Source organism: Pseudorca crassidens, chromosome 1, assembly GCF_039906515.1.
Source record: "Pseudorca crassidens isolate mPseCra1 chromosome 1, mPseCra1.hap1, whole genome shotgun sequence".
Lineage (NCBI taxonomy): Eukaryota > Metazoa > Chordata > Mammalia > Artiodactyla > Delphinidae > Pseudorca > Pseudorca crassidens.
Genome location: NC_090296.1, coordinates 121556067 through 121626544, shown reverse-complemented (window position 1 = coordinate 121626544; position 70478 = coordinate 121556067). Strand labels below are relative to the sequence as shown.

General features: G+C 49.2%; 2 protein-coding genes across 2 annotated transcripts; one reads left to right on the top strand and one right to left on the bottom strand.

Moving 5' to 3' along the window:
- Positions 1 to 23208: 23208 nt before the first annotated feature.
- On the top strand, positions 23209 to 36284 carry CYP11A1 (cytochrome P450 family 11 subfamily A member 1). Its single transcript, XM_067754591.1, has 9 exons — positions 23209 to 23477; positions 26982 to 27137; positions 28817 to 29016; positions 30027 to 30230; positions 31147 to 31304; positions 34549 to 34715; positions 34993 to 35071; positions 35582 to 35779; positions 36153 to 36284. The coding sequence occupies exons 1-9, from the start codon at positions 23209 to 23211 to the stop codon at positions 36282 to 36284; spliced, it is 1563 nt and encodes a 520-aa protein (XP_067610692.1).
- A 2787-nt stretch (positions 36285 to 39071) lies between these two features.
- On the bottom strand, positions 39072 to 66050 carry CCDC33 (coiled-coil domain containing 33). The gene is made up of 8 exons (XM_067754448.1): positions 65935 to 66050; positions 43441 to 43606; positions 43137 to 43225; positions 42806 to 42937; positions 42620 to 42710; positions 41439 to 41605; positions 40295 to 40381; positions 39072 to 39317 (listed from the first exon to the last, which is right to left on the bottom strand). Exons 1-8 carry the CDS (start codon positions 65992 to 65994, stop codon positions 39126 to 39128), a joined length of 984 nt encoding a protein of 327 aa, XP_067610549.1. The 5' UTR covers positions 65995 to 66050; the 3' UTR covers positions 39072 to 39125.
- Between the last annotated feature and the right edge of the window lie 4428 nt (positions 66051 to 70478).

Here is a 70478-nt window from a genome sequence, read left to right as displayed (position 1 = left end):
GTGTAAAGGGGTGTATGTTTGGGGTGGAAGATAGGGAAGATGTATTGGCCCAGGTTACGTCTATGTTGCCCACAACAGGAGCCCATGGCCTGGGGCCTCTGCAGGGGCCCCGTTTGAGTATTTGACAGCTGGGAAAAAATTACCGGCTCTAAAATAAGAACACCACAAAATTGAAATCAATAAATTCTTAATCAAATGTCCTCCTGTAATGTTATATCAACCTCATTAATTGTTAAATTTAGTATTCATAAAAATTTCATTACCTTTGAAAGAATGTGTGGGTTAGGTTTCTCTCATTTTATAAGAATTCCCCAATTGTGATTTAAATCAGTTACTCCTAGCCAAATGGTTTCAAGAGCAAAATTATAAATATCCTTTCAAAAATTTTACAGAGGTTTAAAATATTTTACTATGTTTGCACGGATGTGGGGTACAGCTGTCAAAAATAAAATGCCTGGGCTTCTAGAGGTCCTAAAACTGTGCTTTGTCTCAGGATGAGGCAGGGGTCAGTGAGGCAGTGAGGCTGCTGGGGTGGGCATGGGACACAGGAAGGCCTGGGGACAGGGAGGGGACAGTGGTGGTGATGGGGAGAGAGAGGCGTAGTGTCTCCTCCCCGAAACCTGCCAGGGAATACTCTGGGCTACTTATTCACCTCTCAAGTTGGGGTACAGGGGCTCCTCTGGATTTACAGGGGTCTTATGGGTGCAGGGAGGGACCCACCAGGTAGATGAGGGAAGAATAGGGCTCGGGCTTGCGCTCACCCCATGGGAAGTCCATGTGGGTGCTCGGCCCTTGTAGAGTAAGTTCTCAAAGGAGGGCTGTGATGGGTGGCACCAGGGGGCAGCCCTCAGAGATGTCCTTTGCAGGGATCCCCAAACTGGGAACACTTCTCTGTTGAGGGCTATGGTCCCCTGGCTTCCAGGTCCTAACTTCTCCCCTCCTCCACCCTGTTTTACTCTCACCACAAAAGTTCTGTCAACTCTGTCCCATAGTTTCCTTCATTTCACTCTCTCTGGCCAGAAGGAATAGCCCAGGATCCACTAAAAGAAACAGTTCCCCAATGGGCTTCCCTGGTGGCGCAGTGGTTGAGAGTCTACCTGCCGATGCAGGGGACACGGGTTCGTGCCCCGGTCCGGGAGGATCCCACATGCCGCGGAGCGGCTGGGCCCGTGAGCCATGGCCACTGAGCCTGCGCATCCGGAGCCTGTGATCTGCAACGGGAGAGGCCACAACAGTGAGAGGCCCGCATACCACGAAAAAAAAAAAAAAAAAAGAGTTCCCCAAGTGGGGTCCCCTCTCCTCCGGGGCATGAGCACTCAGTCTTTATCAACCTTGGCTACGTAATCGCCAGCCTGGGTAGGGAGGACAGATGTCATTCCATCCTGGGAAGGTCTCCTGACCCTCAGAAGACCATATGACCCCTCCTAAGGTGAAAGAAAGAAGGGAAGGAAGGAAGGAAGAAAGGAAGGAAGGGGGAGGGAGAAAGAGCAAAAGGAATTTAGTGCTAATTTAATAATAATAAAAAAATGTCTGGGACTTCCCTGGTGGCATAGTGGTTAAGAATCGCCTGCCAACGCAGGAGACACGGGCTCGAGCCCTGGTCCGGGAAGATCCCATATGCCGCGGAGCAACTAAGCCCCTGTGCCATAACTACTGAGCCTGTGCTCTAGAGCCCGCGAGCCACAACTACTGAGCCCACGCTCCATAACTACTGAAGCTCACACCCCTGGAGCCAGTGCTCTGCAACAAGAGAAGCCACTGCAAGGAGAAGCCCGTGCACCGCGAGGAAGAGTAGCCCCCGCTCTCCACAACTAGAGAAAGCCCGCGTGCAGCAATGAAGACACAATGCAGCCAAAAATAAAATCAAAAAATAAAATAAAATAAAATTTAAAAATGGAATAAAAAAAAATCTCTAAAAAAAAAAATGTTCTAAGAGTCACCTTCTGCTCCTTAATATTAGAAAGGCCACAACCTTGAGACTTGTCTCCAGGGCCGATTTCTCTCCAAACATCTCTAGGTTCTTCCCACCTCCCACTCCAGACTATTTAGACTGTTTGTTAGAGTCAGGGTAGGGTTAGAACATAGAAGAAACTCACTCTGAGGAGGTAATAAGGTAGGGTGAGTGCAGTTTGACTTAGTGACAGTTTGACACAGCCTGGATCTGTGCACGAGAAAAGAAACACGTAATTTTCATGTATGGTATCCACACCCTAAGCTAAGTCACAGGGGGTAGAAGGGTGCTATCAAATGCAATGAAGTTAGGTGGGCTGCTTTGAGAACCCATGATTTTCTAAGTACTTTATTATCTTACTTAATCCTTACAACAACTCTGAAGAGCAGGAATGATTAGCCCCATTTTATAAAAATTTATTTATTTTTTGGCCACGTGGCGCAGCTTGTGGGATCTTAGTTCCCTGACCAGGGATTGAACCCAGGCCATGGCAGTGAAAGTGCAGAGTCCTAACCACTAGACCACCAGGGAACTCCTGATTAACCCCATTTTAAAGATGAAAAAATTAAGGCTGAAGTAGCTTGTCCAAGGCCACATGTTCATTCAGTGGTTGACCTAGGATTTAAACCCACGTCCCTCTGGCTCCAAAGCTTTTGCTTGTTTCACAGTGCAGAATAGTATTACTGTGTCTGTGGTCTGCCCAGTGCCTCCCTGAATTGGAGACTGCCTTTTTCCCATCCTGAGGCCCCATCAACCACAGAGGCTGCTGGTCCCTGGCTGCAGGGGTGGGCGGTGACACAATCCTGCCCATCAGGCCTAGTATAATGGCCCTGTTCACTATGATTGACTAAGAGGTCTGCATGTGTCCCCAGCTGGCCAATCAGACCTCCTCTGTAAGATCTGTGGTTGTTGGAGTAGGGGGGTCCCTCTACGTCTAGGAGGGTGAGCTCTGGGGATCAGGGAGTCTGCAGCTGCCTTGGCTGCTTCTTGCCATATGCAGGTGGCTGCAGGAGGGCACAGACAACATGGAAGAAAGGAGAATCAAGAGACAGGGAGAGGGCTTCCCTGGTGACACAGTGGTTAAGAATCGCCTGCCAATGCAGGGGACACTGGTTTGAGCCCTGATCCGGGAAGTTCCCACATGCCGTGGAGCAACTAAGCCCGTGTGCCACAACTACTGAGCCTACACTCTACAGCCCGCGAGCCACAACTACCGAAGCCCACATGCCTAGAACCCATGCTCCGCAAGAAGAGAAGCCACCGCAACGAGAAGCCTGCACACCTCAACGAAGAGTAGCTCGCCGCAACTAGAGAAAGGCCGCGCGCAGCAACGAAGACCCAAAAGAGACAAAAATAAATAAATAAAATAAATAAATTAAAAAAAAAAGAGAGAGACAGGGAGAGAGGGCATGTGAGCCCTGAAACACCACTGGCTCACCAGCTTCTATGCTGACTTTTCCAATTTATGTCAATAAATTTTTATTTATTTATGTATTTATTTTTGTTTAAGCCAGTTTGAGCTAGATTTCTGCCACTTGCTACTGAAAGAATTCTGACAAATATTACTCTATAATTAAAAGTGTTATAGACATGAAGTCTCTTCCCTATTGGAAGGGGAAAGGTAATTGCAGTAGTCAGAGTTGTTGATGGCAAGTGACAGAAACCCAGCTTGATTTGGGTGGTGCAGACTGGGGTTTACCAGAAGGAAAGAGGTGTAGCTGGGCCTCTGGGGCTCTGGGAGCAGAGACAAGGTCTTGGCCATGACCTGTGTGCTTAGAGCTCTTCTCTGAGTTTTTCTGGCTCTGGTTTCGTTCTCTTCATTCACTTCCTCCCTCCGGGTGGACAGAACGCGGCCTTACTCCTCACTGCTTGGCCGCCAGAGAAGGATTGTTGCTCTTTCCTCCCATAAACTTTGGAAGGTTCTGGAAGGGACCATGAATGGTCCAGTCTGGGTGAGTCGACACTCGAGTAGAATCGTCCTCTGTGGCCAGGACCCATCTCTGTGTTTTTGGGGTCTTTCCCAGAGAAGAGGCTGTCATCATGAGACATGGAATTACCCCACAGTGTCTACCACAGAAATGAAAAGACTGGTCATCTATTCTGTGCCAGGCACTGTGCTGCATGCTGGGGATTTCTGAGTTTCCAGGCACATTTCTGCCCCCCTGCACGTTCTGCAGTGATTAAGTAATAGACCCAGATGTCAGACAGGGTCAGAATGTCAGCTTTATTCTTGGATGGAAGAACCAGGCTTCCTTCACCTTCTTCCCTGACTTGGCCTAATTTACTGCAGTCAAGACTGCTATCTGGGTGTGTTGCCATCAAGATAAAAACTACATTTCAAGCTACATTCCTTGTAGCTAGGTGCAATCGTTCAGGTAAATTCTGGCCAATGGGATGTAACTGGACTTGTGTGGGACCTCGAGGAAGGCTGCTTACATGGAGCTGGCTCAACACGGAGGGCTCCTTTTGTCTTCTGTAGTTCTTCCTCCTTTTTCTGGCCAGAAGCATGGTTAGAGCTCTGACAGCATCTTGGACCATGACGTGGCCATGGGGCTGCAAAGCGGGTGCTGGCATGAATGGAGCAGAAAGATGGAGCCTGAGTCTTCCACAGGACTGACCAACTAGCCCCAGACTGACCTTTATGTGAGAAAAAACCCACTCCTATTTTGTGTAAGCCTGTGGTTTGGATTTTCTGTTTATCCATCCAAATCTGATCCCAGTCAATATAATCACCTTCTCGGTCATAGGCAGAATTTTAGATGGAGTTAAAAGTGTACTACCTCCACTCAGAACTACAGGGTAGTTCCAGAATGCAAGAGATGAGGGGACAGGAGAGAACAAGGGCTTTGTAAGCACTGGCTAGCCCTCCTGAGGGAGCCAAGAGGGGCCCGGGCATGCCTGCTCATGAATCCAACCGCACCCCTCAGAGAATTCACGTTCCCATTGTGAAGGCCTTGGTGAGGGTGGACGATAACTTCCCGTCACTTTTGAGAAGGTGAAAGTTTCAGTGTGGGCACTGGCAGGAACAGAAAGGGAGGAAAAAATAATATACATATGTAAATACATATATATATATCTCTATATATGATTTCATTACTTCCTACTATACTTGGTGGGCTGGGGCTAATTTTTCCATGAACAGATGAGGAAGCTGAGCATTTGCCCCGAGCCCCACAGCTGGTTGGGGTAGATATGAAACTCGACCACATATTTGTCAGATTCTTAAAATTGTTTACGATTTTTCCATGACATGCAGGTGTTGAACAGAGTTGGAAGTTGAAGGCATAGGGAGGGTGTAGGACCCATCAAAGTCTGAGTGCACGAACCTGGTCTCATTGCTGGGACTCAACTAAAAGGTCTCCCTGGGTTTGGTTTTGATCTTAAAAATCTAGTATTTGAACATTCTGTCTGGGAAACAAAACGAGAAAATGCCAGCTGTGTGACTGTCCTGGAGTTTATTCTTTTTTTAAAAAAATTACTTATTTATGTATTTATGGCTGCATTGGGTCTTTGTTGCCGCATGCGGGCTTTCTCTAGTTGCGGTGAGCGGGGGCTACTCTTCGTTGTGGTGCGCGGGCTTCTCATTGCGGGGGCTTCTCATTGCGGTGGCTTCTCTTGTTGCAGAGCTCCGGCTCTAGGCACACGGGCTTCAGTAGTTGTGGCTCACGGGCTCTAGTGCGCTGGCTCAGTAGTTGTGGCGCACAGGCTTAGTTGCTCTGTGGCATGTGGGATCTTCCTGGGCCAGGGCTCAAACCTGTGTCCTTTGCATTGGCAGGCAGATTCTTAACCACTGCACCACCAGGGAAGTCCCTGGAGTTTATTTTTGACCGAGTCTCCTCATCACATAGAGGGCGCTCCTAGGCTGATTGTTACTTAAGAAAGAGCTCACTGGCTCCTGTGCGCAGGGCAGCCCAGTGGGTGGGTGGGCAGTGTCCTGTATACTGTCCAGGCAGTGGGTAGGATTGTCCTTGAAATATACCATAGGTTGGGAATTCCCTGGTGGTCCAGTGGTTAGGGCTCAGTGCTTTCACTGCTGTGGCCCAGGTTCAATCCCTGGCTGGGGAACTTAGATCCCACAAGCCGTGTGGTACAACTGAAAAAAAAAAAAAAAAAAATATATATATATATATATATATATATATGCGCCACGGGTGATTGGACCATGTGACTCTGTGCTGTCTTTTTCATTCCTACCAGGGGATCAGAAGACATTTGATTCCAAGCAGTAGAAATCCCCACTCAAACTAGCTGAAACTATAAAGAGAATTCGTCGGCTCATGTAACTGGAAAGTCTCCAAGTAGGCTCGGTTTAGAGCTGGTTTAATCCAGCATTTCTACAGTGGCATCAAGGGCCTGATTTCTTTACGTCTTTCTAAAAACTGGCTCCCCTTTGTAATTGCAAAGATGGCTGCTCAGAATTTGGGGGGCTGTAGGCTTCCTCAGTGAGGATTAAAATATGTCCACAAATTCCTTGACATTTCCTTTAAAAGGTGGAAACCCAATTCCCTTCTCCTTGAGTGGGGCTTGACTTAGGGACTCGCTTCTAACGAATAGAAAAAAGCAGAAGTGACAGCGTGTAAATTCAGAGATTACGGCATAAAAGAGAATGCAGCTCTCAGCTTGCTGTCACTCAGATCACTTGCTCTGGGAAAAGCCAGCTGCCATGTTGTGAGGACACTCAAGTAACCCTGGAAGATGCCCCTGAGGTGAAAAACTGAGGCCTCTGACCAACATCCCGGGAGAACTGAGTCCCCCTGCCAGCAGCCACTGAAAGGTCTTGAGGTAGCGCCAGTTTAATCCAATGAGCTTGGAAGCTCATCCTTGGCCCTGGACAAACCTCAGGTGACAGCAGCTCTCATGAGAAACCCTAAGCTAGAGCCATCCAGCAGAGTTGCTCCTGGATTCCTGGCCCTCAGGAACTGTGAGGTAACAAACATTTGTTGTTTAAGCCACTAAGTTTTGGGGTAGTTTGTTAAGCAGGAATAGATAACTAACATAGTCATCCTTGTCCAAAGAGAAAGATATGCTTCTAGAAATTCTTTCAGAAAAGTGAAGAAGCCTTTCTCCCAGAAGCCGTCCTCATACCCTTCCTCACGTCTTATTGATCACAGGCTCAGACTGATCACAGGCCTGTTCTTCAACCAGTGACTGGCGAGGGGGTAGGATGAAGCTGATAGCCTCTGGCCTGGGCCAGTCCTGGGGGTCAGTGCCCCAGACACACGGGCTGAGGGGGAAGGATGGAGGCCTGACCAGAGTTGGGGTGCTATCAAGAAGAGGACCATAGTCTTTCACACCGTGCCAATTAGGGTTCCTTCCACGGAGGACTGTGGGACCCACTTAAAGAGATTGGCTTTAAGTCAGAAATATACAAATTTCACCTTGGTTCTAAGAGTCTATGAAGGAAAACAAGTTGACTGCTTTTCTTTGTGGAAGCTCATTGCCCCAGTGCTGCCTGTGAGACTTGGCCTTCCCGGGCTGATGTCATTCCAGGCTCAAGGTCATCAGTGAGGCAAAACAGGCTCCCGCCAGACTCTCTTTATCAGAAAGTCATGCCTGGCCCCTCCCCTATAGGAGAACAACGACCACTCTTGACAAGTGCAGATAGAAAATATATATAAATATAAGATAAACAAATATAATATATAAATATACAAATATAATATATAAAATACATATAAATTTTTAAAAATATTTTTTTTTCTAAAAAACTGCTGCTCCGAATTTGTTGGAAGTGATCCAACACTATTGGAATCCTGGGTCAAGTGGCTGTGTAGGGACAACTTTTACTGTTCCGGGTGATCTGCGGGCTGATAAACACAACAGAAGGGTTAGGAGGATGTCAGCTTGTGAGTGTGTGAGCCTGTGTGTGCATGTGTGTGTGTGTGTGTGTGTGTGTGTGTGGTAACAGCTTTGCTGAGATGCAGTTCACATACTACACAATTCACTCACTTAAAGTGTATAATTCAATGGTTCTTAGTATGTTCAGAGAGTTGTAGAGCCATTACATAAATCAATTTTAGAACATTCTCATGTTCATCCCCCCCAAAGAAACCCATTCCCTTTAGATATCATCCCCTTAGCTTGAAGCAACCACCACTCTTTCTGTCTCTTATATGTGTACTTTAAATACATCCTTTATTTGCCAGCAGGTAACATTTTGGGGGGGAAAAAAGAGAAATATCATATTGTCCAATGTAAAACATAAGGGAGAGTGTAGATTGTAGTCATGAAGTGCGCTACATGGCGTGTGTGCTTCCTGACAAGTACGCTTTCAAGTGGGCTGTAGTTTTGTTGAAATTCTATTATGATTGATCCTTGTCTGGGGAAGTGATGGGTGCAGGGAGAGGCCGTGTGTGGTGGCTGGGATGGGTCTGGGGGTGTGGTGTGGTGGGAAGGGGCTGAGGAGACAGATCAGAGAGGAAAGCAACAGAGCCAGTGTGTAGACTGGAATTGACATCCTGGGTTTGGTGCTGACCTGATTTGCCAAGATCTTGAAGTGAGTCCAGAGTGGCCTGACCGCAGACCTCAACTCAAGGGATCCGGGGCTCCTTCTGAGTCAGCCATGCTGAATTACAGCCCCAGATCAGGGCCAGCTGGGGAGGGATGACGGGGATTGGAGTTCAAGGTGAAATTGCTTTGTTTGTTCAAGTTCTTCCAAGGCCTGGGAAATAAAGGCCTTCTCATCACCTCCTCTTCTTGCTCTGGCCTTCCCCACTGTCATAGCCAGGCACCTACTCTGTGGAAGTCTGCAGTGATTGCCCAGCTGGCCTTACACAGGGCAGGCTGTGGGGAGGAGTCAGCCATGCCTCTCCAAATGGCCACTCCTTTTTTTTTTTGGTTTGTTTTAAATGATAAATCTTCTATGAGGCTGAGTTTATTATTATTATTATTATATTTAAAAAAAATTATTTATTTATTTGGCTGTGATGGGTCTTAGTTGTGGCACGCGGGATCTTTTGTTGTGGCGCGCGGGCTTCTCTCTAGTTGTGGTGCTGGCTCCAGAGCGCGCGGGCTCAGTAGTTATGGTGCGCGGGCTTATTTGCCCCGTGGCATGTGGGATCTTAGTTCCCTGACCAGGGATTGAACCTGCGACCCCTGCATTGGAAGGTGGATTCTAAACCACTAGACCACCAGGGAAGTCCCTCTAAGTGGCCACTCTTGACTTGGGCCCCTCTAGCTCTTTGGGGGCCTCGAGGCCTGGCTTCAGGCTTGCTTCTGCTCCTGCCTTGCTCTAGTGACCCAGGGTAGGCCTCCGCCCCTCTCTGGGGTCTTCCAATCTGTACCATGGGAAACCAAAGAAATGATCCTTAAGGGCCTTTCCAGGTCTCTCAGCCTAGCTCACTTTGGGTAATGAGGTCACTGCTCTACAGTTTGCAGGGTTTTGTCACATTGTTACTGCTCTCATTAGTGTCCTCAGGTCCACTTCTCAATGGCATGGTGATGGGGCTGAGAGCCCAGACCTGGGAGAGGGATAACCTGAGTTTGAATCCCAGCTCTGTCTCCAGTTAGTGCTGTATCTTTGGGCAAACACCCATTCTGTCTAGGCCTCAGTTTCCTCATCTGAAAACAGGGAAAGCATTGGAACCTACCTCATAAGGGAAGTGTGAAGATTATGTGGAATAATGCCTGGAACATGCCCTGCACATAGTAAACATTCACTATATTCTATCAATACAGACAGGGAAAGCTACGGGCTTTTCCGGGTGCAGAAATGAAAAACCAGGCTCTTTTTGATTTTTCTGAATCCAGATGCTTGGGAGGCAAGCAGGCTGGGAGCACACCTCTCTACTTCTGTTGAGGCTGTCTGGTTGGCCCCCATTGGCAGTGTGTTGAAGGGGGCTGAGGAGGATTCGGGAGCCATGGACCAGGAGGTCAGGATGAGACAGAGATGCGGGTGGCCTGCGGGGTGAGTGTCAGGAAGCTGAGCAAGGCTGTGTGCTGCTCAGTGGGGGCCGAGTTCTTCCCTCTTGTAGGGGTACAGGGCAGGGCCCCAGGCAGAGATACAGTGCCCAGGGAGTCATTTCCCATCTTGCAATTTGTTTTACTCCTCCCTCACCCCGAGGCCTTCTCATCATTGCCAGGCATGGTGTGACTCAGAAAGAGCTTTCTCTGAAGCCGATCTCCTTCCTGTTCTCACCGGCTTTGCCCCCACTCCCTCAATCCCCTGCACCTGGACTCCAGGCCCTGCTTCCCACCCTGGCCTCTCCTTTTCCCTCTGCTCCTCTATGCCTACATAGGTTTCCCTTACATTGCCCCAAAGAAGGAAAGCGAAAGGTGCCCTGATTGGACCTGTCTGCCCCATTTGGGCACTGTCCAGTTTCCTTCCACCCATCACCTCACTCCTCCACGGGAAGGTCCACACCCATGGTTCTGGAGTGCAAGGCTTCTGCAGAGGGTTCTGAGGACGGTATTCTCTGCCTTCTGATGACCCTGTCAGGTGACTCATACACCGAGGTGGACACTCTCAGTGAAGATTCATTAAGTTTCTTAGGTCATCAGCTGGTAAGAGGCAGAACCATAGCCAACCTGGTTGACTTGATTCCGAGCTGTGATCTAACTAACCCCTCCCTGTTTCATCCTCTCCCGTTCCGTTCTCATTTGCTCTCTGGAACTGATCCTTCAACTGTTGCCTTGGAGAGGAGGAAATTGGCATGAAACCAGCAAGCTTCTCCTTTCCTGGATTCTCATCTGAGAGCCCATGGAGGCCACTGAGACTTCCTGGAGAAAATCCCGCTTCACCCCTCTCTTTGGAGTCCAGAGTCCTTCTAGCCTTCCCTGCTTCATGGCTTTCTCACCGCCTCCCCTAACTGTGTTGTCCCTGAGGGCAGGGCCCGCATGGCCCTTGGACCCCTCCTCTAAGCCATCACTGTCATGGCCCAGTGTCTGGAATAGAGATGTCGAACGCTGCAGGTATGGGAATAAATAAAAGCACCAGTCCCCCCCACCCCTTGGTTGTGACCTGACATGATCTGTTCCTACCTTATCACCCAAGTTGAATTCTGAACCTCAGAGTTTTGAACTTAAAAGAATAAGGCACAGATAACCTCGTTCACAGAATGTGATGCAACTTTTCCAAGAGATAGCTCACTAGTATTTAATAATAAGTGAGAAATGCTTATGACAATTTTGGTAACGATGCGGCAGCACAGAAAGTTGTATGAATGTGATGATCGTAGCTGTGTGCACAGAACACTGGAGGGTTTCTGGGTCAAAGCGTGAGGTTTGCTCCTTGGATTCCTTGAACCAGGAAGGCTCTGGGCCTGGGGACACCAGCCACAGTGAGGTAAGTGAGAGGTCTCATACTGAAAATTACAAGATTCTTCCTTGGGGAAAATGATCAGCCTAAGTGAAAAGTCATACAGACGCTGACATTGGGGATCTGTCGGAGTCCTCTCTGATGATCTTGCCCCAAAGCCACAGCTGGGCAAGCCCTGCTCACCTGCTCCAAACTGGTCAGCCTTTTGGGTCCTGACTGTTAAATTTGGAGTCCACGCAGGACAACTAGGGATCTGCCAAAAATTAGTAGGCATTTGAGGAAACTTCTAACATGAAAGGTAGGGACCAAAACAAATAGAAAAAGGAACTCAGAGGAAACAGAGATGATACAGCGAACAAAAGAAAACTGAAAACAAAAAAGCTTAAAAAAAAACTCCTATGATTAATATCTTCAGAGGTTTGAGAAACTGTCATGTCCATATTGTGTCCAAATGCAGATACAGTAAACGGCCCTAGGAAACTAGACAATGGATAGTGGAAATAAAAATTGCAACAGAGGGGCTGGTAGCTGAAGTAGGGTGTCTCTCATTAGGTGGAATAAAGAGACCAAGAAATGAAGTACAGGAGAGAAAAGAAAATAAAAGATAAATCCAGGAGGTTCACATATAACTACTGGGAGTTCTAGAAATAGAGAAAAGAGAAAAAAAAAGGGAGAAATTATGAAATAAATTATACAAGAAAATGTCCAGGAATTTGATGATATGAGTTTCCAGATTAAAAGGGCTTACTGGGACTTCCCTGGTGGTCCAGTGGTTAAGAATCCACCTTCCAATGCAGGCGAAGCAGGTTTGATCCCTGGTCAGGGAACCAAGATCCCACATGCCACGGGGTAACTAAGCCTGTGTGCTGCAATTACTGAACCCGTGCGCCACAACTAGAGAGCCTGCCTGCCACAATGAAGAGCCTGTGTGCTGCAACTAAGACTTGATGCAGCCAAGTAAATAAATAAATAAAATAAAATAAAATAGGGCTTCCCTGGTGGCGCAGTGGTAGAGAGTCCGCCTGCCGGTGCAGGGGACACGGGCTCGTGGCCCGGTCTGGGAAGATCCCACATGCCGCGGAGCGGCTGGGCCTGTGAGCCATGGCCGCTGAGCCTGTGCGTCTGGAGCCTGTGCTCTGCAATGGGAGAGGCCACAGCAGTGAGAGGTCCACGTACAACAACAACAACAACAACAACAAATAATAATAATAATAATAAAATAAAATAAAATAATAAAATGGCTCACCCAGTAACCAGCCCAAGAACTAATGTGACAAGATGCATTGTGAAATTTGAAGCAGCCAAAATAAAGAGAAGGTCCTATGAGCGACTGGAGGGGGGGAAAAAGACAAATGTGAAAGCTCAGGAATCAGAATGGATTTGGATTTTTCAACAGCAATTCCAGAATTCTATATCCAGCTAAACTTTCAATCAGGGTGAGGGTAGAATAAAGACATTGTCAGATAAGCAGGATCTCAACATTTTACATTTCATGTACTCTTTCTAAGTAAGGTACCGAAAACAGGAGAGATACAGGATCCAGGAAACAAGGACTAAGGGAAATACATCAAAATGTATGCCCACCATCAAGTTCTACCTACAGTTTACCCTAAAAGGAATGCAGGAATGAAGGAATGAAGCACTCTGTGCTCTGGGAAAACAGGTAGAACAGGCCCTCAGAAGTTAGATATTTTCAGGAGAAAATTGTCTGAACCCAGATTCTTGCATCTTCTCATACTTAGAAAAGCATTAAAATAATTTACTGGGATATCGGTTCCTCATGACTAACAGTAACCTTCTACTGAGATGTGTGTTTGACTGCATGTACCCCTTCTCCAAAATCACGTATATACGGACCTCCCCTCTTACCTCTTTGGATCAGTTCCTCAGAGCTATCTGAGCGGCTGTCTCCTGGGCTATATTCCTCAGTAAGTCCCCCAATAAAACTGAAACTCACAGTTCCCACATTGTGCATTTTTTTTCAGTCCACATATGGTTTATGTTTATCTCAGGGTGATGGAATGACAGGTGTTACAGTGGCAGTCCCCATACCAAACCTATTTGTTTCCATCAAACACCACTTTGTTATGAGACTTCCTCTCTTTGGTTCCCAGAATGTCCCCATAATGAGTCTATAGGGCATAAATTAAAAGTAGGATGGTACATGATGGTCCATCTTAGCTGTATTAATTTAGTTGCAAACGATGTTTGTCATGTAGAAATGTGGTGGACTTTTAGCAATATAATAGTTGTTTACTATTGATTCATTGAGCATTCTTAGTTGTCAAGAACAGACTTCACTCTAGCTAATATTTCTCAGGGAAGGAATTTATCAAGGGATACTATATAGTTCACAAAATCTCCGGGAAGGAAGATAATCAGGCTTGGATGCCATGGTGTCAGGAACGTCAGTTGAATCACATCCAGGGATGACTTGGTGGCCACCCACTGACCCCACAGGGCTCACATGCTGCAGCTGGCCCAGGCTGGAGGTCTCTGCCACCATGGGTGCCAGATACCTTCCACATGGTGCTGCCTCTCCATGTCACTACCTTCTCAACTAAAATTTCACAAGGGAGCATTTGACTGGTGGAGCCCAAGTCATCGGCTTGCCTGTGTACCAGGTATAAGGGATGCTGGGAAAGTGAGCTTCTGGCTTCTGCCTCCAGCGGTGGTGTGGAGTTGTCAGATGGAGAATCTCCAGAAAGAGCAATGTATGGGCATTTGTCCCTGGGCAGCCCAGCACTGGATGTCCAGCAGTTTTTGATAAAAACCAGTTTTTTTTTTTTTTTGTGGTACGCGGGCCTCTCACTGTGGTGGCCTCTCCCGTTGTGGAGCACAGGCTCCGGACGCGCAGGTTCAGCGGCCATGGCTCACGGGCCCAGCCGCTCCGTGGCATGTGGGATCTTCCCAGACCGGGGCATGAACCCGTGTCCCCTGCATTGGCAGGCGGACTCTCAACCACTGCGCCACCAGGGAAGCCCTAAAAGCCAGTTTTTGTTTCATTGGCCCCATAAACAGTGAGTCTGATGTCTGCCTTCTGGGCCAGCAGGACAGAGGTTCAGATGTGGCAATGCTGTCATCCTTGCGGGAACCCACTGAGCGAATTGCTGCCCCCTCCCTGCCAGAGGGCAGTGCTGTGCAGAGCTTCTCAGGGCGGGGGCTTCCAGTACCCTCCCTGGTCCTCTGGGCTCTGCCCCCAGTGACTATTCGCTCACCCACAGCCAGGGACTTCCTTCCTTCCACTGTACCTAAGGATCGAAGATTTGCACTAAAGCTTGATTTGGGTTTAATTCCTAATTAGAGAAGCAGTGTCCTCTTTGTAAAGGCCCATCATGTTTTTTGTTTTGTTTTTCAATTTATCTATTTTATTTATTTATTTTTGGCTGTGTTGGGTCTTCACTGCTGCTGGCGGGCTTTCTCTAGTCGAGGCGAGCAGGGGCTACTCTTCGTTGCGGTGCACGGGCTTCTCATTGTGGTGGCTTCTCTTGCTGTGGAGCACAGGCTCCAGGCGCACGGGCTTCAGTAGTTGTGGTGCACAGGCTTGGTTTCTCCAGGGCATGTGGGATCTTCCCAGACCAGGGCTCGAACCTGTGTCCCATGCATTGGCAGGTGGATTCTTAACCACTGCACAACCAGGGAAGCCCTAGGCCCATTGTTTTTTTATAGGAAAAAGAATCTATTAGAAAAAGATGAATGTTTTTCTTTACATTTTAATTGTATATATTCCATAGGATGCAAATGTCACAAGTTTATGGCTCAGGTGAATTTTTACATATGTAAACACACAGATCAAGACAGAGAAATTTCCAGCAGCCCAGAAAGTTCTCCCATCCCCTCTCCTAGTTACTACCCCATGAGAGAACCACTTCTAACACCATAAATTCATTTTGCCAGTTCTTGAACTTTGTCAAAATGGAATCCAACAGTATGTACTCTTTTGTGTCAGGCTTCTTTCGCTCAACATGAAAGACTCAGGAGGTTTTAATTTTTCATGTTTGTCCTTTTCCTTAGTGTTCTACAGTGAGCAAATATGACTGTAATTCAGTTTTATTTTTAGATAGTAATATCTTTAAAAATAATAATAGCAATACCTGTTAATTACAACATTTTCAGAAAATATAGGGGTTTTTTTTAATGAGCAGAAACAGTAGAACTTTAAAAATCATGAAACTATACAAAAACAGTTTATAATCATATACCTATAAATAATGGAGCTGCAACTAAGATGTATGTTGCCCCAAAGCTGCAAGGTGGCTCCGGCCTCTTCTTGGACCCCTCATTATTATCTCTAACCCCAGGCTGTCTGCACATGCTCATGGATGTCTGCCAGCAGCTAGTGTTACCGAACCAGATTTGGGTCTGTTTGTCTGATGTGCAGCAAAGCCAATCTGCTGACACCAGGTTGTGGCGAAGGAGAGTACAGTGTTTATTGCAGGGCGCCAAGCAAGGGAGTAGGAGACAAGCCTCAGATCCACTCCCACTCGGTCTTTGAGTTAAAGGTTTTTTAAAGGGGAAGAACAAAGAAGTTGGGGTTAATTACGGTCTTGTGACATTTCTGTGACATTTCTTAATCATAGGAGTCAGGATGTCTCTGGTTTACAATCTCTGGCCAAGTGGTTCATGGCTTGAGGGTCTGTTAGCTCATCTTGTCCTGGAGAAACAACCTGAGTTTGTACATTGTTGATGATGGCTACAGCAGCAATTTTAGTACGTTAACGATGTTATTGACAACAACAATTTTAGTCATCTGACTCTGGTAGCACAGTTAGAACAGGATTGAAGTCAGAGGGGATGAGAAAGGGAATAAAGTTTTGGACAGAGAGATTAATCATAAACTCGGTAAGGGAACTCAGTTTTAGGGGGACTCAGTTTCAATGCGTCCCAGAGCAGGGGTTAGCAGGAGGCCCCAGCACAGGACTGGCACAAATCTATACCATTTCAAGGGCCCACTGGGGCTGGCACTGAGGACAGAGACAGAGGGGTCTCCTTGTGCTTTGGGGAGCCTCTCTGACTGCAGGAAATCCAGACCAAGCCTCGGTACTATCAACTGAAAAAATTGCACAACGTCAGAGCAGCGGGTTTCAGTTTTATTAGGGGACTTACTGAGGTCTGTCAGGAGGAAAACATTTTCCTCTACCTTTCTAGTTTCTTCTGGCTGGTCTAGGAATGAAATTGACACGAGACAGATTAACAGGAGAAAATAAAACAAAATTTAGTAACATGAACACAGGAGAAAGACTCAGAAGACCTGAGTAACTCGCCAAAAAGGCTGCAACCTTCACCATAAACACCATCTTCAGCTGGAGACAAAAGAGGACACTGGAGGTAAGGGTTTGGGACTTTGAAGGGACGTGGAGATGGGAAAGCAAATGTTTGGTAAATAAATGTTTGCTGGCCATGCAGAGACTATGGGATGCAGAGTGTTCTCTGGTCTCTAAGAATTTCCCTCACCACACTTAGCCCATATTCTTTGCCGATGTCTCTGGTGATTCCTGAAACAGGCCTTCTATCTAACTTCTTTAGGCAGTTGGGGAGAAGGTCAAAAGTTTCTTCCTGAGTCTTTTGATTGTTCTCATCTTGAAATAATCTGCATTCCAAAGAGACATTTTGGGTTGGCAAGTTTTGCTTCCCTACAGTCCTGCCTTTGAAACTTTTTAAGAATTTTCACCGTCCAGAAGCTGAGTTGGTCAATTGTTCCACTTCCTTAAACCACTCTCTTAGCCCTGACAGCAGGTCAGTAAAATTCATTTTAGGAAATGGTGATACAGGGGGATTCTCAAAGTTAGGCCTATGAGGTACAAGCAATCGGGTATTTAATAAGAGGCATTAAGGATTGGAGCAAATTACAAACCCAGTGTCTGAGTCCTGAGAGCTGTCAGTCAAGAAGACTTCCAGACGTCAGAGTCGAAGCACCTTTTGAAGTTTGAAATGTCTCTGATGATGTTGTCAGGTATTTAGGTAAGCTTCCTGAGTGGCCCAGACAACAGAAATTAAAATTGCCTAAACATGAGCTCTTGTGATTTCTCTGAAATTTCTATCAAGTCATCTAGATTTAGTTTGCAGGGCTTCAGAAAAGTGCAGTTTTAGTTCTCAATGATTCCAAGTCAAAGTAGGAGAAAAATTGGAAAAGTTTGGAGCTTTGTAGTCAAATCTTTGAGGAAACTATAAGAATTCAGGATACAGTCCATTTTATAGAAAAACAAAACCTCAAAGATGATACACAGAACTAGAATCTAATATCCACAACCGTTGTGTTACAGTTTCTGCTGAAACGCTCTTTTTTCCTCTCTTAAATCACCCATCATCCCAAGATATTTTTCTTGCTGACAAATTTTGTAACAGAGATAACATAAACTTATTTGACTTTTGGTAAACTTGGGTAGAATAAAAGTTTTGAGTTTTAAGTTTAATGCTGATAACATTAAGACATGCCTATTTAAATTAAACCAATAATTAAAAATTTGCTTTTATTTACTAAAGAGTAGTCCTACATCACATGAACTTGAAAAACATTTGGGTTCATTTCTATTACACTTTTGAAATTTAGAAATATTTCATTTATAAGTGCTTAATTTTAAGCCAATTAAATAAAGCTCTTTCACAAATTAATATTGGCAATACTATCAAGAGGTAGAAAAATACCACACCAATAATATACACATTGAGACCTATAGACAGACACAACCAGAGACCTCATAGCTTTCATTTAAAAATTTTAGCCATGAATCAGGCATGAACTAGAATCAGGCTGTGAACAAGATTTTGGGTAAGGGAAACTTTCCAGCAGTTTGTAGTTTTTAAAAGGTCACTTTTCCTCTTTTTTCCTTTGGTTTCAAGTTCTACCTGATCAAATTAACTAGGCTCAGTCTCAGGCTATTGCATGCTGTATTTATATTTCTGATTTTGTAAGTTTTGCAAGACAAAGTTGCTTTCAATTTCCTGAAGAACTGGGCTGCTGTCTAAATGATATCAAAAGATTGATTTGCCCAACTACATTTTCTTTAATTTGCTTCTTTGTATCAGAGAGATTTCCAACTAAACTAGAAATCAAAGGATTTTTATGTTCTACAACGTCAGGGTTCAGTGTATCATGCCTTCAAAGGTTTGCATGAGGCATTCAACAAAGACCCTGTTTCCAAGCGCACAAGTCAACCCCAGACCAGTTCACCCTAGAGGCAAAAATCTTTCACTATTGCTCATGTTAGCACCTGAATATTAGTCCCCAGGTTTTACCTCACACTGTGTGGGTTCAGGCAACTCTGCCGATTTCTATAGCATGTTCAGTTAACATTGCCTGAAGGTTGGATTTCTATGCCCTGTCTTAAAATACCAGGTGGGGGAAGCGTTCCCCAGTGAGACACAATGTCTATCCTCACAGTACCATCAGGCAAAAGAGATGCAACCATATTACAAAAAGCCCATGCAGATACACCAATTTCCTTATAAACTTTCATCCCGATTCTGTTAACTCTTATACCTTTAACCATAGCCTCCATTAGGACCCCATCAGCAAGTCTTTATCTTACCCCTGCTACCAAATCGAATTTGGGTCCACTTACCCGACTCCACGGCAAAGCCAATTTACTGACATTGGGTTGTGGTGAAAGAAAGTACAGCGTTTATTGCAGGACACTAAGCAATGAGAATGGACAGCTTATGCTCAAAACACCTGAACCCCCCTGTGGCTTTCAGGGAAGGGTATTTTTTTTTTTTTTTTTGGCTGCATCGGGTCTTAGTTGTGGCACATGGGATCTTCACTGCAGCGCACAGACTCTCTAATAGCGGCGCGTGAGCTCCAGAGCACGTGGGCTCTGTAGTTGTGGTGCAGGGGCTCCAGAGTGGAGGCTCTGTTCTGTAGTTTGCGGAGTGTGGGCTCAGTAGTTGTGGCACTCGGGCTTAGTTGCCCCGCGGTATGTGGGATCTTAGTTCCCCGACCAGGGGTCGCCACGTCCCCTGCATTGGAAGGCGGATTCTTAACCACCGGACCACCAGGGAAGGGTTTTTAAAGGCAACTTTAGGGGTGATGGTTGCAGCTTGTGGACTTTCTTCTGATTGGCTGGTGGTGAGGTAGCAGGGTGATATTTCAGGAATCTTTATCACCAATCTTCTGGTTCCAACCAGTCTGGGCTCCACCATCCTTTACCAGGTGTGGGGTGGTCTTAATTTCTGCAGAACAACTCTAAGATATGCACCAGATTGTTATCTATAGCCCTTGAGGAGGAACTGGGACTCTGTTTTATCACTGAACTGTTGTTTAAGCTACCGTTACTTTTCTTGATTGACGACTGCTTTTCCTTTGTTTCTGCATTCCCTCACTTCTCTTATTAACTTCTTCTGCCTGCTCTTGGAAACTTGGGGAAGGTCTAGGAGACTAAAGTTTTTTCTACAAAAAAGGAGTGGGGGACACAGTGGGGTCTTGTCATGGGGAAGGCCCTACAGGGTCCTGCTCAGTTTTAATCTCCCTTTTTCTTTGATACACCTCAATCCTAAGGGAAACAGGAATGGGACAAGAAAGGGAATAAAGTTTTGGATAGAGAGGTTAATCATAAACTTGGCAGGGGAACTCGGTTTTAGGGGGACTCGGTTTCACAAGGAGTCCCAGGAACTCTTTCCTTGTATCCCCTGGCTGTTTTATCCACTCCTGTTTAAAAGGTTTTGGGTCCCCACTGAGGTGGGGAGCAAAGGGTCCCAGGGCCTTCTGTGGCTCTTTAACTTGATTAATTGGTCTAACTGTTGCCCTAAGCGATTGCTGGTCAGGTTTTTCAGTGTATTTTTTTTTCTTCCAGCCTCTAAAATTTTTCTAAAGTAGGGGTAAATAGAGTAGACATGTTTGGGGCCCTTTAATGTTTGAGGGGATCAATGGGGGTCCCTTTGGCCCATCCAATGTTAGGTAAGGCTGTATGAAAATCTTTGTTTTAATCCCATCAATGTCTGTTTTATTTATCCCATTTCTTAATAACCATCTAAAGATTTCCATTCTGCTGGAAGAGTCCAGTGACTCTTCCCTTCCTGATTTCTCTTTATTCCACTACTTTCTTTTTTTAAAATAAATTTATTTATTTATTTGTTTTTATTTTTGGCTGTGTTCCGTCTTCGTTTCTGTGCGCGGGCTTTCTCTAGTTGCAGCGAGCAGGGGCTACTCTACGTTGCGGTGCACGGGCTTCTCATTGTTGTGGCTTCTCTTGTTGCAGAGCATGGGCTCTAGGCACACGGGCTTCAGTAGTTGTGGCACGTGGGCTCAGTAGTTGTGGCTCACGTGTTCTAGAGCGCAGGCTCAGTAGTTGTGGCCCATGGACTTAGTTGCTCCGCAGCATATATGTGGGATCTTCCCGGACCAGGGATCGAACCCGTGTCCCCTGCGTTGGCAGGTGGATTCTTAATCACTGTGCCACCAGGGAATCTCTCCACTATTTTCAATATTTGTTTTATTTACCTTATTTTTAAATAACCCTTTAAAAATTTCCACCTTGTTCCCTATGAGGGGAAGCTGGGATACCAAACTCTTTAAGGCTTCCCAAACTGTTTTGTTTTGTTTTTTTTTTCTCATTAGGGAGTTCTTAAAATTAGTTGTTATATTTCTTGTATCCACCCTTTAGTTTATTCTTTTCATAGGTACCAATAAAATAGCTATTTATGATGAGAGCTCTCTAAAATATTTTATCAATTTAGACGTTTTTCCAATTTAAAGGATCCATCGTCTGGCCGTTGCCAAGTAGGGTCCTAATAGTGACTCAAACCAATAAGGTGTAAGAGGCATCCCTACAAGATAGTGTAAAGGATGTAGCCCTCACAAGATCCAGAAAGTTTAGTCTCAAAAATAGTCTAAGAGGGCTTCCCTGGTGGTGCAGTGGTTGAGAGCCCGCCTGCCGATGCAGGGGACACGGGTTCGTGCCCCAGTCCCGGAAGATCCCACATGCCGCGGAGCGGCTGGGCCCGTGAGCCATGGCCGCTGAGCCTGCGCGTCCGGAGCCTGTGCTCCGCAACGGGAGAGGCCACAACAGTGAGGGACCCGCGTACCGCAAAAAAAAATAGTCTAAGAAATTAAAGACCTTTGTCACATCACTAATAAAGCAATGAGGGTTGAGATGACAAAGGCCCCCATATGGACTGGGACCCTATATGATAAACTCCCCTGAGAGCTGGCATGGCTGGACAAAGACTGCTAGGAATCCCAGTCTCTTCAACAGGCTGCCAAATGCACACTGGCGTGTGCACCTTCCAGGTGGCAGAGACCAGAGAGACTATTCTCACTGGTTTACAAGCCAAGCTCTCAAGACATAGAACAAGATGAAGGGAAAACCTAATCATTTGAATGGTTTTCCTCCTTATGAGAAAGGACATCAGAAACAGAGACAAAGGAAAACAGTGACCATTTCTGGGAGCAGAAGAATCAACAAAGCAAGGGTACCCTGCCAAATTTCAAACCAAGAGTTACCCAATCCAAGGAGCTGCCCACAGATACTTTCTCCAGCTAATCTATTTTAGAAAAGAGAAAAACTCACGAGTCTCATTTCCAACAGACCCTGAAGGCAGAGATCCGGGAGACTGACATAGTAAGAATTCTTACATTCTGGGGCCTTTTGTCAGTTATCCCAGGGTCTCTTAACTGTAGCAGCTTTGGAGTGAGTAGTGTCCAGCCAGTAAAGTTGCATCCCACCCTCATTGCCACCTGTTGGGGAGGAAGACGTTTTCCTCTACCCTTCTAGTTTCTTCTGGCTGGTCTAAGAATGAAATTGACATGAGACTGATGTCTCATCAGAAGAAAATAAAACAAAATTTAGTAACACATCTAGGGACTTCCCTGGTGGTTCAGTGGTTAGGACTTCGCCTTCCAGTGCAGGGGGTGCAGGTTCGATCCCTGGTTGGGGAGCTAAGATCCCACATGCCTTGTGGCCAAAAAAACCAAAACATAAAACGGAAGCAATATTGTAACAAATTCAATAAAGACTTTAAAATTGGTCCATATCCGAAATAAATAAATAAATCTTTAAAAAAAGAAAACACACATACATGGGAGAGACTCAGAAAAACTAACTCGCCAAAATAGCTGAAAATGTCACCTAAAGCACCGTCTTCAGCTGGAGACAAAAGAGGATGCCAGAGGTAGGGGTTTAGGACTTTGAAGGGACGTGGAGATGGGAAAGCAAATGTTTGGTAAATAAATGTTTGCTGGCCATGCAGAGATTATGGGATGCAGAGTGGTCTCTGGTCTCTAAGAATTTCCCTCACCACACTTAGTCCACATTCTTTGCCGATGTCTTTGGTGATTCCTGAAACAGGCCTTCTATCTAACTTCTTCTTCAGGCGGTTAAAGGGAAGGTCAGTCTCTTCCCAAGTCTTTTGGGCCTTGATTGTTCTCATCTTGAAATAATCTGCATCCCAAAGAGACATTTTGGGGTGGCAAGTGTTGCTACCCTACAGGACTATCGCCTAGGAGACAGCCTTTCAGATAGCTCTGAGGGTCTGCTCCAGAAAGGTAAGGGAGAAGCCACGATTTATATGAACTTTTTGCTGGAAAAAAACCATGTAGCCTAACATGAAAAGATTACTGCTAATCACAATCAACAGACATCTCAAGTTAATGCTTTTAGTGCTTTTCTAGGTAGGGGAAGGTGCAAGAGTCCAGGGGCATGGAAAGTTTTCCTTAGATATACATCTTAACGTCTCTAGGGGCCAGTATAATCCAAATGCTTCCTGTTTTTCTTCATCCTGAAGTCTCCCTCAGGGTGCACGGAGGGATTCCCCTCAGGTGGGTGACCGCAGTGGCTTATGGCTTGATCTTTGTAGAACTGGAATGGTGGACAACATTCTTTCTTTACAGTTCTCGAGTCTGGGAGGGGCTATGTGGGCTGGAGCCAGCGGGAGGAGGAGGGAGGCTGACCGCTTTGTCAGCTTCTCGCTTAACCTTGAGCTGGTGGTTATAAGCTGGGCCCCAGGGGCCCAGGGCCAGAGTCACCTCGTCAGGCCCTGCTGCAGTAGGAGCAGTTGTAGGGGCAGCATGCTGGCCAGGGGGCTTCCCCTCCACTCAGTCCTGGTCAGAGGCTGCCAGCCCCTCCTGAGCACCCCGCGGGAGGGCCTGGGGCATCCCAGGGTGGGCACTGGAGAGGGAGCCGGCATCTCCACTAAAACCCCTCGCCCCTTCAACGAGATCCCCACCCCTGGTGACAATGGCTGGCTTAACCTATACCGTTTCTGGAGGGAGAAGGGCTCACAGAAAATCCACTATCACCACGTCCAGAACTTCCAGAAGTATGGCCCCATTTACAGGTAAGCCTGGCAGAGGTTGGGGGCTGGTGGGATAGGGCAGCCCTGCTGGGCTCCCCTCTCCTCGCATGGTCTGCCCTCCCCTTCCAGGCTCTTGTTCACCTCTGGCTTTATTTCTTCCTGCCTGGGGGTGGCAGGAGAAGGGATAAGGCTTCCCAGACAGTGGGTTCACTTCCCAGCCCTGAGGCCTCAACAGTCCCCAGGTCCTATACCCTTTGAAACTTTAGGGAGGTGGGAATGCTAAGAGAACAAGCCCTGACAAATGCCTCCCTACATCCATTATCCGCAGCACACCTTGCAAGGTAAGTTTATCATCCCTATTATCAGAAGACAATGAAGTTCAGAGAGGTTAGGATTCTTGCCCTGGTCCCTCAGCTAGAACCCGGTCCTGCTGGGGCGCTGGCCTTGGCCCTTGGCCCTGTGCAGCTCTGGAGCAGCTGATTTTGTCCCTTCCACTAGGCCTGGCTGGAGCCCCTCTTCCCCAAGCATCTGCCTAGCTTCCTGCCAGGAGGAAGGGCCTTCGGTCTTTTGATCACTGTGTACCCCACCTTCTTGCCCTGGGATGGAGGTGGGGTCTGGGGGCTGCCCTTGGTGGGAGGCCTCACTTGTTCTGGTCTAGCAGTTTCTAAGGTGGGTGGGCTTCAAGACACACCTGAGTGCTTTTCTGAGAGCATAGGTGAGGGGGATGGGAGGGCAGGGAGGGGACACCAGGAGGGACAATACTTTACTTTTACTTTAAGTGAAAGGGTTGAGATGAGGGAAGGGCATGTAGGACATGTTAGCTGGTTGGATAGGTGGGCTGGGGGAGGAGGCTAGTTTGTGTAGGGGACCAGCTGCTCCCTAGTCAGGGTCACTTCCTCCCTCTCCCACAATGCCTTTTGAAGTCTTAAGTGACTTTTTTATAGCTGGCTGGAGGCAGGGCGCTGCCTGCCCCCCCACCCCGCCAGACTGAATGTCAGGCTTGGGAGAAGTCTGCTCCTGAGTCTCTCTTCCTTGTCTGTCTGTCTGTCTCTTTCTCTCTTCCAGGCCTCTATCCCCAACCTCACTTCATGGAGCTCTCTCGTTATCCCCTTCTTCCACCCCGCCTCATCCTTCCTGCCCCTAGTCCCCGTAGGAGCTCTTTATTTTATAAAACCCCTTTCTACTTTCTGAGTCACTTTCATCTGAGCCTTGGCACATGTCCTTAAAGTTGGTGCTATTATCCCCACTTTACAGATGGGGAAACTGAGGCCCAGAGAGGAGAAGGGTCTTACCAATGTCACACGGCTCATCAGGGCAAACCCAAGGCTGGAATCTTGATTGTCTAACTTACAGTTCAGTGTGTCACTATTCTAGCTATAGCCTTGAAATAACAAACTTCTAAATGAACGTGAGGAATTTAAAATACAAGTTTTGTGGATTTTTCCTTAATACAAGGCTGTCCCTGTTCTTTATCAAACAATTTAGAAAAATTGAAATCAGATACAATCTCAGTTTTGATAATATTTATATTCCATTCAGAATGTGAATATATTTATACGCTGTTTGGCGTTGTCCTATAGCAATGTATGGAGGACTTCTTTTCTCTTTTCTCTTTTCTCACTTTAAGATAATTTGAAAAGGCAGCATAGTAACCCATAGCATGGATAAGGTATATTTTTTTAGCCAGTTCTTTAAAGTGGACATTTAGTCCACTCTAGGTTTTTTTTTTTTTGCTATTACACATCCTTTTCCATTTTTTTGCTATGAACATTCTCATCCATCAGGCATCATTGTCTGATGTCAGATAGCTGCCTTGGGCTAGATTCCCAGAGGTGGAATTGATAATAACAATAGCAGTTCAAGGACTTTGCTTAGCTTTTTTTTTTTTAATGGGGTCAGTGGTTTGAGGCCGTGTGGCAGCTGGGAAAACACTGAGAGGATTTTCTAGGAGGCTGTGGATTGACATATGTACACTAATATGTATAAAATAGATAACTAATAAGAACCTGTTGTATAAAAAATAAAATTAAAATTCAAAAAAAAAAAAAAAAGGAGGCCATGGCTCGCCAAGGAGACTTGCGGAAGGTAGGCCCAGGCTCTATGGGTCACTGGTTAAAGCAGTGCTCTTTCCATCTCCCTATCCTTCCCTTCCCCCTTCCCCCTCCCTCTCCTTTCTCCAGGAAGAGGGAGGAAGAGAGGGGAGGGAGGGGGGAGAGAGAGAGAATGAGAATTTGGCTTATACCTGTATGTTCCATGATATTTTACCTTAAAGTGTGTCTTTTTTCTTTTTCTTTAGAAATAAGTATCTTTTATTTTGCTATTTTACTCTAAGAACATAATTTATAAATATATTTAATTCCTTTTTTTCTTAACATTTTTATTGGAGTATAATTGCTTTACAATGGTGTGTTAGTTTCTGCTTTATAACAAAGTGAATCAGTTATACATATACATATATTCCTATATCTCTTCCCTCTTGCGTCTCCCTCCCTCCCACCCTCCCTATCCCACCCCTCTAGGTGGTCACAAAGCACCGAGCTGATCTCCCTGTGCTATGCGGCTGCTTCCCACTAGCTATCTATTTTACGTTTGGTAGTGTATACATGTCCATATATATACTACCACTCTCTAACTTTGTCCCAGCTTACCCTTCCCCCTCCCCATGTCCTCAAGTGCGGTCTCTAGTAGGTCTGCGTCTTTATTCCCATCTTGCCCCTAGGTTCTTCATGACCTTTTTTTTTTTTTTTAAAGGGTATCTTGAATTAACTTTCTTATGCAAAAGGCAGATGCAAGTGAGAAGTAGAATTTTCTGTTGTTTCACAATAGCTGTGCTTTAATACTCTCTGCAAAGTGCTCTGAGGTATATTTATACACTGGGTCTGACGTTTTACTGTAGTTTTATTTTAATAGCGACAAGGTACTTTGTTGGACATCTGATTCCAGGGGGCAGGGCAGCCACTCCCAGAACTTCAATCCTAGAGCCTAGAAGGGGTTGCCTGGCCCGGTGCCTGGCTTGCCTGACAAGCTGAATGGAATCACTTCAGTACAGGGTCACCCCAAGCTGCCACGAAGGCGCCATGTTTCTGAGCTCTGCCTGGGTGAGAGGGTGGAGGGTGCTGAGAGTGTGGACACAAAGGAAGAATGAACATGGAGAACTTGATGGTCCATAGAAGGCCCTGGGTAAGTCTTGGGGATGTGCTGAGGTAGGCAGGAGCCACTGTGATGATAAGAGAAGCACAAAGCTGTCACTTATAGAATGTCTCACGGGAATCACAGCCCTAGACTTCATATCATCTTATCCTTCAGCAATCCTGTAAGACAGGTACTGCATTTACCTCCACTGAGGAAACTGAGGCTCAGAGAGGGTAAGGGACTTAGGTCACACAGCGAGGAGGCTTGGAACGGAATCCACTCCCAGGCCTGTCTGCTCTGCGCTGTCAGCCTCAAGGTGGTTACAGACGAGCCGAGAACTGTGTCCTGATTGCCCAGGGTGTGCGTGGTTCTCCTCAAACCTCACATCACAGCACCCCTTCTCTGCCCCTCCAGAGAGAAGCTCGGCAATTTGGAGTCAGTTTATATCATCGACCCTGAAGATGTGGCCCTTCTCTTTAAGTTCGAGGGACCCAACCCAGAACGATACAACATCCCACCCTGGGTTGCCTATCACCAGTATTACGAGAAACCCATCGGGGTCCTGTTGAAGTGAGTCTTGGGCCATCTCCCAGGGGCTGGAGGGAGATGATGGGCAGCTGTGGCGAGGGCAGAGGATGGGGGTGAGGGGCTGGGGCCATGCGTGCCCTGCCTTTTCTTTCTAGCTGGGGCCTCTAGACAAATCCCTGTCATCTTCCTGCCTCCATAAAACAGATGATGGGGATGGTGAACTGCCCTGCCAACCCTCCGCGACATGGTCAGGCAGAAGATCTTACTGAGTAATTAAAGACCTTGAAAAGTCCTCATTTACTGGTTCATTCATTAAGTCCCATTTTATTGAGTGTCTACTATGTACCAGTCCTTGTGCTGGGTTCTGAGTCACAAGTAGGGCAGGGCCCTGCCACCGTGAGTCCCTTATAGCCTAAAGGAACAGTGAGAAACATGAACAAATCAGTGTATTTAAATGTAATAGGTACCGTTTTCCGCCAAATTGCTCATCAAAAATTTAAAATGTGGCCATAGCAAGTGTTGGTGAGGATATAGAGCAACTAGAATGCTCATAGTTTGCTAGTGGGGCTGAAAACTGATGGCATCACTTTGGAAAATGGTTGGACATTACTTCCTGCTGTTGAATGTTCACATGCTTACAATGCAGCCGTTCTGCTCTCAAGCATATACTCCAAAGAATATCCTGCCCCCCCGAGGCGGACAGGTACTAGAATGTTTGCAACAGGGTTGTTCATAATAGTGAGAACCTGGAAACCACTTAAATGCCCAACAGGAGCATGAATGAATGACAGTGGCGTACCCCAGTCAAAAAGAACAGACTCAGTGACTCACCACAGTACAGATGATACCTAGAAATATGAAATTGAGGGAACAAAGCAAATCACGACAGCTTTTAGAAGAAGTTGAAAACAAGTATACATATTTAAAAAGTATGTTTGTTTTAGAAATACATGTCGGTCAGATAAAACTATATACAAAAGCAAACAAGGGATCCAGGTTGATGGTCCCCTTAGCCGGGGAGGCAGGATGTGGGAGGACCAGGTGGGCATCTGTAGGTTATTGTCAAGTTCCTAGTTTTTCTGCTGGGTGGTGAGTTCATAATAACATGCTTGTAAATAAACAAAGCCCCAAAATGACAAAGAGGGCTTTGCATGGATTTATTTTCAAGAATGGGCCATAAGCTGAGAATAAGAATGGGCATTAACCCTATTCTGGGCACCTGAGATTCCCCACCAATGTGATTAATGGGACGTGTTGGGGGTGCAGAGGTTGGTCAATTGTGTCTGTGCAGGGGTCAGAAAAGGTGATGTAGAGGGGCCCTTGAATGGTAGGAGGTGAGATTGGCCAGGAGCAAGGGGAAGTGGTGAGGAGGGCAGGCCTGTAGCAGAGGCAAAGACTAGAGGGTTGGAAAGTTGCTTAAAGGCTCTAAGAATATGATTTCTTTGGCTTGAAGCAGCAGCAGCAGAGAGAGTAGAGCAGGGTTGGGGTTTTGTTCTCCTTCAGCCTCTTTTTTTCTTGTCACACACCTCCCCACTTCTCTCCCCGCTGCCCCGCCCAGGCCAGGCAGAAGCTGGGAGGAGGTGAGGGCAGAGGAGGACGCGGATGGAGTGCTGGACTCTGAGCTGTGGCTCAGCCTCCTGGGAGAGCCAAGTCAGCCCCCTCTGTGTTTGCCAGGCCTGGGGTTTGTGACCGTGAGGGCCCGAGGGCCCATGTTTTCTCAGGAAGGCAGGAGCTTGGAAGAAAGACCGGTTGGTCCTGAACACGGAGGTGATGGCTCCAGAGGCCATAAAGAACTTCATTCCCTTGCTGAACCCAGTGTCTCAGGACTTCGTCGGCGTCCTGCACAGGCGCATCAAGCAGCAGGGCTCTGGAAAGTTCTCAGGGGACATCAGGGAAGACCTGTTTCGCTTCGCCTTTGAGTGTAAGGGGCTTGAACCTACCTGGCCACAGTCTTGGGGGTGGGAGAACCCAGCGTCCCACCTAGAGACCCAACACAGACCCTGAAGAAGTGTCGGGATTGGCTTGAGATGAGCCGCTGAACACATTCTCTGCCATGAGCCACCCAGGGGGAGCTGCACGCTCTCATCTGATTCAAGCTATGGGGGCAAGAGTCTCTAAAATGTAGGTCCCGATTGCCACTTTCCTCCAAAAGCCAGGCTTGGCTTGGTCCTTCATTCCGCAAATCTCCTGGGACAGAGACCTTCCCTTTAGGTCTGGGAGGGAAGGGGAGGGTTGGGTGGTTAATCCGAGCAGGGTATTGGAGGATGTGTAAGAATTATCCAGATGGAATAAGGAGGTTGGACAGCGTAGGCAGAGGAAACATGCACATGCAAAGGCCCTGTGGCTTGATGGGGGCTCATGGGGGCTCAAATCTCTTCAGGAGATTTGGAGTACCCAGAGTTTGGCATGAAATCAGCGTTCAGATTGCTGACCCAGGAGGTAGGAAAACCTTGGAGTTGTTGTGTCTTCTTATGTCCAGCCAGAGTGGGCCCTGGATGGCCAATTACCAGGGACTGATGTCCCCCAGGCACCCATCTGACATGTTTCAGGAAGTATTTAGCCACTTTGGTCAATTATAGACGAGAAACCTCTCTTTCCAGGAGGAAAGCCGAGAGGCTGCTGAGGGTGCTGGGGGAAGAGGGGCTGAGCAGTTTCATCCCAGCCTGGGCTGGAGGCTGTGCTTCCCCCTCAAGTGATCCCTTTTTAGGGTCTGCCACATGACCCTCTGAAGGACCTGACTGGCCGCCAGAAAGGCAGTTTTCCTTAGCCCTGCAATTTTAGCCCTTTGGGACTCGGGCCTCAGTTTCTTTACTGAAGGAAGCTGAGGTTGGGTGCAGGGGCTCTTATGTGTTGGGAGGGATGGTTGCCTGGGAGCAGAGGCTCTCAGATGGTCGGGTTGGAAGAGATTCCTCAACCTTGCTTCCCCTGCAGCCATCACCAATGTCATGTTTGGGGAGCGCCTGGGGATGCTGGACGAAGTAGTGGATCCCGAGGCCCAGAAGTTCATCGATGCTGTCTACCAGATGTTCCACACTAGTGTCCCCATGCTCAACCTCCCTCCAGACCTGTTCCGTCTGTTCAGGACCAAGACCTGGAGAGACCATGTAGCCGCATGGGACATAATTTTCAATAAAGGTGAGGGTTGTACCCTGAGCAGCCATATGTGGGGGCCAGGAGAGCCCTGTCTATCTCAGGAGATGGGAAATCCGGGCCTCGGTTGGCAGGGATGAGATTTGGGGGAGTGGGGAGAAAGAGACAGAGGGAGAGAGAAAGTCAGCTGGAAGCTCCAGACCTCAGCCTGCCTCTTTGTCCCAAGTTATGTCAATGAGCACTGGCTTGCCATGTAGAAAACCCACCCTCTGGTGGGCAGGGATGGGCATCAGGAAGGCCCAGGAACCCCTGAATATGGTGGGCTGATTAGATTTTTCTGGAGAAAGAGGATTTAAGAGGTCCATCATATTCTTCCAAGGAGCCCGTGATTCCCAACATGGGTTAAGCACCAGTATTTCAGACACAGCTGTGCTTGGTGACAGAGTAGGACTTTGGTGAGAGAGATTGGTAAAGGGTGGAGAAGGCTGATTGGGATGTGGTGAAGATGCCAGGCCTGGAGTCAAATCCTGCCCCTGCCCCTGACACCCTTGTGACCTTGGGCAAGTCATTATCTTAGATGGACCTCTGTTTCCTTATCTGTAAAATGGGGATGATAGCACTTACCCCAAAGAGCTATGGTCAATAAATCAAAAAAACATATGGAGGATTTAGCAGAGACTGCTGCTCAGAAAGACGGCAGCTTAGAAAGTGCAGGGCTCTAGAATCCCCAAGCCCCTGTACAACCTCCCACCAGAGATCGTGCTCCTTCCCTCCCCTCTTCAGAGAGCCTCACTCCATTTTTTTTTTTTTTTTTTTTGGCCGCATGGTATGGCATGCGGGATCTTAGTTCCCCAACCAGGGATCTAACCTGTGTCCCCTGCAGTGGAGGCACAGATTCTTAACCAATGGACCACCAGGGAAGTCCTGGCCTCACTCTATTTTCTTTCTTCCTGCCCCACAGCTGAAAAATACACCGAGAACTTCTACTGGGACCTGAGACGGAAAAGAGAGTTCACCAATTACCCAGGTATCCTCTACCGGCTCCTGGGAAATGACAAGCTGCTCTCTGAGGACGTCAAGGCCAACATTACAGAGATGCTTGCAGGGGGCGTGGACACGGTGAGGACACAGTGAGGTGGCTGTAGGGGCACATCCTGTCCCTTCCTGTGCCCCTATGCCCCCTCCCACTAGCCTGCCTCATTGTCTGAAACCCTGTCCATGTGGGGTCCATCTCCCTCTCCTGACTCTACTTCCTAGATGCTAATCTCCTAGGAGGGCGGGTCAAGCTGGTCATGCATGGAGCATGCCTTGAGGCTGATCCACCATTTTGTCTTTGCCTCTGAGGAGGGAGTGACTAGGCACAGGTGGGTGACACAGCTTACTCTGAGTCAGGAAGGAAGGCAGGACCTCAGAAAAGCTGTCCCGATGTCTGAAGGCATCATCTGTGGTGTCTCCCAGAGGCCGAACAATACCTCAGAAACTTCTGTTCTTTATTTTTTTTTAAAGGTCCTGGATGGCCAAGTCCTTTTTTAAAAATAAATAATTAATTAATTTGTTTATTTATTTTTGGCTGTGTCAGGTCTTCATTGCTGCGCACAGGCTCTCTCTAGTTGCGGCGAGCGGGGGCTACTCTTTGTTGCAGTGCGTAAGCCTCTCATTGTGGTGGCTTCTCTTGTTGTGGAGCACAGGCTCTGGCGAACACGGGCTCAGTAGTTGTGGCTCACAGGCTCTAGAGCGCCGGCTCAGTAGTTGTGGCTCGTAGGCTTAGTTGCTCCGCTGCATGTGGGATCTTCCCGGACCAGAGCTCGAACCCGTGTCCCCTGCATTGGTAGGCGGATTCTTAACCACTGTGCCACCAGGGAAGCCCCAGAAACTTCTGTTCTTGAAAGTCAAAACTTCTCTGTCTTATGTGCCATCCCTTTTTCCAATACCTTAAACTTTCTCAAGCTAATGTGATGGTGAGGGTTAATTCTTTAGTGTTTCGCGGTTATTAGTTATGATTTGGGCACTGAGACTATAAAGGTGACTATAGTAGACTTCAAATCTCCCAGATGGCTCAGAGAGGAAGAGTATATTAGCTTGCTAGGACTGCCATGACAAAGTACCACAGACTGGGTGGTTTAAACCACAGAAATATATTGTCTCGCAGTTCTGGATCAAGATGTCAGCAGGGTTGTTTTCCTCTGAGGCCCCTCTGCTTGGCTTATTGATGGCCGTCTTCTTCCTACATCTTCACATGGTCTTCCTTCTCTTCTTATACAGACACCAGTCCTATTCAGTTAGGGCCCACCCACATGACCTCATTTTACCTTAATTACCTTTTTTTTTTTTTTTTTAAAGGCCCTATCTCCAAATACAGTCACATTGTGAGGTGCTGGGGGTTAGGACTTCAACATATGAATTTGGGAGAGACACAATTCAGCCCATGACAAGGAGGTAACATGGACACAGATGACTACCTCACCGTATTATAGGGCTGGGTGATGAGGCACGTGCCAGGTACTGACAACGCTGAGAAGAAGGGAGAGACTAACATGGCCTTGTAGGACAGGGAGAGTGCTCCACAGAGTAAAATCAATTTGTCTTTCCTCTTATTGCAGGAGGACAGAGGAGGAATAGCATTTCAGGACTGGGGAGAAGCATGTGTCATGCTTAGGTGAATAACTTGATTTCCTACGTATCATATTTACATTGTACTCTAATGGAGGCCTTTCCGTCCCTCGGCTACAGATGGAGGCTTTGAGCATTTTTTTTTTTTTTGAGCATATTTTAAATATAGTTCATTGTCAGTCATGTAGAAGAGATCTCCGAAAAAAGCTCACCTGCACCAAAGCAGCTATTATTCTTACGTAACATTTATTAAGCGATTACTATGTGGCAGGCGGGGGTCCTAAGCTTTTCACATGTGTTAACTCATTTAGGATTCACCAACAACCCTTTTTCAGATAAGGAAACTGGGGCACAGAGAGGTTAAGGAACTTTGTCAAGGTCACACAGCTAGTAACTTAGTTGACTACCTTATTAAACAAGTATCTCCTGAGTACCCATTCTGTGTCAAGCCTTGGAAGTACCGAGACAAATACAAGCATTTGATCTGAGCCTTGAGGAAGGAGTACACACTTGCTTCCTAGGTTGAGGAAGGGAATTGTAGGAAAAGGGAGCAGCATGAGGAAGATTTCTGGGCTTCAGGAGCTGTGCGTAGCTCAGTGTGGCTAGAGCATGAGGAGCATGTTGGAGAGAGGTGGCGGTGGGCTGGGAGCAACAGGCAAGTGTTGGAGGGGGTCCATGGGTCCGGTCAGAGCCTCTGGACTTGATCTGGGGACTCCAGGGAGCCAGGCAAGGATTTCAAGCCAGGAAGTGACTGGATGACATTTTTTCACAATTGTTTCTGCTGGGAAGAAGAAGGAGCATGTCCAAACCTCTTGGACCAAAATATGGTCCTTGGTAAGATAATATGCCAACAGCTCGTATCCTAGCCCTAGGGCAGAGGGCTGTTCCAGCCCAGGGTCCCACCGCTGAGGAATCTGAACTGTGGGGCTTGACGAGGGTCACTCATACCTTCAGTGAAAGTTAACAGTCACGACCTTGGGCTAACACTGAGATTAATCTCAGTATATACCATGTGCTAATTGCAATACTGATAGAAAACAGGTCTGGTTGTTCTGGTTTCAGCTTTTTTTTTTTTTTTTTGCGGTAGGCGGACCCCTCACTGTTGTGGCCTCTCCCGTTGAGGAGCACAGGCTCCGGACGCGCAGGCTCAGCGGCCATGGCTCACGGGCCCAGCCGCTCCGCCGCATGTGGGATCTTCCCAGACCGGGGCACGAACCCGCGTCCCCTGCATCGGCAGGCGGACTCTCAGCCACTGGGCCACCAGGGAAGCCCTGGTTTCAGCATTTTTGAGCCTCACTATATGCTGTGCTGCTGTAGGCAGATGTTAAGTTTAGGGGGAAGTTCTACTGGGGAGAGGGCTGGTCATTTAACAGGCATCTCAAGATGAATGGCAATCATTCAGGAGTACAACCGTTACAGAAGTAGGATTTGGCCTCTTAGGGCCTCTGGAGTCCTTTGGAAGAAGGCATTAGCTATGTGGATGACCCTCTACTGGCTGGGGAGATGGGTGGGCTCTGGTGACATGAGGGGGAGGGCAGGGACAAGTGCTGCCCCAAACATTCCTGCCTGGGCCACAAGAAAGGCTTCTTGGACGTTTGCCGTCTGAATTGTTTTGCTTTTTTGTGGATGGTGGTTTCTGGATACTGGGAGAAGGGTGGGGAGAGGTGTTTGGCAACGAAAATTTAGCCTGGGTCTAGGTGCCCCAGGAGTGACCTGTCCTCTTGGTTTTCTGTACCCTCTCACTCCCTGCCAGACATCCATGACATTGCAGTGGCACTTGTATGAGATGGCACGCAGCCTGAATGTGCAGGACATGCTGCGGGAGGAGGTCCTGAATGCCCGGCGCCAGGCCCAGGGAGACATAAGCAAGATGCTGCAATTGGTCCCGCTCCTCAAAGCTAGTATCAAGGAGACACTGAGGCAAGCCCACCCCCACCTATGCCTGTCCCCACCCCCCCCGCCCCACAAATCCCTGGGCAGGGGCAGGGTTGTGCCTGCGCACAGGGTTACAAGAACGCGCTGGTGGAGGAGACTGGTAGCAGGAAGTGGGAAGTCTGGGGAAGATAGCTGGGAATAGGGAGAAGGCTCCTGCCTCCAGGTCCTCCAGGGTGCTGCAGCTGGGGCTGAGATGCCACGCCAGGTGCAGGGCTTCGTCCAGGCCTTAGGGCATCAGCTTCTGAACGCTTTTCACTGGCAGACTCCACCCCATCTCCGTGACCCTACAGAGATACCTCGCAAATGACTTGGTTCTTCGAGATTACATGATTCCTGCCAAGGTAGGTGTAGCAGGAGGGCTGCAGGCTCTGTCAGTCAGACAGACAAGGCCAGGGGCAGATTGCAGTTGCGTACAGATGGGGGCGATGGGGGCTCCTGTCCTACCTTTCTTCCTGGAGCTGGCTGGTGGGGTCCTTGGTGGCAGTGGTCCAAGTCCGAATGAAGGGCAGAGGTGGTGGACACAGTGGGTGATGGTCTTTGGAATGTTGCTGGAGTGTAGGGTTAGGAGGGAGATCCCACTGGCTGCCTGGGGCTCTGGGGACCCTCTGGTACTGAGGAAAGGGGCAGGGCAATCCCTTGCGCCGTGCCTGGCCTAGTGTCTTCAGTCACGCCCATTTAATGGGCGAGGCTCAGGGAAGGAGGGGAGGCCTCGTTCAAGGTCACATAGTGGGCAGCGTCCTGTGCTGCACAGCTGGGTAGCCAGGCTAGGGACCGGGAGTGGAGATGCCGGGTAATGCTCCTGGCTGTGAGGAGGTGAGGCCTACTCAGACCTCTGCTCACTGTGTCCCTAGACATTGGTACAAGTGGCCATCTATGCCATGGGCCGAGATCCTGCCTTCTTCTCGAATCCGGACAAGTTTGACCCAACCAGGTGGCTGGGTAAAGACAGGGACCTCATTCACTTCCGGAACCTGGGCTTTGGCTGGGGTGTACGGCAGTGCGTGGGTCGGCGGATTGCTGAGCTCGAGATGACCCTCTTCCTCATCCATGTGAGTCAAGCCTGGGGACATCTGTCTCCCGTTACTTTGTCTCCCCTCCTCCACAATTCCCTGCTGTCTCCTCTCTGGGCAAATCCACTTACCACCCACTGGTGCTCCCTGGTCATATGTTCCCCACAGTGGTGATGGGATGGGGGTGGGGTGGGAAAGGTCTTGTAGAAACCAAAGTGAAAGCCTGAACCAAGGGGACAAAGCACTAGTGGCGTGTTCAGGCTCTGCGCAGGATTCAGTAGGAGCTGGCAGTAGACCCCTTGGAGCCTCTCAGATCACACTCAACAGGCACTGCTCACAGGTCAATAAGCCTGGCCTGGGGGAGACAGACCCTCCCTGCCTCTCTCCTAAGCCCACAACCCCTCTTTCTCAGATTCTGGAGAGCTTCAAGGTTGAATTGCAGCATCTCAGTGATGTGGACACCATATTCAACCTCATCCTGATGCCCGACAAACCCATCTTCCTTGTCTTCCAGCCCTTCAACCAGGACCCACCACAGGCGTGATTGGAGAGGGTGGGTACAGCCTGCCAATCAGGCTAGCAGGGGTGTGGGAGGACGGCCCAAGGGGGTGGGGCCCATGGAAGTGTCCGCATCGCCAGTGCTTGGTCCCCACCCCTGCTCCTTTCTGGCCAGCTCTGACCAGATGGAGTTGGCGCTCAGCTGAGGCACCCCTCTCTCACCCCATCTCTTCCCCTTCTTCTCCCATCCCATGAAGGCAATAAACGGCTGAACTCTGTAAAGTGTTTTCATTTCCATCTGACCCCTAAGGTATCCATCAGTCCTGTAGAGATGCTCCCTGACCCAGATCAGCAAATAGATCTAAGCGTGAATGGGGAACCCAAGGCAGCTGCACTTGACACCGTTTCTGCTGGGACCCACCCACCTACAGCAGCTCAGGAGCCAGCAGGATCAACCTCCCTTGCTGTCCCGGTTGGGTGTGAGGCAGAGTTGGTGGAGGGCTATTGCCACTGCACCAGGAGCTACTGGAGCAGCAGGCAGAGGGACATAGAACTTGGCAGAGTTCTGCTGAGAGTACAGGGCAGCCTGAGAGGTGTGGGCCAATCTTGGCTACCAGGGCAGGCCCACCTATCAGGAGGCTCGTATAGGGCTCTGATTGGCTGAGCCCTGGGTGGGAATTCCCTGCGGCGTCATGAGGACTTCCCCAAGGTCCAGCCAGAGTCTTGGGCATGTCCAGGGATGATGTGGTGAAGAGACTGTGGGTGAGGGGTTGGCGTGAGGTGACCGACCCTGGGGACGAGAGGACAGCATGCTTCCTCTACCCCACCTGACCCTTCTCTGGGCTTCCCCAGGCCTTAACTTCCTGCTCCAGTGGGACATGCCCACTTGTCCAAGCTCTGGGCATTAGGCAGGGAGACTGGGGCAGAGTCTTTGGTACATTATTTGGACTGCCTGACAATGGTCTCAATTTTGGCCACCTTAACCCCCTCTGAGCTTCATGACTCCGGGCTTGACCAGGTACCTGATCCTTCCTGGCCCTTGGCTACCCAACTCTAAGTTCTTCAGGTAGACGGGGGGCTAGTGCCGCTAGGGACAGCAGCCTAGCTGGCTTGGCCTCTTCTCCCGGGATCTGCAGGTTCTGAATCCATTCTTGGAGCCTTTCTGCTTTTCCTCATCACAGTCCTCTTCCTTCTTGTCTTTCTCTCTCCTTCCTGCTTCCTTTCCTTTCTCCAGGCTTGAATCATCTTTGCTTGGAAATGTTAGTGTTGGAAAGGGCCTTACTGTCAAGGATGTTAAGCTCTTTGGGGATAGATGGGGCAACTGAAGCCCAGAGAGCTTGCTTGAGTCACCCAAGGTCACACAGCATGCTGGTAGCTAGAAGCCAGGCTTCCTAACTCTCAGTGGAGGGCTCTTTCTTCTGGCCCTATCTGTTTTTCTGTCCCTGGACACATTTAGACACAATATTGCCAGCTCAGGTAAATGGGGTATTTCATACTAACATGTAACTGATTGCTACAGGCAGGCTTCAAGTCTTTCCCTTCCCAAGAAACAGATAAACCAAACTTGAAAAAAGGGATTTCAGATATGATAGATGTTTGGGTGCAGGTAGGAAGTTCCAGCCTCTCACACCAGCTCGCCTCTGGTGGTCTCAGTTCTTCCAGAGACCTTGACAGGCCTTGTCTCCCTGGATCCTGCTTTGGAAGGCCTCTTCTCCCCCACCCCCACCCGCCCCCTGTCTGGGGTCCACTATGGCCTCTGGCTCTCCAAAGATGGTAGCTCCTGGGACAGGCAGGAGGCTACAGGGCTACAGCAGAGGACCCAGGCCCAGAGTGGGGTCTGGAAGGAGGAAGCTAAGGCACCCCAGGCTGCCCTGCTCAATGAAAGAGGTGCATGTTCACTGACCTCAGCGTTTAATAAAGTCATTTTAGGGAGTGGGGTTGAGAGTCCTCAGTACACAGAGAGGGAGGCCTGCTCCAAGACTGAGGTCTGCCAGGACTCAGTCTGCTGGGATTTAGAGAGATTGTTGAGCTTAGTCTCTGAGCTGGGCATCAAGGGGTCCAGCTTGGAGGGTCGCCTCTGGTTCTTGGAGGGGGTGGAGGGGTTCTGTGGTGGGCAAAGCCAGACGAAGTGAGTATGCCCCTGTCCCCAGCAGGGTGACTCAATAAAATGTATCTTGCCTGGTAAGTCGTGCCTCAGAGGATCCAAAATCCAGCAGGCCATGACTTCTCAAAGATTTCCAAACCCATTTCACCACAGAGGTCACACCTGATTTCTGCCGAAGTCTCCAGGGCTCAGCGGGTGAGTTTGCAAAGGGAGCCCTGTGTTCCACACGGTTCCCCCATCCTTTTCAGGCCTTTCCAGCAGAGTACTGATGGTTCAAGAGCGGAAGCCATCAGGGGGTTTGCTTTGGGGGGCTGGGGGGCCCAGGGCTGAGCTTGAGCGACAGTTGTGAATAAACCTATTTGTTCTTGGGAAGTTGGCAGTGTTTCTCTCTGGCAACATGCCCCCACCTCTGGCAGGTCTGCAGTACTGCAGTGGCCCAAGAAGTGCGTGTTCATGGGAGAATCTTAGGCACGGTGGAGTGGAGAGGGGACCACAGCTACTCTACCCATGAGCAAATCCAGTCCTAAAGTACAGCCAGTGCCACAGCATTCGAGGAATGCCCCTGTGGGCAAACTGTCCACCACAGCCCCGCCTTTTTGATACTCATCACCACCCGAAGGGGAGGGGGTGTCTTGGCAGGGTTCTCTATTCCCCTTAGACAGGCGGGGGATTGAGATGGGGCAGGGGTTTTGGCTGGTAACTGAGCAGAAGTTGAGCCCAGGTCTTCTGACTACCAGCCAGGGAGCAGGGCCCCCTGGACAGGTTTTCACAAGGTCCAGTGACTCAGGGAAGGGGTGTGTGTGTGTGGCTGCCAGACCCACCCCCCAAACCCCACAGAGCTCCTCCAGAGGGATCACTCACGGACTCATCTGTGATGATGGTGTTGGAAGGGGGCCTCAAGCCGTACTCTTTCTCCTGCAGCCGTGTGGCCAAGTCCTGCTTCTCTCGTCCCCAGCGTCGAGCTGAGTCCTCTAACTATAGACATGAAGAGACACAGATGGAGAACCACTGGGCAGCAGCGCCCGTCCCTGAGAGCTGGGACAGCCCAAACCTCAGCCTGCTCTTTGAGCAGAAAGCAAAACCCTGGGCAACGTGGGCCTGCTACCTTCCCAAGAGACCTCAGGATAACAAGGGTGGGTGGACAAACGACAGTTTGAATACGACTGATGGACCTTCTCTGGGTTCCACCAACATACGGAGCTCCAACACCGGTCACGATGAGCCCTGACCCTCCTGACACGCAGAGTCCCGTCAGTCCTCAACCATAGAGCTGCAGCGCTCCCCACAATGAGCCCCAACCCTTCTCAAACGTGCAGCCTCGGCCCTGGTCACAGAGGGAGCCCTGACCCCCTTCACACACAGAACCCCAGCCCTTCTCTAACACGCAGCTCTGACTCTGGTCACACACAGAGCCCAGACCCTCCTGAAACACAAATCCTTGACCCTGGTCACAAAGGGAGCCCTGATCTTGGATGTAGACCAAGCCCAGACCCTCCTCACACAGGAAGGGAGTCCTGACAAACACCGATCACCAACCCGACACACACGGAGCCCTCGCCCTGATCACACACAAAGCCTCGGTCCTCTTCTCACATGGAGCACCGATCCTGGTCACAGATGGAGCCCTGACCCTGGATGCAGACTGAGCCCCGACCCTCCGTACCCGCTGAGTCCAAACATGGTTAAACAGGGAGCCCTGACACTCCAAATACAGGGAGCCCCAATCCTGGTCAAAAATTGAGTCCTGACCCCCCCTCACACATAGAGCCCTGATCCTTTCCAAACACAGAGCCTCGACCCTGGTCCCAAATGGACCTCGACCCTCTTCAAACATGGAGTCTGGACCCTCCTCACACACGGAGCCCCGACCCTTCTGAAACACAGAGGCTGAGCCTGGTCTCAGGCTGAGTGGTGAGGCTACCTGGCCTGTGTGAGCCCTGCACCTCACCTACCTGGCTTTCCAGGGAAAGAATCCGGCTCTGAGCGCGTTCCAGCTTGGCTAGGAGGTTAAACTTGTCTGAATTACTGGCAAGAAGATCCTGTGGGCAAAGCAGAAACTCACACATGGTCCCCACTGGGGGCTGTAGCTATGTGAGCTCAGGAGGCCAGGTGACACTGAGGGAGAAATCAGCCAGGTCTGAGTTCCAAATTCAGCTCCCTGACGCAGAGCCTCAGACCCAGGGCCAAAGACCCTGAGGCCAACGAGCCTCAGAACCCTGCCCGGAGTTTCAGGCCTGGCATGTGCCTTTTTCACAGTTGTTCCCCCCACGTATTTTGACTGTATGAAATTTTTGCACACCAATTTTTAAATGTAAAATGCACCAGGGGGCACTAGGTTAGTGCACAGAAAGGAATCTTGAGCTGGGGGTCATATTGTAAAGTGAAGGATCTATTTGTAAAGCAAGGGTTCCCCGTCCTCCACACTTTACATGGATGTCCATGCATCAGGTGTGCTTTCAAACAGAACTCACCTCCTGTGAGTCCTGGGATGAAGAGAAAAACTCTCCTGTGCCCAGTCCACCCCGCTTTTGTAATTCCAAATGTTCTGTCTTCGGGTTTGCATAAAGCAGGAGCACCTGTAACAGCCTCGGAGGTAGGGAGGGGCCAGGGACACCCACCTATGTGGGCAGGGTACCCTTGCAGTGGCCTGGACCATCTGTCTCTTGCAGCTTCTCTGCCAGGTCTCCTCTTGTTCCCAACTCCCCAGGGTCCACCTGGGATGGGGGAAAAGGGCTCTCCAAGGCGGTACCAATCCCAGGAAACGCTCCAGAATGGAGTTCTGAGAGGCCTGTTTGGAGCCCAACTTCAGGGCAGCCAGGTGGCAAACGGGGTCAGGGGTCAGCTAGGGACTTGCTTTCTCTCCCAGGATGCTAAATGAGGGTAAGGGTGAAGCTTTCAGACTCATGTGTGTTCCCAGGGGAAAGGAGCCAAGGCCTGAGAGCCAGAGGCTCTCCGGGAGACTCCAGGCACATTGGAGACCCTGGGAAACCTTGCTCCTGGTCTTGGGTTTCAACTTGGATTGTGCCTGAGTGATTTCTGGGTGCCTGGTGACCTGCGCAGGCAGGTCCAGGCCAGAATTGTGCTGGTGGCTCTTACCAGCAGGGCCTGCTGCTGCAGAACGATGGGGGCCGACTGGTGGCGGTTCTTGTCCAGCTCTGCCCGCAGCCTCGAGTTTTCCGCCAGCAGCACTGAGTAAAGGTCAACAGGCAGATTCTCTCCCGTTGGACCCGGGGGAAGGCCAGAGGCTGAGAGCATGGGGAAGGCTGTGGAATGTGGCCATAGATGTTCATGAGATGGGCTTTCCTGCCTCCCTGTCCCTGGTCCAATCTGCCTCAGCGTTTTACTTTTTTATGCCCCTCCTCTGCTCCCAAGCCTTCAATGGCTCCCTACTGCCCCTGGGATCAGGTCCATACTCCTCCTCAGGCCATCGTTCTAGGCTCTTTAGAATCTGACCCCAGTGTTCTCTCTGATCACTCCCCCACCATTTGTCCTGGGTCTGTTTCAGCTCCTCACCTCTATTTTCCTCCTTTGTCTGCTCCTGGCATCGTCACTCCCCAGGCCTGTGCATGGCTGTTTCCCCTCCCTAGGTTGCCTTCTCAACTCTCACCCTAAGCTCAGGGTTCCTGAAAGGTGGGCCCAGCTTTCATTGTTTCTTAAAGACCTTCAAAAATGCCCCCTACAGACACCCCCATGCGGTGAAGGCTGACACAGGGCTGGGCTCACGGGGGTCCCCAGGGAGGTGGCACAGAAATCCTCTGCTTGGGCTGGCCTGATGCGGGGTGACCTGGTTCTTTCCTGCTCATCAGAGCTGCCTCTCGTTGGCAGTTCTAGGTGGCTTTGGTTAACATCAGCGGAGAAAGCAAATCATTGATTTAACCAGAAAGTTTTTGTGTGTTTTATAGAAGCAGACTCTTTGAAGACACAGGGAGATGAGCAAATAATTTGAAGGGTCCTGGAGTTAAGAGGTTGGGAACCGCTGCCCCAGACAGCCCCTCTTTGCAGGTAGCCCATCTCTGTTCGCTCTAATCTCAGAGCATCTTCTGGAAGGTCTGAGCCTCTTTCTAGCATGGCTCACACACTGTGTCCCCTCCATGTGTTCTGAGGGACTCCATGGTAGGAGAAGGGAGCTTGGGGGACCTCTGGAAGTGCTCAGTACCTGATTGAGTACTGAGGGGACCTAGCACCCTCTGCTGCAGTTTGAAGGTGCTCCTGAAACTGAGAGGCTCCAAGAAGGCAGGGCCTCCAGGGATGGGACAGAAGCCGGGGAGCAGACTCACAGACATTGGGCTTTCCCTGCAGCTTGTTCTGCAGGGGCTCGTTCCTCTCCCGCAGCTTGTCCTCCAGCACACACTCCATCTTCTCAATCACCTGGAGGGCAGAGCACAGAGGCTGGGATGGCCTAGGGGCTCCACACCTGCCCGTGTGTGGCTGGGCCTGGGCAGCCTGGCCCTTAGGGCACCTGCCTTCTCCTGGTGCCTCACGGTCTCCTCCAGCGCCTTCATCTGCTGCAGTTTGTCCTGGTATCGCCTCAGCAGCGCCGCCTGTGGCTGCTGAGCCCGGTGCAGGAGGAGCAGCTCCTTTTCTCTGTCATTCTTCTGATGGTGGGGGAGGGAAGGGAAACGGGGGAAATCAGGGGTGCCCTTGACCCTTAGGGTCCACCCCAGGCCACTCTGCTCAGTCCTCCACTGCCCTGGCCCCCTGGCCCCTACGTCCCTCTCCCTTCCAGCCGCAGACGCTTCTCCAGACGCTCCCTCCCGAGCCCCCTTCCCCTCTGCCCTCCAAGCCCAGGCTCACTCGAATCAGCTCATTCTGCAGATGCTGCACCTTGTCCCTCAGCTTCTTCATGTCCAGCTCACTCAGCAGCAGTTTCTGCTTCATGGACGCTGGTGGAGGAGGAACTGGCTCAGGGACGAGGCACCTCCCAGTTCAAATCGGCATGGTTGGGGGGTGGGGGGGGGTGTCTCTCAGTCCTGGGGCTTGACACAGGACTGGACTCTCAGTTTCCCATCTCAGAGAGGACCCAAACAGGCTCCTACTAGCCTGTGTCCTGGGAAAGGCTCCTGCCACCCTGTTCCCTCGGTGGCCTGTACGCCCTCACCCAGGTTCTGGGCTCTGTCAGTGATGTCTGGCTCCTCTTCTACCCCCTCCTGGGTCAGCTGGCTCCTCAGCATTTGGTTCTCTGCCTCCAGGATGCTGGTCTGTTTCCGCAGTGACAGGATGTCCTCTGCCATCTTCTGCATGGCCTGCCGGTAGCTGTTCATCTCCTGTGTACCCCAGAACTCAGAGATGAACCCCCAGCCCCACTGTAGCCCCCCCCAAATATTTACACCCACACCTGGAAGTCAGTGGGTCACTTCCAAGGCCAAAGAACAGAGAGAATCCCAAGCTGTGCTCTCACGTCTTAGCAGCTCCTTAGAGGGGTGGTCATGACAGGATTTTCACCCCTTCAGGCCGTGTGAGAGCAGCTGCACAAATGTGCTCTCCTGGGGGTGACACGTTTTCCCGGGAGGCCAGCTAGGGGCGACCCAGGATTCAGACACTAGGTGAGGAGGCCCATGAGCGATGGAGACTTGAAAGGCTCCAGGGCCAGGTTTCCAGGGCCAGGCTAAATCAGGGCCATTTCTCCACCTTTTCCTTTCTCCTTTCTCCCTTCTCTAATCCCTCTTCTTCCTCACGTCACCGAGAACCCAGGGAAGAATCTCTCTGAAATCTCGCTGAAGGCTTCTTGGGAGCCAACCCTAGGCACCAGCCTCCCAAGCAGCCCAGGGGGCGTGAAGGGACACGGCGTAGGTAAGCCCGGGAGATCCAGAAAAGGACTCAGGGTCAGGGTTGGGATCCGGCTACAGGATCTAGGCTGTGAGGTGGGGACGGGATGCCAGGCTCTGTCACTAGGTTAGGAGTAACAATAATACTAATATCTGGTGTTCATTGAGCATTTACTAGGTACCAAGTCAGGCCCCCCTCCTTCATTTAGCTTATGAAGGCGGATACTATTATCATCCTCATTTTACCGACGAGGAATCCAAGGCCCAGAGAGGCGAGTAGCGTGCTCAGTCACAAAACTAATGAGTGGCAGCGTCGAGGTCTGAAATCCAGGCCTCCTGCCACTTGAGTCCGTGCTCTTAAACGCTGCGCAATCCTGCCACGATGCCCCCATATATGGAAACTTCACAGTATGTTGAGAAGTGATGAAAGCAGGTTACTAAAAACAATTATGATCTCAATTTGGGAAAAAAAAATTCATGTTTGCCCTTGCGTGTGCATAGGAGAATTAATAAGCTATATTTACACGTACTTGTATCATAATCAGAAATTCCCTATTGTTATTTATAAAAAGTTTTGGAAAGGGAGTTTCTTAATATAAATAGTACCACAAAATATAAAAGAGGGACTCAAAATGTGAAGCCAGGAAGCTCGGTAGAGGGGGAGGAGGTAGGAGCTAGGTTTGGGGGAGGAGTGGGAGGAGGGTAGCGAGGCCAGCAGGAGCTTCCTAAGCCCTGTCCTTCCTGAGACTGTGAAGGCCTTGCCTGTGGGGGGTGGGCCTCCTAGGCCTGGCCAGAAATGGGCTCCCAAGTCCTCAGGAAGCAGAGCTCTGTCCCCAACTCCCACCTGGGCCCCATGCTGACTGAGGATGTGGCCTGGCTCCCAGCCACTGCCTTCAACCTGCTGCATGGTGGGCCACTGGCTGCCTGGGGAGGGGTTTCCAGACAGCAGGGGCTCATCAGACACCATTTGTCACCTGCTGCTGTCTAGCCTTCTGGCTAGACTCTCTCTAAATGGTGCCAGTGCTGGGCCCATCTCCCCAGCACCTGCCCCAGTCAAGTTTCAGGTCTTGGCTCCTCCAGATCTGCCCATCTGGTGCCCTCAGACAGCTTCATTCACTAGGACACTCAGCCCAGAGACTGCACACACACAGGGCTTTGTGGTCAGGACTCAGAAGCCCAGCTTGGCCACTGACTCACTGAGTGAGCTTGGACAGACCCCTTCACCTTTCTGAGCCTCTGATTCCTCTCATGGGAGAAGCATGGAGTATCTGGAAGCTCAGAGTCAGTGTGTGTGGTTCAGGGCCCCGCCTAGGGCAGACATGACTTGGAGGCAGTAGTTCTCATCCCACCCCATTTCTGTTCTAGTGCCAGCTTTAATCAACAGGCCAGACCCCTTTCTCTTCCTCCTTGCTACCCTCACCCTGGGTTCCCTTGCTCTCTCCTCTGCTCTGCTCTACATCCTCAATTTATAGCAGCCCCTTGATGGACAGGGATTTGGGAGGTCCAGTAGACTGTCAAGAGGAAGCACATGATATTTTTGGAAAGGGAATTCATCTCTCCTTTCCCTCTCCAGCCTAGCTCAGGCTCTTATCATGTCTGCTCTGTACAATTACATTAGTATCCAAATGGGTTTCTTTGCTTTAGGGTTATCTTTTAGAGGAGCACACCCTCTTCCAAGAAAACATGTTCAAGGATGCTCCATGCACTGCAGTTTATGGTTTTATTCTAGGGCACGCTGAGTCACTGGATACAGGCAGTACTTACAAAGAATGACCTAGATTCAGAAAGATTTGTTCGGGATGGTGGAGTAGAAGGACATGTGCTCACTCCCTCTTGAGAGAGCACCAGAATCATAACTAACTGCTGAACAATCATTGACAGGAAGACACTGGAACTCACCAAAAAAGATACCCCACATCCAAAGACAAAGGAGAAGCCACAATGAGATGGTAGGAGGGGTGCAATCACAATAAAATCAAATCCCATAACCGCTGGGTGGTTGCCTCACAAACTGGAGAACACTTATACCACAGAAGTCCACCCACTGGAGTGAAGGTTCTGAGGCTCATGTCAGGTTTCCCAACCTGGGGGTCCGGCAACAGGAAGAGGAATTCCCAGAGAATCAGACTTTGAAGGCTAGTGGGATTTGATTGCAGGACTTTGACAGAACTCGGGGAAACAAAGACTCCACTCTTAGAGGGCACACACAAAGTAGTGTGTGCATCAGGACCCAGAGGGAAGGAGCAGTGACCCTATAGGAGACTGAACCAGACCTACCGGCTAGTGTGGGAGGGTCTCCTGCAGAGGTGGGGGGTGGCTGTGGCTCACCACGGGGACAAGAACACTAGCAGCAGAAGTTCTGGGAAGTACTCCTTGGTGTGAGCCCTCCCAGAGTCCTACATTAGCCCCTCCAAAGAGCCTATAGCCTCCAGTGTTGGGTCGTCTCAGGCCAAACAACCAACAGGGAAGGAACTCAGCCCCACCCATCAGCAGGCAAGTGGATTAAAGTTTTACTGAGCTCTACGCACCAGAGCAACACCCAGCTCTACCTACCACCAGTCCCTCCCATCAGGAAGCTTGCACAAACCTCTTAGATAGCCTCATCCATCAGAGGGCAGACAGCAGAAGCAAGAAGAAGTGCAATCCCGCAGACTGTGGAACGAAAACCACATTAGAAAGATAGACAAAATGAAAAGGCAGAGGACATGTACCAGTTGAAGGAACAAGATAAAATGCCAGAAAAACAACTGAATGAAGTGGAGATAGGCAACCTTCCAGAAAAATAATTCAGAATAAAGATAGTGAAGATAATCCAGGACCTCGGAAAAAGAATGGAGGCAAAGATTGAGAAGATGCAAGAAATGTTTAACAAAGACCTAGAAGAATTAAAGAACAAACAGAGATGAACAATACAATAACTGAAATGAAAAATACACTAGAAGGAATCAATAGCAGAATAACTGAGGCCAAAGAACGGATAAGTGACCTGGAAGACAGAATGGTGGAATTCACTGCCGCAGAACAGAATAAAGAAAAAAGAATGAAAAGAAATGAAGACAGCCTAAGAGACCTATGGGACATTAAACACAACAACATTCGCATTATAGGGGTCCCAGAAGGAGAAGAGAGAGAGAAAGGACCTGAGAAAATATTTGAAGAGATTATAGTCAAAAACTTCCCTAACATGGGAAAGGAAATAGCCACCCAAGTCCAAGAAGAGCAGACAGTCCCAGGCAGGATAAACCCAAGGAGAAACATGCCAAGAAACACAGCAATCAAATTGGTAAAAATTAAAGACAAAGAAAAATTATTAAAAGCAACAAGGGAAAAATGACTAATAACATACAAGGGAACTCCCATAAGGTTAACAGCTGATTTCTCAGCAGAAACTCTACAAGCCAGAAGGGAGTGGCACAATATATCTAAAGTGCTGAAAGGGAAGAATCTACAACCAAGATTACTCTACCCAGCAAGGATCTCATTCAGATTTGACGGAGAAATCAAAAGCTTTACAGGCAAGCAAAAGCGAAGAGAATTCAGCACCACCAAACCAGCTCTACCACAAATGCTAAAGGAACTTCTCTAACTGGGAAACACAAGAGAAGAAAAGGACCTACAAAAACAAACCCAAAACAATTAAGAAAATGGTAATAGGAATACATATATTGATAATTACCTTAAATGTGAATCGATTCAATGCTTCAACCAAAAGACACAGGCTTGCTGAATGGATACAAAAACAAGACCCATATACATGCTGTCTAAAAGAGACCCACTTCAGACCTAGGGACACATACAGACTGCAAGTGAGGGGATGGAAAAAGATATTCCATGCAAATGGAAATCAAAAGAAAGCTGGAGTAGCAATACTCATATCAGATAAAATAGACTTTAAAATAAAGAATGTTACAAGAGACAAGGAAGGACACTACATAATGATCAAGGGATCAATCCAAGAAGAAGATATAAGAATCATAAATATATATGCACCCAACATAGGAGCACCTCAATATATAAGGCCAATGCTAACAGCCATAAAAGAGGAAATCGATGGTAACACAATCATAGTTGGGGACTTTAACACCTCACTTACACCAATGGACAGATCATCCAAACAGAAAATTAATAAGGAAACACAAGCTTTAAATGACACAATAGACCAGATAGATTTAATTGATATTTATAGGACATTCCATCTGAAAAGAGTAGATTACACTTTCTTCTCAAGTGTACACAGAACATTTTCCAGGATAGATCACATCTTGGGTCACAAACCAAGCCTCAGCAAATTTAAGAAAATTGAAATCATATCAAACATCTTTTCCTATCACAACGCTATGAGATTAGAAATAAATTACAGGGGAAAAAACGTAAAAAACACAAACACATGGAAGCTAAACAATACATTACTAAATAACCAGGAGATCACTGAAGAAACCAAAGAGGAAATCAAAAAATACCTAGAGACAAATCACAATGAAAACATGACAATCCAAAACATATGGGATGCAGCAAAAGCAGTTCTAAGAGGGAAGCTTATAGCCATACAGTCCTACCTCAAGAAACAAGAAAAATCTCAAATAAACAAACTAACCTTACACCCAAAGGAAGTAGAGAAAGAAGACCAAACAAAACCCCAAGTTAGTAGAAGGAAAGAAATCATAAAGATCAGAGCAGAAATAAATGAAATAGAAACAAAGAAAACAATAGCAAAGATCAATAAAACTAAAAGCTGGTTCTTTGAGAAGATAAACAAAACTGATAAACCTTTAGCCAGACTCATCAAGAAAAAGAGGGAGAGGACTCAAGTCAATAAAATTAGAAATGAAAAAGGAGAAGTGACATCATACACTGCAGAAATACAAAGCATCACAAGAGACTACTACAAGCAACTCTATTCCAATAAAATGGACAATCTGGAAGAAATGGACAAATTCTTAGAAAGGTATAACCTTCCAAGACTGAAACAGGAAGAAATAGAAAATATGAACAGGCCAATCACATGTAATGAAATTGAAATTGTGATTTAAAATCTTCCAACAAACAAAAGTCCAGGGCCAGATGGCTTCACAGGTGAATTCTATCAAACATTTAGAGAAAAGCTAACATCCATCCTTCTCAAACTCTTCCAAAAAATTGCAGAGAAAGGAATGCTCCAAAACTCATTCTACGAGGCCACCATCACCCTGATACCAAAACCAGACAAAGATACAACAAAAAAGAAAATTACAGACCAATATCACTGATGAATATAGATGCAAAAATCCTCAACAAAATACTAGCAAACAGAATCCAGCAACACATTAAAAGGGTCATACACCATGATCTAGTGAGATTTATCCCAGGGATGCAAGCCTTCTTCAATATAGGAAAATCAATCAATGTGATACACCATATTAAAAAATTAAGGAATAAAAACCTATGATCGGGCTTCCCTGGTGGCGCAGTGGTTGAGAATCTGCCTGCCGATGCAGGGGACATGGGTTCGTTCCCCGGTCTGGGAAGATCCCACATGCCGCGGAGCGGCTGGGACCGTGAGCCATGGCTGCTGAGCCTGCGCGTCCGGAGCCTGTGCTCCATAACGGGAGAGGCCACAACAGTGAGAGGTCCGCGTAACGCAAAAAAAAAACAAACAAAAAAAACCTATGATCATCTCAACAGATGCAGAAAAACCTTTCGACAAAATTCAACACCGATTTATGATAAAAACTCTCCAGAAAGTGGGCATAGAGGGAACCTACCACAACATAGTAAAGGCCATATATGACAAATCCACAGGAAACATCATTCTCAGTGGTGAAAAACTGAAAGCATTTCCTCTAAGATCAGGAACAAGACAAGGATGTCCACTCTCACCACTATTATTCAATATAGTTTTGGAAGTCCTAGCCATGGCAATCAGAGAAGAAAAAAAAATAAAAGGAATACAAATTGGAAAAGAAGAAGTAAAGCTGTCACTGTTTGCAGATGACATGATACTATACATAGAGAATCCTAAAGATGCCACCAGAAAACTACTAGAGCTAATCAATGAATTTGTTAAAGTTGCAGAATACAAAATTAATGCACAGAAATCTCTTGCATTCCTATATACTAATGATGAAACATCTGAAAGAGAAATTAAAGAAACACTCGCATTTACCGTTGCAAAAAAAGAATAAAATACCTAGGAATAAACTTACCTAAGGAGACAAAAGACCTGTATGCAGAAAACTATAAGACACCAATGAAAGAAATTAAAGATGATACAAACACATGGAGAGATATACCATGTTCTTGGATTGGAAGAATCAATATTGTGAAAATGACTATACTACCCAAAGCAATCTACAGATTCAATGCAATCCCTATCAAATTACCAATGGCATTTTTTACAGAACCAGAACAAAAAATCTTAAAATTTGTATGGAGACACAAAAAACCCCGAATAGCCAAAACAGTCTTGAGGGAAAAAAATGGAGCTGGAGGGGCTTCCCTGGTGGTGCAGTGGTTGAGAGTCTGCCTGCCGATGCAGGGGACACGGGTTCGTGCCCCGGTCCGGGAAGATCCCACATGCCACGGAGCGGCTGGGCCCATGAGCCATGGCCGCTGAGCCTGCGTGTCCGGAGCCTGTGTTCCGCAACAGTAGAGGCCACAACAGTGAGAGGCCCGTGTACCGCAAAAAAAAAAAAAAAAAAACAGAGCTGGAGGAATCAGACTCCCTGACTTCAGACTATACTACAAAGCTACAGTAATCAAGACAATATGGTAATGGGACAAAAACAGAAATATAGATCAATGGAACAGGATAGAAAGCCCAGAGATAAACCCATACACCTATGGTTAACTGATCTATGACAAAGGAGGCAAGGATATAAATGGAGAAAAGACAGTCTCTTCAATAAGTGGTGCTGGGAAAACTGGACAGCTACATGTAAAAGAATGAAAATAGAACACTCCCTAACACCATACACAAAAATAAATTCAAAATGGATTAAAGACCTACGTGTAAGACTGGATACTATAAAACTCTTAGAGGAAAACATAGGAAGGACACTCTGACATAAATCACAGCAAGATCTTTTTTGACCCACCTCCTAGAGTAATGGAAATAAAAACAAAAACAAATAAATGGGACCTAATGAAACTTAAAACTTTTGCACAGCAAAGGAAACTATAAACAAGATGAAAAGACAACCCTCAGAATGAGAGAAAATATTTGCAAACGAATCCATGGACAAAGGATTAATCTCCAAAATATATAAACAGCTCATGCAGCTCAATATTAAAAAAAAAAACAATCAAAAAATGAGCAGAAGACCTAAATAGACATTTCTCCAAAGAAGACATACAGATGACCAAGAGGTCCATGAAAAGCTGCTGAACATCACTAATTATTAGAGAAATGCAAATCAAAACTACAATGAGGTATCACCTCACACCAGTCAGAATGGCCATCATCAAAAAATCTACAAACAATAAATGCTGGAGAGGGTGTGGAGAAAAGGGAACCCTCTTGCACTGTTGGTGGGAATGTAAATTGATACAGCCACTATGGAGAACAGTATCGAGGTTCTTAAAAAGCTAAAAATAGAATTACCATATGACCCAACAAACCCACTACTGGGCACATACCCAGAGAAAACCATAATTCAAAAAGTCACATGTAGAGAGGAAGAGAGAATAAACTTTTTCTTTATTAAAAAAAAAAAAAGACACATGCACACCAATGTTCTTTGCAGCACTATTTACAATAGCCAGGTCATGGAAGCAACCTAAATGCCCATCGACAGACAACTGGATAAAGAAGATGTGGTACATATATACAATGGAATATTACTCAGCCATAAAAAGGAAAGAAATTGGGTCATTTGTAGAGGCGTGGATGGAGTTAAGACTGTCATACAGAGTGAAGTAAGTCAGAAAGAGAAAAACGAATATCATATATTAACGCATATATATGGAATCTAGAAAAAATGGTACAGATGAACAAGTTTGCAGGGCAGAAATAGAGACACAGATGTAGAGAACAAACGTATGGACACCAAGGGGGGAAAGTGGGGGGTGGGGTGGGGTGATAAATTGGGAGATTGGGGTTGGCATATATACACTACTATGTATAAAATCGATAACTAATAAGAACCTGCTGTATAAAAAATAAATAAAATAAAATTCAAAAAGAAAATGGAGAAAAAATAATAACATAGTGCTTAATATTGGGAGGATTCTAATATCCTCCAGTGGAGAACTATTTGGAAGTGTTAGATACAGGCTTAATCCAAAAGTATAAAGCAAGCAAAATTGATCTTGTCATTTGTTGATTCTCTCAGTTTTCCTACTCTTATATCATGCTGTGTATAGTACAGTTAAGAGAGCAGAAGGTTTGAAATTACAGCAAAATATACATTTACTATAAAACAAAACTCCCAACTTCCCTGCAGAGTGTTAAAGCACTTTTCATCATTTAAGTCTATTAACAGGTTACATCAAGCAATTTCACACAACTGGAACAAGCACATTTGCCTATAAGGATGAAGAATCTTAGGATATAAGAATACATAAACTGTTTTCTAAATTGAATTTAATAAAAATTATGGAATGGTCTAATACAGTATACTTATAAGCACATAAAATATCTTAAATGCATGTAATACCAATTATCCAATAAAATCTGAAACAGTAAAGCTTAAAAAAAAATGACCTAGATTCACTTCTTCTGACACAGAGATGTCCACACTGCATTATGAAGTAAAAAAAATGTGGCAAATTAATATGATCCCATCTGTCACTGGTATGTGTGTGTGTATGCACATGTGTGTGCATGAGTGCATACATGCAGATATATAGTTAACAGTGGCTACTGCTCAGTTTGGGAAGAGAAAGGAACACTTGCTTAATCTCCATTTTTTGCATTTTTACTAAGAATTTGTCCGTACATTACTCATCAATTAAAAATAATTTAAACCTAAATACATTGAGGGCCATACCATGTTTCTGGATTGAAAGATGCAATATTTAAAGAGTTAGTTCTTCCCTAAATTGATTTATAGATTCAATGCATTTCCAATTAAAATCATAACACTCTATGTGTATGTGTAGAAATAGATGAGCTGATTCTATGAGAAATAAAAAGAACAAGTGTAGCCAAAATATTTTTGAAGAAGAACAGGTGGGAAGACTTGCTCTATCAGCTTTCAAGACTTATGATAAAGCTACAATAATTAAGACGGGGTAATATAAATGCAAAGATTGATAAGCAGACCAAAGCAAAACAAGAGAGAGCCCTGAAAGAGACCCACACATATATGGACCCTTAATACATGACAAAGATGGTGTTACAGGGAGGCAGGGAAAGGATTGTAATTTTTTTTTTTATTTTTGCGGTACACGGGCCTCTCACTGTTGTGGCCTCTCCCGTTGCAGAGCACAGGCTCCGGACGTGCAGGCTCAGCGGCCATGGCTCACGGGCCTAGCCGCTTCGCGGCATGTGGGATCTTCCCGGACCGGGGCACGAACCTGTGTTCCCTGCATCGGCAGGCGGACTCTCAACCACTGCGCCACCAGGGAAGCCCAGGATTGTAATTTTATTAAATGGTGCTGCATCAATTTGATATCTATCTGGAGAAAAGGGTAACTTGACTCCTATTACATACCATAATTAAAAATAAATTCCAGGACTTCCCTGGTGGCACAGTGGCTAAGAATCCACCTGTCAATGCAGGGGACACGGGTTCGAGCCCTGGTCCAGGAAGTTCCCACATGCCACGGAGCAAATAAGCCTGTGTGCCACAACTACCGAGCCTGTGCTCTAGAGCCCGCAAGCCACAACTACTGAGCCCATGTGCCACAACTACTGAAGCCCGCACACCTAGAGCCCATGCTCCACAACAAGAGAAGCCACCGCAATGAGAAGCCCACGCACCGCAACGAAGAGTAGCTCCCGCTTGCTGCAACTAGAGAAAGCCCTCGTGCAGCAATGAAGACCCAACACTGCCAAAAATAAATTAATTAATTTAAAAATAAATAAATAAGTGAATTCCAGATGGATTGTAGATCTAAATGTAAAAGATAAAACAATAAAGCTTCTAGAAGACAAGGATAAGAATATCTTTATGCACTTGGGGTAAGGAAAGGTTTTTCACAACAGGACATGCCACAAAAGCACGAACCAGAATGGAAAGGATTGATAAGTTGGGTACATTTAAGTTAAGAACTTTTATTCATGAAAAGACATCATTAAGGGGGTGAAATGGGCAGGAAAAGTGGGAGAAGATACTTGCAACAAACACAACCGATGATGGACTCATATTCAGATATAAAAACAACTCCCACAAATCAATAAGAGAAAGACAGACTACGCCATAGAATAATGGACAAGAGATTTGAACTGGCCCCTGGCAAAATAAGCCAATAATCATCTGAATTGGTGGCCGCCCTCATTAGTCATTTAAAACCACATCAAGATACTACTATACACCCACCACAATGACTAAAACAAAAACAAAACAACCCTGACCATATCAAATGTTGGTGATGATATAGAACAAGTAGAATGCTTAGTCACTGCTGGGGGAACAGGAAGTGTCACCATCCTTTCCGAGAACTGCTTGCATACTGGATCCTGTTCAAGTTGAACACATGCATAGCTTATGATCTAGCAATTATACTCCTGAGTATATACCCAGTAAAAATGTGAATGCATCACATTGATGCAGGGAATGCATTAAGAAGCGGGGTAAGAACATTCCTAGCAGCATTATTTGTAATAATCCCAAACTGGAAATAACACAAGTGCCCATCACAGTAGAATGGGGGGACAGTCATGTGATGGGATACTATACAGCAATACAAATGAATGAATGATGGTCACGTGAAACCACATGGAGGAATCTCTCAAACTAATTGTGAGCCAAACAAGTCAGACACAAGGTACGTCCTCTACAATTCCATATAGAGTTTCTTCAAAAACAAGCAAACTTAAAAGAGTTAGAAATCGGGGTATTAGATCCCCTTGGGGAAGTGGGGGGTGGGGGACTGGGGGCATGAGAGGGCTTCTGGAGTGCTGGCAATGCCACTCTTCTTGACTTGTAGGACCTGTGGGGTTACACGTGTGTGTTCACATTGTGATGATTCATCGCTGTGAATACATTTACGTTTTGTGCATTTGTTTGAACGGGTGCTGTATTTCACACCATGACCCAGATTCCTGTTGTGGTGCTGCCCCTCCACCTACTCCCCCTTCCCCCCAGCTCCCAGGCTGTTCTGGTGTGCGGTGTGGGCGAGATGTCAGCCTCATCCCTGCCCAAGGTAGGGGTTGGGGGAGAGAAGCCCTAGGAGGGGAAGAACCCTGCTGGATGCTGGGGTCCGGGACACCTTCGTCTATGTGTGTGCGGGTGGAGGGCTGAGATCTTCACGGTTGTGGTTCAGAATGAGCTCCTGAGGTTTGGACCAGCTTCCTCCTGGCTCTGCATCAACTCAGATGCAAAGTCTGAGGCTTGGCGTTCAAGGCCTCTTACAAGCCACCCCCTCATGCCCATCGACCCCGCCCTTTCCCTCCAGCACACTTATTTCCCCCTTCACACCTCCACTCAGGCTGAACTATCTGCAGAGAACCCCTCCCTCATTCCGACTACCTAACCTTTGACATTTTATAGTCCACTCAGTAATTTGTAATTGCATGAGGACTGACAGTGTGTGCCGCTCCTGAGTGTGCATGTGTGTGCACACGTGCACGTGTGCATGGAGGGAGTCCTTGGGAAGGCGCTGCCGGCGTTTAGTCTACCCCATGGGTCTAATAAGCTCCTCTTCTCATTCAGGGGTTCACCCTTTCTAATACTCTGCTGTTTTTCACTCAGCAGTCCTGGGGGTGAGCAGAGCTCACCTCTCCACCTTGACAAAGAAAGATGAGGCCCAGAGCAAGGAAAAAAAAGAAATGGAGGAGATGGAGAGCATGCCTCCTGAGGAAGTGGGGCGCCCTTGCCTCATCCGGATGGCTGATGGGTTCTTGGGGACTCCACGCCTTGGAGATTAGCCCTTCCACAGGCCCCTACACCATCCCCAGCCGGGCTGCTCTCTGAGAGTGAAATCTCCCCAGTAGGGATGAAGGGGGACCTGGCCCTGGCTTACCCTCCCTCAGTCTCTACCGTGGCCGGAGCCCTCGGTCCTAGGGGACCCAGAGAGGAAGCAGCCTGGTGGTCCTGCCCCTCCTCCCCAGCTCCACCCACCCTCACAGCTGAGCCATGATTCTAGACTGCAGCCCTGACCTCTCCCCACAGACTGGGATGGGCTCCCCACTCAGGGCCATGCTCTGCGTCACACCCCAGCCTTGAGAACATACAGGACACCATGACCCAGATTCCTGTTGCGGTGCTGCCCCTCCGCCTGCTCCCCCTTCCCCCCAGCCCCCAGGCTGTTCTGGTGGGGGTGTGGGTGGGATGTCAGCCCCATCCCTGTCTCCTCTCTGGGCTAGCACACCGTTTAGGGACACTGACTCCACCTGTTCCTGACCCTGAGTGCCCACTGCACCCCCCTCACCCACTGACACCCCCCACCAGGACCCCAGCTCTCAGAGCCAGCTGAGGTAAGAAGTGTCAGGTGGCCCTGGGTTCGAATAACTCCCCTGCTACTGGGTACTGGTGGCCTTTGCTGCACTAACACCCCCTCTCTGGCTCTGGAAGGTTGTAACTATTCTCTGAGCCTCAGTGTCCTCATCTGTGGAATGGGAAAATAACCCCACCTCAAGGAGTGGCTGTGGAGTCAGGGAGAGTGAGGAGGGCCAGCCTGGCCTGGCATATAGGGTGCCTGGAGATGCTACCGCCATCTCTGCACCACCTTTTGAGTGTTTTGTGTTTTTTTTTAAATTATTCGGACAATAGCCCTGGGTACCAAGCACAGAAGGTATGATTATCTGACTGCTCTCACTTTACAGAAACTGAGGCCCAGCACACACCTCACCCTCCCTTACCTTTAATTAAGGAGGAGGGGTGGTGGTTATCTTTCACAAAAGACTGAAGAGGGCAATGCTTGCCTCTCTCCCCCACAAATAAGAAGTTTCTTATGGTGGAATCAGAGGCACCTCACCCAAGCGGGGATGTTCAAATATCCCTGTGATCACTACCAACTATGCTGGCCAAAAGGGTCCTTATACCTTCATTGTTCAGATGGGGAAACTGAGGCTAGGAGACAGCAGTGTGCCCAAGGTCTCAGAAACTCAGTTATAAAGCCTTGACTGGGAGCAGCTCAGTAAACACATAGTCAACCAACACTTGCTGAGTGCCGCGTCTGTGCTATGCTATGCTGGGGACTCGGAGCCCAGAGGAGCCCAGACTGTCCCCACCTGCAGTGGGCTCCCCTCTACACTGAGGAGATGGCAGGAAGTGCCTCTGACAGAGGGAAACTCAAAGGAGGCTCTTAACCCAGCCTGGGGCAGGGGAGTGGGGAGGCAGGAAGGCGCTTGCTGGAAGAAGTGATGATCTGAGCTGACTCTTGGGAATGAGTAGGTGTTACCTGGGGGTGGGGAGAGGGCTCTCAGGGCAGAGGAGACAAAGGCAGAGAGGTGAGAGAGAGCGTGTGATGAGGAACAAAGCAGGTGAGAGCAGGGTGCAGGGAGGAGAGGCAGGGGTACAGTTGGAGAGGTGGCAGGGCAGACAGGAGACAGCCTTGAAGGTCAGTCTCAGGAGCTTGGACTCCATCCTGAAGGCCGCCGAAGGGCCTCGGCTGCGGGGCAGTGGGTGCCTGGGAGAAGCTCTCTCTGGCCCTGAGCAGGGAGTACCAATCAGGAGAACGAAGGCCAGTAACCACCAGCCTGGTGAACGTGTTGGGACCTGTGCCTGGTGGAGGCGATGTGCATGGAGATGAGGAGGGAGGACCATGGGAGGGAGGAGAGCACAGAGGAGTCATGAGGAGTCAAAATCTGGAGTCCTGTGGGGAGGAGGTGCATGCACGGAGTGCGGAGGACAAGGAACTCGTGCTGGGTGTGAGGTACCTGCGTGCCCTCCAGGTGAAGGTGGTCACAGGCAGCTGATGTCTGTAAGCTTCGAAAGAATCTCAGCTGGAGATAGAGGGGTGGGAGGACAGCCCACCAGATGTGATGGAAGCCTTGGAAGGAAGGAGATTTTCCAGAGTCAGGGGAAGTGTAGAGTCAGGAGGAGATTCAAGGACAAATGAAAGGCGTGGTGGTGGGAGAGGAGCCCTCAAGTTCAGGGAAATTGCCAGAGGGGTGGGTGGAAAAGGAGTGGGTGGAAAAGGGGTGGGAGCAGGCTGGCAAGGCCAAGGCCACAGAGCTTCAGAAAGGAGGGGAGATGGCCTTCGTCTTTGGGTAATGGCACATTCAGTAATATAGACCAACCTTCCCTTTAGATAACTTAAAAACCTGGACACAAAGTAAAAGTCACCTTCTTAAACATATAAAGAGCTGATGGGACAGTGAGGAATTATTGGACATAGATAAGAGAGGGGGTGGGGAAAACCCACACAGTGGAATACTACACAGCCATGAAAAAGAGGACCCACAGCACCAAGCAACCAGGCAGATGAATCTCACACAAAAAGTTGAGCAGAAGAACTATACATAAAACAAAACACACATGGCACGATGCCCTTTACAGAAAGTTAAAAACAGGGACTATTAGGCCATAGTGATTAGGGAGGCATACGGAGGTGAGGACAGTATAAAGAAACAAAGTGGGTCCAGGGTCCAGGTTATCTAAAGGGAAGGTTTGTCTGTACTAGTAAATGTGCCATTACCCAAAGCAGGAGGCCACCTCCCCTCCTTTCTGAAGCTCTGCGGCCTTGGCCTTGTCAGCCTGCTCCCACCCTTTTCCCTCCCACATCTAGGAGAAGAGGGGCACCAGGGTCTTCGGGTGCTGGTGATATTCTATTTCTTGACCTGGGTGGTGGTTTCATGGATGTTTGCTTTATAATAATTTGGTTGTGTTTTATTGGGTTGGCCAAAAAGTTCATTTGGGTTTTTCCGTAAGATCTTACGAAGATTTTGGCCAACCCAGTATTTTTATGTTCAGTGCAATTTTCTCCATAGGGATTGTATTTCACAGTTTAAAAGGTTTTTTTTTTCTTTTTTTTCTAAACCCCACATTTGTTTATTTATTTATTTTTGGCTGTGTTGGGTCTGCGTTTCTGTGTGAGGGCTTTCTCTAGTTGTGGCAAGCGGGGGCCACTCTTCATGGCGGTGTGTGGACCTCTTACTATCGCGGCCTCTCTTGTTGGGAGCACAGGCTCCAGATGCACAGGCTCAGTAGCTGTGGCTCACGGACCTAGTTGCTCCGCGGCATGTGGGATCTTCCCAGACCAGGGCTCGAAGCCGTGTCCCCTGCATTAGCAGGCAGATTCTCAACCACTGCGCCACCAGGGAAGCCCTAAAAGGTTTTTGAAAGAAGGAGAAAGCGCAATAGCTTCCCAACCTGCACAGGGAGCCTCTGGGCTTGACCTCAAGGAGGTGGCCCCTGGTGACACTGGCCAGTGCTGTGAATGCCAGGAAGAGGATGTGCAGGAGGAGGAGGATGGAGGGGGACAGTGAGGTTGAGGAAGGTCAGAGGTAGCTGAGGACACAGGGTCGAAGAGAAGCATGCGGATGGAGAGACAGAGGGTTTTCTGGAGGATGAGAAGGCATGCGGGGGAGGTGTATAGGGGGGCATGGGCTGGAGTAGAGAGGGTTGGGGGGCTGGGCAGGTATAGATGGGTGTCTGGATCAGCGGCAGTGTGGATGGCAGGGCTCTGCAGGGGGTGAAGTGGGTACAGAGGGCGGGTGGCGATGCCCAGCCAGGGTGGTGGGTTTGCTGGGCTGGGCACGCACCCCTCCCGCTTTGCCCTTCCCTAGGCAACCACTCTGGGTCCCCAGGCCTCAAGGATCCCTGGCTGGCAGGCCTAGGCTACCTGCCATGTGGTTCGCCTTTGCATCCGGCAGAGGGCATCCGCCTCCCACAGATGCTCTGGTTTCAGCCTGTGGTGGGACCGAGGCTGGCCTGAGTGGGCCCCGCAGTTCTTCGGGGGCACGTCTAGGGGTGCTGTCTTGCTGTCCAGCCCCAGGCACACATGTCCCTCCTCCAGGTAGTCCAGCCTGCCTTCGCACACCTCCTGCCCCAGTACTCTTATCTGCTGGAGACTCTGCCAGGTGCCCTCTGCTGAGAACCACCCATGGAGGCCAGAGAGGTGCAATGACTTGCGGAGGTCACACAGCAAACCCTGATCCTCAACTGGGGCTCTGTTCTGAGCCAGAGAAAATGATGGGGTTGAGTAGGGAGGGGAGGGACTTGGGACAAGAGCCATCTCAGAGCACTGAAGTGACCCTGACTGAAGTAATACCTGTACAACGGCAGGCACCTGAGGCTGACCGTTATGCAAAAGGAACAGTTGAGAGGGACTAGGATATGCAGTTTAAAAAGTGTACCCCGCCCCCCCGACACCCCCCCCCCCCACAAAGCCTAAAGCTTTACAAATCTTCTATCCACCCAGGAAGATACACTAAGCCCAGGTAGAGCCTGTAGGGGTCATGGGGGCCTCATGACAGCAGCCCCCCTTTGTTGAACGTCTGTCACTGGCCAGGCCCTTTATATACTTCTTCTCTAACCAGAGCTATGAGTCTGCAAAGGAGGCATTTTCATTCCCAGTTTTCTGAGGAGGAAGCTGAGGCCCAGAGTGGGAAGAGCTGGGTGACTTGTGCAAGGTTGCCCCGCTCACAGAAGCAGAGCTGCAATTCCACCTGGGGCTCTCTGGGCCTTGTTGAGGGAGGATGCCATGGAGCCCAGGGAGCCAAGCCTGGGTTGGGGGTACGGAGCTGTGGTCTCCAAGGGGACAGGATGAGATGCCACCCTGCCCTTGACCTTCTCCTCTTCCCAGGGACTGGGGCTAGTCTCCTAGGCAACATGTCTGCTGGGGGAGGGGAGGCGCGCCCATCCCCTTCAAGCAAGGTGCTTTTAGGGCCCTTAGGAGCTGCTTTTCTGAGTCAGAGATAGAAAGATTCCTGCCCACCCCCCTCCCACCCCGGCTTGGCCAGGCCTGTTTCCTGGTTTTCCGGGACCCCTACACAGGCAAAGAGGGGCCCTTTCTATTCCCTCATAACCCACTCTGCCCCTGAGAAACCAGCTAATAATGTAGTAGTGTATGCACCCTCCCCCCCAGAAGGGCACAAGGGTCGGGCAGCCCCCTCCTACTGCTCCTGGCTGACTGCTCTGATCTCTGTAGCCTCCTTCAGGCGAGCCTCATGGTTCTCCGTCTCCCTATGGCTGGGCTGTCTCTGTACTGCCTCAATACACAGCCTACCTCTCCAGTAGATGAAAGATGGCTGAAAATGCTGGCTACTCCTCTTCTTTGTCTAATTTCCCTCCCCGTGTAACTGGACGAGCCTTAGAGACTTTGCAGAATGCAGCATCGCGGAGTTCTGGGACTTCTCAGGCCAGGTCATCAGAAGCCTTGTAGCTTCCACCCTCCCTCCTGGACGCTTGCTCTTCCCCCAGGGAAGGGCCCCCACTACCCTGAGATGGCCATGCTGCGAGGAAGCCCCAAGTTTGTGTGGGAGAGAGAGATGTCCACCTAGCTCCAGCTGCTCCAGCCCCCTGTCCCGTAAGTCGTCGCAGCTGGGAACCCATAGATCGTGGATTGAGACCAGCCCTCCCTGCTGTTCCTGGGCCTAGCACCTGACCCACAGAACTGAGATAGAATTATAAAAGAAAACAGTATTGCTTTAAGTTTTGGGGTGGCTTATTATGCAGCAGCAGATAACTGGAACATTCTCCCTGGCCTCTGGACCCCTTCAATGGCTCTTACGTGCATAATAAACTTCCAGCGCTGAATTTCAAGGTGGTCTGCCCAGCACAACTACATCACCTGGTCACTCAGTTTATGGGCCAGCGTTCCTGGGCTCCTCCCTATGTTTGTGTGTGTGTGTGTGTGGTACACAGTCCTCTCACTGTTGTGGCCTCTCCCGTTGTGGAGCACAGGCTCCGGACGCGCAGGCTCAGCGGCCACGGCTCACGGGCCTAGCCGCTCCGCCGCATGTGGGATCTTCCCGGACCGGGGCACGAACCCGTGTCCCCTGCATCGGCAGGCGGACTCTCAACCACTGCGCCACCAGGGAAGCCCTCCTCCCTATCTTTTTTTTTTTTTTTCTCCCTATCTTTTATCTCACTACTTCTGTCAAGAAGCCACCCCTGACCTCCCACCCCCACTCCAGATTGGCACTCCTTATCCCACCAGGGACCACCTACACAGTCTCCTTTTAGTTCCTGGGAGACCCTGACATGTGGAAGGACCTCCCCTCCTCTCCTCAGCCTCTGGTTGCCATCCTGAGCTGGGGAGGTAGGGCCAGGAAGACCCCCTGGGACTGGTGGCCAAGGACCCTGCCAGATTTGTCATCAGTTGATGGACAGAGCCCCTGTAGGTCCCCTCAGGACATCTGAGAGGCCACTCTTGGTTAATCCAACACCTTTAAGGGTGAATTAACCACATTTCTTTAAAATAAAATGGAAACATTCAGCTTGTACAAATTGGTGCTGGCTTCTGTAGTTCTTGAGATCAGAACTCTGAACATGAGCTCAGTTCTGGGGGGCTGTGTCTCAGGGGGATGTGGGAGAGGACAGAGGTTGTACCTGACATCAGAAGCAAACAGCGATTCCAAGACGCTGGAGCCGACCCATGTGATTATTTATAGTGTTTTCTTTTTTTTTTCTTTTTTTTTTTTTTTTTTTTTGCGGTACACGGGCCTCTCACTGTTGTGGCCTCTCTTGTTGCGGAGCAACAGGCTCCGGACGCGCAGGCTCAGCGGCCATGGCTCACGGGCCCAGCCGCTCTGCGGCATGTGGGATCCTCCCGGACCAGGGCACGAACCCGCGTCCCCTGCATCGGCAGACGGACTCTCAACCACTGCGCCACCAGGGAAGCCCCTATAGTGTTTTCTTGATTTCTTGAACGTTTGCATGCGAATCAAATGTTTTTTCTATCATGAACACAATCTTATGCAGAGTTTAAAAATTAATCCAATTGTTGGTTTTATGGTCAATTACCTACCACCAGTACTTCTTGGTGGATTTCTCCTCTCTAAGGCTCTAATTGGATGACCCTTAGGAAATTTATTCTAGAAGAAAGAAGTTGTAGTTCTGTTTGGGCCACTATTGGTATTACTAGATGGAACCCATTTGGCCAATTAATCGTACTGGCTCTAAGGCAGACCATAAATTCATTCATAAATATGAATTTTCTTTAAATGTACTCACGCTCAGAGAAATGACCTACATTTCAGTCAAAGAATACAACTTCCCAATTATTAGGAGGGACCCTTCCTCTGTTATGGGATGGATTTATGTGGCTTACACCAGGCTATTGCGGCTTAAGTTTAAGGGACCCCCCCCCCCCCGCTTATGTTGCAGACAGTTAAATTAGTCTAACGACACTAGGAAATTGGGCTGGTGCCTTATGAACAATGCCAATGTATCATTTCCCTTAAAGATAACAAATGGCACCAAACAGATTGGGTCCCATGACCAGGGATATACTGGGCAGCACCTAATGGAAGTTCTTGTCTTAAATTCTTACTTATGACCTTATAAATGCTACTGCCTATATGATTATATTCTGCCTATTTTACAAGATTATTGTTTCTTGTATTCCCCAATGTGTGACTGAGTCTCTGATAAAAATGATGACTTAGGCAACTTGAAATAATTGCGCAGGTACATAGTTCTACATAAGATCAATGACTGCAACAGTGTAATTCTAGATACGGCAAGAAGCAACAAGAGGGAATCTTTTCCTGGCCCAGAACAGACTAGTAAGACATGTGGTCCAAAGATTTTTGGCTACTGTTAACGGGGCCTAGTCCTGTAATAGCACGTTGAGTGACCTATCAATGAAATCCCCGCCTGACCTAGGAATGAGCATTCCTAGTGCCGTGGAACAAATTGGTCATGCGATGCCTCCCAAACCTTGTTCGAATTTATGCCCCAAATGGGGGAACTGTAAAACAAAGAATGTTGCCCCCATCCCGTTCTACCTATAGTATACTCTGAAAGGAATTCAGGGCAAAGATCAGGAATGAGGTACTCTGTGCTCTGGGAAAACTGGCAGAATAAGGTCTTCAGACAGTTAGATATTTTCAGGAGAAAACTGTATGAATCCAGATTCTTGCCTCGTCCCATACTTAGAAGAGCACTAAAGTCATTCACTGAGATATCTGTTCCTTGGGATTGGCAGTATCCTTCTCCCAAGACGTGTGCTTGACTGCGTGTACCCTTCTCTGAAACCACATATATACTACTGACCTCCCTCCTTACCTCTTCAGAGAAGTTCCTCAGAGCTATCTGAGAGGCTGTCTCCCGGGCTAGAGTCCTCAGTTAAGTCCCCAAATAAAACTGAAACTCACAGCTCTCACGTTGTGCTTTTTTTTTTTTTCCAGTTGATGTCTCGACACCTCAGTTGTCAGCTGAGCCTCCCAACCACAAGCAAATCTTGCAAATTGCTGTTTAAAACTGGTTCCCTGAGGGGGAGGCAGTTGCCTCTTTATTCAACCCAAGGTTACAGCAATGAAACAAAAGAAGTGAAATTTCCCTTTCTTCTGTTCTTTCTTTTCCTTCCTGCTGCAGCAGAGATGGCGCCTGGAAAGCTTTTGTGCTTAGCACACTGAAGCTCAGAGGGGTGGCGAGGCCTGGCTGCTGACCCCAGCCCCTGCCTAATTGGCCCCCGCCTGAGCCAGGATGGCTAATTGAGCAGGGCCTGGACAATGGGACTGGGGGTGGGGCTGGCTTGGGGGCGGGGCTTCCTGGAGGATGCTCTCCCATTCCCGTTTCCCTTCCCAGGCCTCCCAGAACTCTGCCGACCTTCAAGCCTCCACTCTGGGCCCTCCTCCTCCAGAAGGATCCCCTGGGCCGCCTCAGCCCAGCCATCGATCACTCTTCTTCAGGTTTGGGGCTCAGAGTCCTGCCTCTCCTAGACTCAGCTTGGGGTTAGCCCTTGACCTAGCCCAGCTACAGGGCCAGGCGCTCACGGGGTTGGTGAGGGGACAGACCCCAGCCTTGGCCTCACAGGCTCTGCTTACTCTCCCGTAAAGAACCCCTTCCCCAGGGGTCACCTCCTGTTAGCATTCTCCTTGGTTAGAGCTTTGCTGCCTCTGAGTGCTCCGTGTGGGGTATGAGGAGAGCCCTGGCTGGAGTCCAGAATCTTGGGTCTTAATGCAACCTCTGCCCAAATCTGCCGAATGACCCTAAGCAAGGCCCTTGCCTACTCCAGGCCTCCTCACCTGCAGGCTAGGGATACGACTGCTGTGGGGTGTGCTCTGGTTCTTGCCACAAGGAAAGAACAAATGCTTTGGCTACTGGGGTCTGAACGAGAAAGTTGTCACTAACCCAGGCAATGCAGGCCCCTGGCCTAAGGCTGGTTCCCTTCCTTTTGGATGCCCCCGTCTGCCTCACTCTTCTCCCTCACTAGCCCTTGTGAGCTCTTCCCTACCAGCAAGAGTTCCTGGCCCGACTGCCCCAGGCTAGCCCAGGCCCAGCCACTTTCTAGGATGTAGGCCTGGACCTCCAAGAGGCCAGAGCCAGGGCCCAGATTAGCAGGAGACAATGATCACTTGAAGGGTTTTTCCCAGAAGTCCTTCTGTCTTCCCTTTCTGGGTTCCCAGGTGTGGGCTCCGGTAGCCTTGGCTGGGCCTGGGAGGTCCCCAGAAGGTTCCTGTGACCACGGGCATCTAGGGGCCAGTGCCTATAGGCCTGATCTTCTAGTCCTCCCTCTACCTTGCTCTGGGGACACCTTTATTGGTTGCCAGGCAACACACCCCAACACACCTGGCTGCTAGGTGAGCCAACCCCTCCTCCCAGAACCAGCGAGTGTGGGAGCAGACTTACAGAGCAGCTGTCAGGGAGGCCTGGGGCAGACTTTGGGGCTGGAGGCTCTGGCTCCCTCATTTTTCGTGCTAGCAGTTCTGTTCCCCAGGATGGGGCCTCAGGGACGGTTGCTACAACAAGTGCCTGCCTGGTGACTGAGCCCAGCCCTGAGCTGGAAGCAGGCAGGCCCGGGGGGCCACTTCCTCTTTGTTCCAGGGTGGGGGCATCTGGGTGGGGTGGCTGGAATCAGACTACGCTCATTCCTTGGCCAGGGAACTGCAAGGAGATGGCAAGGCCCTGAAGGGCTCTGGCCTTCTGTCTCCCCAACCGCAGTCTCAGCACCCCTCCCCTTGACCTGCCCTCTATCTAGACCTCAGTCTCGCCCTTAGTCTCCCCTCTCCATCCCCACTGTCTCTGCCCCTTAGTTACCCTGTATCCACAGGCTCCCCCTTTCCCCTCCCCCTCAGCTTCCTCCTATTTCTGTCCCTCAGTCTCCCCTCTCTCTGGCCCTTGCACTCTCACCAGTCCCTCCACAGCAGCTCGGGCTGGGTTCACCCTTCTCCTGCAGCTGCACAGCGAGGCCTAGGGCCCCACGCCTGCCCCTGGGGCCTTCCCATCTCTGCTTTCCTGATAGTCTGGACAAATTCCTTTCCTGTTAGTTCAGCAGAGAAAACATGGGTGGATGTTTTTAAAAGGAACTCACTGGGAAGCAAATGGAAAACAAACCCAAACAAGGCAGCCCACCACCTAGAAACGGCCTTGGTCACTAAGGCAAACCATCTACTATAACTGCCCTTGGCCCAGGGTTGCAGAGACACCCCCTAGGGCATGGAGCGGTCTGTCTGCCTTTTCCCCAACTAAACTGGGTCCAACCTGTCTATCCCAGGCAAGGTTGGTTTCAGATCCTTTCCTGATAGCCCTACCCCTTCATCTGCCCCTAGCAAGATGCCTGCATGAAACTGGGACTCCATAAATATTTGTTCACCTGTTTAATGAATGGATGGAAGAATGTCGCAGGTCTCTGGGGTTTCTATGGTGACCCAAGAATCATCCCTGACTGGGCAGTCCAAGACAGACAGCTTGACCTGTTTCAAAAGCTCCAGCCCTGTCTAAGGCACCCCTACCCCTGGCTGCTGGGTGCTAGCTCAGGACTCTGCGTGGGTGAGGGCCTCTGGCCTCTGTCGGTGTTATGGGAGGGCTCTTACTCTTTTCCTTTGCAGACCTCACTTTTCATTTAATTTACTTTAGGACCCCAGAGGGTTCACTTTTTCTTAATGGGGTTTCTTCCTCCCTATAATAGGGATGGGGCAGGATTGTCGAATAGGGTATGCCCCACACGGCTTTGGGACTCATTTCTGAGCTGGCTGGGAGTAGTGGGAAGGCAGTGGGCTTCGAGTTTGCGCAGTGCTGTGTGTGTTCCTCTCTGATCCTCAGTTTCCTCCTCTGTGAGATGGAGAGCATGACTGCGCCCATCTCCCGGAACTGCTGGGGATGTACTGAGGCTGTGGGGATAAAGCTCGAAGCAGAGTGCCTGGTACGTGAGCGGCTCTGGAAATGCTATTCCTTCCTCTGCGGGGCTCATGGGGGCCCTGGAGGCTCTAACACTCCTCTAAGGAAATGAAAATGAGGCTTGTGATGGAGGTGGCCATCCTCTCTGGGCGGCACCAGCCACCCAGATGGTACCCCAGATGTGGGTCTAGACCTTCCTGATCCTGTCCCTCAGCCTCCCCACAGGGAATATGGGCTGCTGCGTTCTGCTGTGTGTTCCCCCCTCACCACCCACCTCTGTCCCAAGACCCTGGAGCAGAAGCCTGGGATAAAGGCAAAGCCAGACTGATGCCCCCTCCCAGCCCGGCCTTCAGCCACCCCCTCACGGAGTGGGGCCAGGGCTCCCACGCCTGCTGCTCTGCCAATCGATTGAATCTGCTCCCATCCTCGGGCGTGCCATGAATTTTTCATCAAAGGCCTGTAGACTTTGGGAAATGCACAATTAGACGCCCCATCAATAATGCACCATGTGGAGGCACCGCTGCGCTCAGCCGGGCCCTAGACACGGCTGCCTTCCAGCCCTGCTCTGGCGGGGACAACGAGTGGAGCCCTCAGGGGCGTCCATCGCTGGACGCAGAGTAAGTGTGGGATCCTGGGAGGTGGGGAGGAGCCGTACCCAAAGACTTGAGCCTGCCCCTTGCACCCCAGAGACACCTGCCTGGTCTCAGGCGCTTCATCCATAAAAGGGGTGCTAAGGAGCCCCCCACCCCTTAAAGCATAGTGAGGCACGGCTGAGAGTTGCTATGTGAAAACTAGGGTTCTTTGTGGGGCTGGGGGATGTCCTTCCTCTGTGGAGTCCAGGAAAGCAGGGTAGGCACCAGGCTGGGGTGGGGAGGAGGTCGAGGGGAGAACAGAGAAGCCTGGTGGCATTGGGCAGGGGTTATTCACCCAGCTTGGTGGTCAAGGTCCAGGGGGATCCCGGCCCCGCCCCCTCCAGCCTCACAGCGCAGCTCCCTTTCCAAGTGCGCTCTCCACCCCACGCCTCTGCTTTCTGCAGCCTCAGAGCCAACTGCTGGGGGAAGCACAGAGGTTCTGTTCTGTCCGCCTCGGTGCCTGTGCAGTTCCTGCACCAACAGGAGGGAGGCGCCTCCACCCTGTCTCTGCAGATCTGTTCTAACAGAGCCCACCTCCTGACAAAAGCCTGTCCACAGTCCTTGGTTAGAAGGGATGGCAGCTTCCTTTTCTGAGCTTCTAGAGCCGGAATCAGACAAGAAGCACTCACCGTGGGCGAGCACTGTTCTAAACACTTCGCATGGGTCAATTTAGTTTCATCCCTCCGGTAACACAATGAGGCAGCTGCCGTCAGACCCATTCTACAGAGTGGGGGAACGAGGCAGGAAGAGGTCAGGGAACTCGTTCCAGTGGGGGAGCTGGTTCCAGAGTCCACTCTCTTAACCATCTGCCCAGACTCTGGGGCTGGCTCTCCTGTCCTCAACTGGCCTTCAGGTCCACCAAGGCAGGGCTCGTGCTCCCCGCTTCCTCACTCACTAGGGCTGGGATCTTGCCACTTCAGGGCCTGGTGCTGCCCTGCTCCCAGCTCAGGGGAACTCAGAGCAGGGCATGCGGGCCTTATAATACCCACTGGCTGTCCTACCCCTCCCACCCGCACAGGCTCCAAGTCTGGCTCCTACATCCTGAGGCTGTCCTCTCGAACGCTGCCCCTCCCTGCAGTAAAGCACATTGACACACAGGAGAGGAAAAGAGGGGACTGGGGATGAGGTGGTTTCTCCCGTTGCTTCCGGCATGTTGCTGTGTTTCTTTGGGCCCTGCCAGGTTACGGGCCTCTGCTCCAGCCTGGGAGGGGGCCCTTGGGCACCCAGGGCTCTGTGTCCCTGCACATTGGCCGTGTGGGACCTCAGACACAAACACCTGGGGGCCTGTCAAGGGCCCGTGGGTTCCCATTTCTAAAGCCCTCTCCTGGCAGAAATGCCATCAGTGGGCCTGAAACACACATGGAAGCCATGAATCACACGTCCCTCGCCTTGCACCCCCCAGGCAAATCCCAGCTCCAGGCAACCCGGCAGGGTACGGCTTGGAGCTGTCTGTGGCAGAAGACTCACTATGATTCCCACAGCAACATTCACACAGGGGCCCTGCGCTGGGCCTGGGGCAGGGGTGGGTTGGGGGGAACACGGGCAGGGAGCTGGGTAAAGCCCCTCCTTGGGTGCCTCCCGGGTTGTGCATTGCATTTGGCCCTAATGAATCCACAGCCCACCCCCGAGACCTCCATGGCTCTATTAGTAGGGAGCTAAGGAAGCGGGGGGGAGCGTTGCCCTCCATCTTTGGGGAGAGGGTGAGTACTGCTTTTCCCCCAACCCGGGCTAAGGATACTAGGGCCCATCTCTTCAACACACACTGCCAGCAGCCCCATTAGGCCAGGCCCGTACTGGGCACCAGGAACACAGATGTGACCAAGGCTTGGAGCCTGTATCATCCCCGAGGAGCTTGTCTTGTAGTAGATGTGGCAGCAAACACAGGGTGATAGGATACATCAGTATGGTCTGTGCGTTAGTGGGGGAGCCTCTCAGCCAGGCCCTTCCCCCCACCAGGGTGCAGGCAGAGGAGTAAAGGGAGGGCATCCCAGAGCCCCAGCGACTCTTGAAGGGTGAGAGGATAAAGGAGTAAAGGGGCGGGGTCCTGGCAAAGGAAACAGCAGGAGCAAAGGTGTGAAGGTGAGAAGCAGCCTGGCACACCGGGTGAAGTGCAGACAGTCAGGATGTGTGGGGAGGAGGGGTGGTGAGAGATGAGGCTGGGGTGACTGCAGGGCCCAGTCACGGGGACTTTAGTGCCTGGCCGAGGCCTAAGCATGGAGCCTGTTATAGTCAAATGAGGTGGGCTGGGCTGGGGCGAGATGCTGTCACGAAGCCTGACTATGAAATTCCCAAGACCTTCCCAGGATAAGGCTTGGCTGCCTTGTAAACATGCCCAGTGAGCTGCAGAGGGCACCAGAGCCCAGAGAGGGCAAGACGTTGCCCTGCTTCCCACAGCCCCTTCGTGGCAGAGCCAGCTCAGCATTC

Bases quoted from the DNA above. Each gene is read 5' to 3' on its own strand.
- CYP11A1 (XM_067754591.1), top strand. From the start codon at position 23,209: ATGCTGGCCAGGGGGCTTCCCCTCCACTCAGTCCTGGTCAGAGGCTGC. The intron at 29,017-30,026 runs GTAAGGGGCTTG...CTTCCCCTGCAG, and splicing joins GTTTCGCTTCGCCTTTGAGT to CCATCACCAATGTCATGTTT. The intron at 31,305-34,548 runs GTGAGGACACAG...ACTCCCTGCCAG, and splicing joins TTGCAGGGGGCGTGGACACG to ACATCCATGACATTGCAGTG.
- CCDC33 (XM_067754448.1), bottom strand. From the start codon at position 65,994: ATGAGGGAGCCAGAGCCTCCAGCCCCAAAGTCTGCCCCAGGCCTCCCT. The intron at 42,938-43,136 runs GTGAGCCTGGGC...CCCCACCATCAG, and splicing joins TGCAGAATGAGCTGATTCGA to AAGAATGACAGAGAAAAGGA. The intron at 39,318-40,294 runs GTAGGTGAGGTG...TCATGTCTATAG, and splicing joins TTCTTTCCCTGGAAAGCCAG to TTAGAGGACTCAGCTCGACG.